At 43.5% G+C, this 72,089-nt stretch overlaps 1 protein-coding gene across 1 annotated transcript; it reads left to right on the top strand.

Annotated features, from left to right (window-relative positions):
* The first annotated feature begins 11,732 nt into the window (after positions 1-11,732).
* On the top strand, positions 11,733-47,068 carry large2 (LARGE xylosyl- and glucuronyltransferase 2). The gene is made up of 15 exons (XM_030095539.1): positions 11,733-12,081; positions 24,832-25,072; positions 30,160-30,449; positions 31,732-31,814; positions 34,687-34,810; positions 36,757-36,928; positions 37,581-37,685; positions 37,825-37,937; positions 39,100-39,225; positions 39,680-39,835; positions 40,139-40,302; positions 40,443-40,721; positions 41,986-42,132; positions 42,235-42,430; positions 43,750-47,068. Exons 2-15 carry the CDS (start codon positions 24,973-24,975, stop codon positions 43,945-43,947), a joined length of 2,253 nt encoding a protein of 750 aa, XP_029951399.1. The 5' UTR covers positions 11,733-12,081; positions 24,832-24,972; the 3' UTR covers positions 43,948-47,068.
* Positions 47,069-72,089: the final 25,021 nt, after the last annotated feature.

Below are 72,089 nucleotides of genomic sequence, written 5' to 3'. Positions count from 1 at the left end.
TGACCAACATTTGCTTTTGCGGCGTTGTCCTGAGCGGACCTCGGTGCCGCGGCTGAAAAGAGGCTGAAAACAGCGGGGAGCTCCGTCACAACAGCATTAATGTGTCCTGGACAGAAATAGCAGCATGTGACTCACCGCATTAACAGAAGCCAACGAGGCCTCGCAGCATCAAAGAGCGACGAGCACGCACTGAAATTCAGATTTGAGACATGAATAATGACCCATCAGGGAGGGATGACGTCCAGTGCAAATGCTCATGTGAGCTTCTCGCAAACAGTCGGTCAGATTTAATGTGCCATGTGCCATTACCATAGTATCAAACTTTTTTCCACTCGGTATATGAATAAAACCATTCGGGCGAGGCCGAAAAATAGAAACAATACAAGACAATTTCACGTCAGGTGATCACGGAGGAGCTTTTGCTGCCTGACATCTTTTTCTATCTGTGCATGTTCAGTTGATTTAAATCAGCTGAGAACATTTCGCTCTGACTACCTGACTGCAAAAAAAATCTGCCACCTCTTGTTATTTATACCAGATTAGGCAATGACCTGTAAATGCCTATTCATAGATCTCAGCCTGCGCTCACGAGTCAACTCTTCAGTAATGTAACAGGAGAGCCGTGAACTTTCAGGAATTTGCATTTTTTTTCTTGAATTTACTCTAAAGGAGAAGCAAATGCTTACGTTTTCATTTCTGAACTGAAATGGAGTCAGTAGAGAGGATCTATTTCTGTATTTCTGTTGCGCACATGCCCTAAAAATGCTATTACATATGTAGTGAAGAGCTTTGGACACAGTGTCATGTAATCTCTAGCTCAACGGTGAAGCGAGTCTCATGGCTTCGGTGAAATTGCTCCTGTAACGTGTGTGTTTGTGACCTGTGAAGGTTTCACAGTCACATGGCTCCACGGCATCATGTGTGCCGGACGCGCTGCTGCGTCCGTGTCCTCAGCAGATTACTGTGTTTGTGTTTCCTGTGCAAATCATACCTTTCTCTGTGTATTTGTACACCTCCTGCACAGAACACACTGTGTAGTGTGTGTGCGTGTGTGTGTGTCTGTCCTGTGCAGGGTGTCAAGCTGCTGTCTGGTCGCATTATGTGTGACGCCTGACAGCCGTGACACCAGAGAGCAGCTTATTAAGACGAGGGGACAGAGAGAAGCTGCACAGAGCGCTAACACGGCAGAAGCAGCGCAGCAACACGTGTCGCTGTGTTTTCAATTTAAGCTAAATAAAATATTGAATATTTCTGATCATTCTCATTCTTGAACCTTTTCAAACATAATTGTGTTTTGGCCCAAGGTCAAGAATAAATTTGGTCTGAAATCATTTCAGTAAAATCCAGTTATGCTCCCCTCTGTGGGTGCATGTTTTATCAAATTAAACTGACGGTTAAAGGTCCAATTTCCCCTTTCACAAAATTATTACATTGTGACAATTAAACTCCACTGACAGATCATATCCTCCACATTCCTAATGCAATACCTCTACTGTTTTCAGACTTTATTCCTACGTAATCTCTCCTCATCATTCGGTGCTGGAAGCAAAGTGTGCTCTCAGGTTCAGTGGCTTTTTTTTGTCCCTACCTTTATGAGGACACGGAGATGAGACTTTATCTGTTCCCACTGGATCTGTGTCAGGACCAGACGTTTGGCATTTGTAGCCTGGAATGAGCGTACTGGGCATAAACACGGGGAGCTCCAGGTACCACTTGCCCCTGGGCCAGTGCTTTGATATAAAATATCAACCGTGATGTTTGTGGACTAGGTAAGAGGCATAAAGCAAGTTCAAGGAAAAGCATACTAGCCTCAAAAAAAACACAAAATAACCACAAAGATTCAAAAGATACGGACAAAACACAAGTAAAGAACTTTAAAATGCTGCTAAAAACATATGGAAATACTTTAAAATGTAAAAAAAACAACCGCAAAAACATGGAAATGTTGTGTTTCAGAGGACAAAACACATGTTAAACAGCAGAAAGACGGAATAAACGTGACCACAATGAGAAAAAAAAGATCCCATAAGATACACACAATGATGCATTAAGAGGCACACAGTTATTCCAGTGAGAAAAAAACAACCTCAAAACAGATTTAAATACTGAAAAATGATCAGTCCATCCTTCTCCTGTAAAGCTTCAGGGTTGCTGGAGGCGACTAACAGGCACCAATTTATCCAATATGGACTGTGGGAGGAAACAGAGTACCTGGAGAAAATCCACATCAAAAGTGCTAACTATCATAAGTGACTGAAAGAGACAAACTCATTCCAAGGAAATGAAACAACCCCGATGAGAGGCAGAACGGCTGCAGAATGACCCCAAAGAGATGCATTCTAACTTTATGAAGACAGAGACAATGGCAAAGTGTAAAACTGTGCAAATGCCACCGTCATTTTGTGTAATTGGCACGAAACCTTCTGCAGAATACATAAATATTTTTATGTGATAAAGCGGTGAGGCCACCCACGCTGTTCATTCCCCCAGATGTTTACCGACCAGAGGCCTTTTGAAATCCTGAAATTGGTCTGATTCAGTCAAAACTCTGTTTTTCTTTCTTTTTCCACTGTGTTTGTCCTCATCAGGGAAGGACCACGGCACTGTGTGTGTGTGTGTGTGTGTGTGTGTGGGCAGACGGGGGCAGAGTGTGCGCCCCCGCAGCCTCAGAGGGAACATGCTATCAGAGTTGCAGTCGGGGAAAGAACAGCTGGTCGTTCTGTTTGCTGCAGGCTTTCAGTCGCTCTGCTCCACATGTTGGAACCAAGATCACCTCAAGGTGTCCGAGTTTAGATTCATTTTCGACCACTGAGAGGATGGAGATGTTCAGCGTTTCATCTTTGAGGGTCAGTTCTAACTGAAACCACTGGAACATATTCTCCAGGCTCACGACGCATATGTGAGGGTAAATTTAGGATCTCAGTGATAATACCCTGACGTATACATGAAAAACTCCCTCCCACGGCTTTCTGATCCACAATTTGAGACGAGGTCTTCAAATCTGCTCACAGAGGGGAAAACTGACCTAAATAATATCAGACAACCTCAGAGGCTCAAAATAACTAAAAAAAAAAAACAAAAAAAAAAACGCCATCAAAATATGTGGAAATAACCAATATGCATATGTGAACTGATGAACCACAAAAAGACCATAAAGAGACCAAAGATGTCGCTGGAAGAAAGAAAGGATGCATTAGAATTACAAAAAATGTAAATTACCCCAATAAATAGTTTAAGGTTGATCTGAAGTCATAGATGAATGAATGTAAAAGGATGGAAACTGAATTAGCCAAAAAAAACAACAACAACAAAAAAGCAAAACACAAGAGACATTTGTTGGGGGAGCAATGAGACAGGACAGGACAAGAAAGAAGCTGATAAAACTGATAGTAATGTTCTTCAAATGACACAAAACCCCCACAGAAATGGAAACTGACCACTTGTGACCACACAAATCTACCAAAACATTCTCGCAGCATGCTGAAAGCAGACAAATGACACCACAGCAGCCACAAATTGACACAAACTAAAGAAAATTAAAACAAGAAACACTGTTGAGAGTTTCAAGGTGAGTTAGGAATGAAGGAAAATAACTTCTAAACACCGTTGCTCAGCATATATCATCCCACATAATTAAAGATTTACTCAGTGCACTTTTCACATAATGGACGACACATAAAACGACTTTAGAAAATAAACTAAACACTGAAAATGACCACAAATGGAGACAAAACAACCGCAAGATGAAATTCCTATGAAGTAATGGAGGCGGGGGAAATATTGTCACTAAACTAAGACTGATAACAACCCCAGAACTCCCACAATGCCCGTTAAATGAATAAACGAAAACCACAAAATCTACTAGAAGTGTATAAAATGTATGTTTTATTTCCCATTTTATTTCTGCCGAGCCATTCAGACTTGATCGGGACAAAGCGACATAAATGTTCTTCGGTAACACGCAATAACACCGGCAATGATTCGACAACGCGTCTTCACTTCTGTAGCGGGAGATGTTCTCTCTGGTAAAGGACGTCTGCCGATCTGCCGGTTCAAACAGGATCTGTGCAAAACCTCCGTCAGCTTGGGCGTAATGCGAAAAAGCCAACAGCTCATTCATGTGTTGATGCAGTGTTACGGATGCTGCTTGGCAAGCAGGAACAACAGACATGGCAGTCCCGTACAAACAGGATAAAAGGCTAAATTAGAGCTTGGGCATGTTCCCAATGCACAGCGGCAACACTGACACAACTCTTCTTTCCTTTTTCACCAGTCTGTGTTATCTATCTGGAGGGATGGGGCTTATTTCCAAGGCAAGTTTTCTACAAAAAAAAAAAAAAAAAAAAAAAAAGTATTATTTTAAAGTCAACATTCTCAGTGAATAGTTGAGTCATGGCTATTGATCGATGGCCCTGTAAACCCCCGCAGATGCACAGGTAGCTCGGCTCTATAGGACAATACAAACAGCAGGTGAATATACAGCGGTTGAATCCTCATAATAGATTCTCAGCGGCACCTCTGACCCTCTCTGCTGTCCTGAAGCGGACTCTGTGAGCGGATCCTCGGCGTGTGGGCAGCCGGAGCACAGAGAAACAGACACAAGAGCTCTTGTGTGTCAATGTGCAGTGCTTCTGTGCGCGTGAGAATCTGTAAAATGCGAGTCTATTGTCGTATTATTTATACAGTCCACGTGGGTGGGCAGCGCAGAGCCAGAGGGCAGCACATATTTACACTGGAAGAGATGGAAAGAGATCCTCCACAGCGCCATCAAACACTAATCTTCTGCTTTCTGAATTTCAAGTAGCTCTTACTAAATTCCAGCTTTATTTATGTGGTTTCCTACAAATTTTGAGGAAATGTAGCACTCCTCATCTGACTTTTAACAGCTTGTTTGTGAAAATCAGCCCTGGAGATGCTGCATTTCCCATAAAGAAGAAACCACAATGACAGCAAAGTCTTTCTGTATGCAGACAATCTGCGCTTTGTTACAGCTCTGTGGTTTCTCTACAGACTTTTGATGCTTATATCTACTTTTCTTCACCGTATGTTGATATTGATGTGATTTCATTACTGCAAAACCTATTGGATTTCACGCTTTGGACGCAGTTCAGGAGCACCGTCTGCTGGTTTGCACCGGGAGCTAAAATTCTAAGCATCACTACCAGTCTTTGTGCCAGATCGCTCATAATAGGAAAATATGTCGAGTTTCTTGTGTTTCATGGCCGATCCGTCTACACCTGTCATGGCAGTGAACAACTCTGCCACAAATTTGACCTGGATGCAAAACTTCATTTTCATTTTACCCGTACGTTACCTTTCTACAGGATTTGAGAGGCGTCTGCGTCACTGGAAGGATTTTGCTGGTATCAGTCCAACAGATAGGTGGCAGTAGGACTCTGTCCTCCCCATTGCTTCAGTTTCCTTCATGAATTGTAACATACCATTGATACCGTCACATCAGCATTAGTTAAAATAACAAACAGGAAGCAGACGCACTGTCTCACAGATTTATTCTTTCATTCTGTTTACCAAAGTAACATTGCCGGAGCACTTTCAGTGTGTCCACTGCTGTCTTCCTGCGTTGCTGCTGTTATGAGACGCAAGAGCCTCAATCTTTACTTTCTGCAGGTGGATTTCAATCTTTTCTCCTTCTAACTCTTGTTTCCTGAACTCATCTACGGTGATGTCTTGAACATCGCCTGTCCGATTGAAAACAATCACTGGAAATGTGATTTTCCTCATGTTTGTCCACATCGGCACAAAAATTGTTGGAGTTGAAGACTGAGCTGAATATTTAGTTTCGCAGCGTTCGGTGGAACCGTGACCTTAAGAAATCAAGAGATCAGCGGATTGCTTTTTCTGTCTGTTGATGAACCAGCTGCCAGCCTCTCACCTCTAACCTGTTGCTTTCTGAGCCGTTTCTGTGCGTAGTTTGCACATTTTTACTGTTTACCCTTTGCACCTCAGCTTTTGAATAGATTATAATGGATTTTATCATGTCAAACGGACAGCTTGTGCCTTAAAGGATGGCATGACTAAAAACATCTGATAGAACAATAAAAAAAAACATATGTATCATGGACAGCACTTTAGAGTAGTGGTTAAAACTCAGCCTCATGGCAAAACAGTTAAAATCCAGGCTTTCATTTTTGCGTAAAGTTTGCGTGCTTGGCATTTCTCTGGATAATTTTGCTCTGTTCAACAATTCAAAGAGGATATTGAAACAGTTTGCACCTGAAAGCAAGAGCTCTTTTGGTACACTATGAGTAAATAATGAAATATGATAAAAGACAACTTAAATGTGAAATAATGTTAAACAGTATAACATTTTCAAAGCCTGATAAAACAGAGTTTAAACACAAATATAAATCAAAATATTTACATGGAGTAGTAAATGAAGTAGATCTTTAGGAAAAGAGACAGTAAAGATCAATAACCCTACAGAACAAACAAATGTATTGACCTCTTTTGAGGTGGATATTTAACAAATCTGGATAGATTGGAACTAATAACTCGCATCCTGTCAGAATCCTGACTCCTATGAGGAGCTGCACTTGAACCCAACCTAGACGTTGGACGGTTTCCATGTCTGAATGAAAAATGCCGAGACGGAGTGTCTGCATAGTTTTCAGGGGGAGAAACGGGAGCGGGAGCAGGTGCAAGGGGGAAACCCGACCCCTGACCCCTGCCCTTCCCTTCCCTGCACAGTGACACCCCTCACATCACTCTGCTAATCCAAACCGACTTTCTGCGGAGGAAACCCCATCCTCACCTTCCTCCTATTGTTTAATGTGCTACCAGCCTGCAGTGCCATCCCGCCCCAGTGGGCCAGTAAAGCTGACCTCCGACCCCATAACAAGCAGGGAAGTGTTGGTGTTAAGCTGTCGAGTCGTCTGGAGTATCTTTGCCGCCTCCCTCTCACAGCAGCAACAATTCACAGTCAGAGGACAAAAAGGCAATAAAGAAAGTGTTTGTGTTGAAACAAATAGTAGAAAATGTTGTTGACCCGTCGACCTCCGCTTTGCTAAAACCGTGTTTTATCTCAGAGGGGAAATAATGATTCACACTGCGGTGCTTCAGGGTTTCTTTCTCCGGCTCTTTCTCTGATATGAAGAAAGTTAAAGACACATTAGAGATTAATTTGATAGTACACAAACTACAGAGGCTGAGCACAGGAACTCAGGGGACACATATAATACACAATCGATCATAGTCACATTAATTCGAAAACTGTGTTTTAAATGTAAATACAGACTGGATGCTATGATTTGCAAATCTCACAAAAAAACATGATTGACTCTCAATGGAAAATACAATAGATTAGAGGTTGAAAGCATGGCGAAATAACGTCTCAAAAAATTGGGACAGGGACAACTGAAGCTAAAATAGGAAGTGACAGCCTTTATTTTGAACGAGAAGCTGTTCAGATTTGATAGTACAAATACATTGTTCACCTGATTTTCTCTGATAGATTAGGAAGGCCTCCAGAGTGTGTTCGATGCCGAACCAGTGAAAACCAGTGGCCACCTGTGCTAGTGAGATAAAGGCATTTCAGTTTGCTTTAACAGAAACCACATTTTACAGTTTTATCCTCTTTAATCTCCAATAATCGCTTCATAGACACATGGAACATATTGCAGGTGGTCCTGGACATAGTGCACAGCGCACAAGACAGGTTTGTCCGTCCATCCCAGGGTCAAACACCGAGGGACAGATAATCACACATTTCCCCTTCAACATGACAACTGGCAGTCGGACTGAGCCAACATGCATGCCCTGGATTTATATGAGGCTGATATGTCAACATGAGTAAATGCACATATGCACAGGCAGACCATGCAACCTCCAACAAAAAGGCCATAAGAAAATAATCGAGACTCCTAACCACCTTTCTGAATTGAAAACAGAAAAACAAAGCATTTTCACTGGAAACGTTTTGATGTAAAACTGACTGACTGATGTCCTGTCTTTGGATTGATAATGTCAGGTAGCCAGATTATTTGGAGAAACACAGAGAGAGAACATGCAAACCTCATAGAAAGCAAACCAGGATCTGTGCAGCAACAGTGCTAAGCATTATTTTGTCCTAAAACTTTTTTTTATTATTATTATTTTTTTTAATTTTCGTGAATCATTTCGATCTTGCTGAAGAGCAGTTTGCCTTCTCTGTGCTGTTTGACTTTCTTTATTGATCTGCAAGTCTGAAGTCCAAGACTGCCGATAAATACTGAAGATGAAAATCTTTAAAAACAACCTATTAAAGTTTCATTTTCAACAAACGGGAGTAAATACCTTTTATTTTTATTTTTTTTGTGAGGCCCATTTTCTGAGTCGACCTACCTGTGAGTCTGCATGACTGTGTACGCATGTGGGATTGCATGCGCGCTCAGTGTTTCGAGTAACGACGACGCTCAACAACACAGACGATTTCTGACGCTCTCACACAAAACCCGTTTGTAGAATACACGCGTTCTTTTCAGGTTTTCATGACATTCACCAGCCCTGAAGGGTTTGATGTCCAATACAGGCGTAAATAAAAGGCTAGTCGAGTGTTCTGCTACGAAAAAAGAAAAATCAAAGCAGTGCTCTGCATCAGGCGGCTGAAACACTCGGGGCGGCAGGTAGAACATGCTCTCACAGTTTGCATTGCAGAACGTGATTACAGCTCTTCCTGACGTTGCTGGTGTGCGGTGTCGAGTTTCCCCGAGGCCATAACTTCAGACTGTGTGTTTGTCGGTGTGTGTGTGTGTGTTGCTTCCGGAGAGGAGATAAGAGCTGCTGCCGGCTTCCAGCCCTCCCCAGTCCTGATCCACTCCGCTGATCTCCGTCGTTAATGAAGCATCCATCAGCGGAGCTTCGTTAGCCCGGGCTCGCAGCGAGCGCCGGCTGCTTCTCGACGCGCCGGCGCCAAGTACACTGCAGGTCTGTGTGCTCTGTAATTATAGGCCGGTCGCTTCCTCGCCGCGCATTTGTTAATGCGGAGCTCACCTATCAGCCCTGGGGCGCACAAAAAACAAGAGGATGAGCCGGCGATGAACTCTCTCTGAATGGAAGCGCACATGGCAGATACACAGTTAAGAAAACGAGCGCGGTGACTGAACGTGCCACCAGTGTTCCTTTGAAGGCGCGCACGGCCGATCAAGGAGAGTTTGTGTGCGCTGAAGGATTTTACATTTACTTGCTCGGTTATGCATTAAACCGGCGAAAAGCTCTGAATTTTAAGTGGTGAAAACAGATTGGACTGAGTTTCCATGAGGTGAGTCGAACTCAACGAGAGGGGAAAACAAGCAAATAACCACAGCAGCAACCGCAAAGTGAAATACTTCTGGGATATTCAGTGATTGCAGGTTTTCAACAAGGTGTAATTTCCAACACAGGGGATTTCCTCCTGCTGAACCTTGTAACCCCCCCTTCAGGAGTATTTTCATCCCCATCTCCACATTCTTTTCTTCAAGCTTTAATTACTAACTAAACACTGAAAAACTAAAGAAAACTAAACACTTGACATGGATTGGAGTGTATAGACTAGACTTTACGTTATAATTCAGCTTCCTTTTTTATTACATGTATATTTTCATTGTTAAAGCTCGTGTCCGGAGTTTCCGTTCGTTTCCAATGTATGTATCATTTTTCAACAGAGCTTAAATGTGTCAGTCTGGTTTGATACTACAATATAATATTAGCATAAAGCAATATAAAAATGTATTTATGAGCCCCGCCTTCGTCTCAAAGACCCCCATGTTATCCAAAAAAGCGCCGGTCAGCATCAGCCAATAGATTTCGAGCTTCCGCATTCTGTGTTGTCAATGAAAGTGTGCGCGTAGCCAGAGAGCACGGCCGCTCGCCCAGGCAGAGGAGAGTTCGCAACGCAGCAGCCGGCCCGCTTACCTCGGATAGATCCACTGTCTGCTGAACATCCACCGTAAACAGCTAAACATGTAGGATGCTGTAGGACTCGGAGGCTCTCATTTTCACCCGACGGATAATAGCGTGCACAATTAAAGGGGCGTGGCTTAGTCGCTCATGAAAGCAGAGAGAGGGGGAGCCTGAGACTTTGGATTAAAAAAAAAAAAAAAAACCTCTCTCGTTCAAAACTCCGGACACGAGCTTTAAGTTGAATATCCATCCGTCTCTCTCAGTTTAAAACACCTCCCTCCTGTTTTTTCCTCACTTTGTTTTTCCCCTGTTAATTTCCGTCTTTTAACTTAACTAGATTAGCAGAGTCAACAGACGTTCCTTCTGTGAGCAGGTAAATGGTAAGTTTTAAAATGAAGGTTGGCGCACAAATCCTGCACAGGAGTGAAACGTCATCCTCGTTTCTTCTGCCATTTGTCCTTTTTAATGATGACGAATTTTCAGATGTACAGGAAATTAAAAATCGCTGGTGTTTTTGTAGTTCAAGACCTTTCTGTGTGAAATATGTGGCAAGTCTTTATCTGTAGTCAGCTCCTGTTGTTAAACAGTTTCTGAAGCTCTTTATATATACAGTATATGTATTTTGAAGTGTTTGAAATAGACAGTAAATGCTGTTTATACATGTACAAGAGGGATGTGGCTCATAATACTGAGTAAAACCACAGTTCTTGATCAGACACTGGTGAGGAACCACATGAGCACCATCAACAGTGCCAGAGTGCCACTGAGCCTCTGCAAAACTCCAAAAAAATGACAGACCTCTGAGGAAGTCCCGGTGTCTCCGGTGTCAAGGTGGAATAAACAGTTTGAAAAGGGAAAATCCATCCAGCTTCTGCAAAGCTTCTGCAAACTGCTGCAGGACTTTGCTACATCACACTTTATGGTTCATTAAATACATTTTTATACGTTCTCAGATTCTTTGTCATTTTAGCAAATATGAGACCAAAATTTGGTGATAAACAGATGAGACCGCATGATATTTGATTGTGTGTTTTGACAAGAGGAAAACTTTGGAAAGGGGTGTGTTTCTGCTGAAGCTGTGTGGATTTCACTCTGGTTTAAAATTCAGCTGTACTTCTGCTTCATCCTTCACTTTCCTGGGAACTTGGCCCACGACCTGAAGCTGAGGCTTCAGACCCGTTTCTCTTTAAGAGCTTCAGGGTTTATTCTGCTGTTATCAGAGCACTTCCAGAGCAGATAGGTGTATCGTACTCGACCTGTGCCTGAACACCTCCTGTAGAGTCACACAGCCTGCTGTCTCCACAGTAAACGTACCTGTTCCAGGTGTAAAAAGAACTTTGATGAAGAGATAAAGCATCACTTAACACTTCATTGTTAACATTTGGTTTCATTTTTGCTGTGAATCTGTGTTGAAAAACTGTTTATTTTAATGTTAGATCAAATGTCTCACTGTGTTCTTGTAAAATCAAAATCTGAAAACAAACAGTTCGATGCTGATTTTGTATCATGGGAGTTCCCACTGAAACCTTCAATAGTAACAATGCAAAGCGATGTGACCTCCAAGTGATGACGACCAGAAGCAGGTGTATTTGCTGCACCGCTGTGGAAAAAAAAATCTCATAAAAACCGAGACTGTCCTCCCTTAAAAACCAATCCCAAAGACCTTTAGCGTTCCACAGCTCAGAAAAAAAAAAGACCCACAAAGAGCTTCTGTTGTATTTCTGACAGTAAGTAACGCGACACCTCTCCCCCCCTCCCTGTTATTTCTCCTCTTTCCACCTTTCTCCTCCCTTCTGTCCGATCTCCGTAAAAGCCCCCGGAGGAGAGGACAGTAAAGGAGGGTGGGGGGAGGAAAAGTGGGGCTGCTGAAATCAGAGCCGTTCCCTCGGAGGTGGAGGCGATTTACGGCGTGTTTGTGCAGGAGGAGGAGGAGGAGGAGGAGGAGGAGGAGGAGCGGCGGTAGGAGGAAAGAGGGAAAAGAGGGCATGAAGCAGTGACAGAGGTTGAAGAAGTGGGACAAAAGTCTGCCGAGAGAGAGAGAAAAGAACCCTGGAGTTTATTGTCGGAGCCGGAGAGCTCTGGAAGGGGAGGATTAGGAGCAGAGGAGGAGGAGGAGGAGGAGCGCTCGCGTCGCTCTCTGCCGCTGAACTTGGACTTGTAACCACATGCTCGGTGCACACCGAGCACCGGACAGGAAATATGCAGGTAAGACGTCGGGCGGGGGCAAAGGTCGCTCCCGCTGCTGTTTACCGGGTCACTTCTCTGCGTCGTTTCTACATCTGTAACTTTTATTGAAGGAGTCGCACGACTGAGCATTAGTGAGTGGTGGGGGGGGGGGGAGAATGTGAGAACGTGTAGGAGTGGGAAAATTCGATCTACATGTACATAAAAAGGAGCGTGGCGCTGCTTTGTGCAGCTCAGATTAAATCCACCTCCTCTTCGTCTGTCGATCCGTCACAGATTTCTATCTTCCATCCTTCACGTGACTCTGAAATGTCATCCGCAGAAACGTCGACACCTTTCATACTGAATAAGGTGGTGCTGTTATGCGTCTGTGTTCTCTGAAAGGCAGCCTCACTGTTATTTCTTGCCTCTGTTGGTTTTCATCTTGATAGAAAGGCTTTGGTGTAATTTGTCCGGGGATGTTTCTGTCCTGCAGTACAGTGCAGATGAATAGAATACAGTTTTCAGGACTCACATTATAGGAAAAAGCTCCTTTTGGAAACGGTGCCTTTGTTTACTCAGTGGGACTCTTTCTGCAGGAGAAAATAAGTCCCTGGCAAATAAGATTTGATAGGAAAATGTATCGAATTTCCTCTGACCTGCGTCAGTTTTCTTCCCAACAAAAAGACTCTTCTGCAACAGGATCTACTTTCCAGCGACGAGTTCACACATGCAGTACAATAGATGAAAACACTTCTCATTGAGATCACACTAATGTGATAAATGTATTACATATATTTGCAGCTTTTACATGAAATGAAACCACTTGGCTTTGAAATAAACTGTAAATCCATGTCACACTTTTACTATAGATGACTATATTTGCTCCATAGGCTATGCTGGCTATGTTTAGCCTGATGGGATTTTATCTTTTTCACTTTCTGTACTAAAAATGGAGCTAATAAAAATAGATTGGGTTTATTTTGTAACCAGTAACAGGCTGACAGTAACTTTGAAGAGCTTTGGCTTCCAGTTGTTTTTTTTTTTGTTTGTTTTTTTTGTATTGCAGTCAGGATAAAATAACTGATTAAATAAGTTTCTGGTATAACTCAGTGTGTAAAACTTTGACGTGGCACAAACAACTTGTATGAGGTCAGATAAGACTGCATCGAATAAAACCAAGCTCAGGTTTCATTGCTCTGCTAAGAGATTCAGTGATTAAAATCAGTTTGATTGAAATTTGCTGTTTGCTTTTTTTGATGAAGACCCTGCTACATTCTTTTTTTTTCTCAAATCAAAGTTTATTGTCAGTTTATTGTTGATTCATCTCTTAGAACAAGTCAAATTTGTTTTGTTTTTTTCTTGCAGTAAAACAATATGATTTGTGGGATGACTGGGTTTGTGTTCACACAGCAATGTTTTGAAAACTATGTTCTTTGAGTAGACAGCATGCAGGACCAGGTGACTCCTACCGGGTTTCAGGAGAACATGGACCGGGAGTCGCTGCTTTGTGTTCATCCACTTCCACGTGTGCAGATGAACTATTGACTGCATTTGGGTTGCACATGCACAACAACAGCATTTCAGAAAAGCTGCATTTTCTCCTGTTTCCAGAGCGATGGAGTCAGAGCGTTTTCCAAAAAGCTCCACCTTGGCAGCTGTTTTCAGAACGCTGTGCTTTCTTTGGCTTTGAGCACCGTTGTCGTGTAAACAGACGCCTGAAAAGCAACAGAACTTGTCAGTTTTCACTTGAAAATTACGTAAACGGGGCCTGATTCTGCACTTGAGGGTGTTTGCTAATGGTTCAACAAGTAGAAAAGTGCACAGAACACATGCAGCTTTGTGGGCTGCTGGGACTCCGTCCACAGCAGTGCATGCTTCAGATGTGGACGGCCAACTGGCAGGACTGTAAAACCACTTCAATCAAATCTGGAACACAACTCGTCAGTTTTCCAGCAGCTCACCAACGAGTCAGAGCATCAGGTACTACTTGAATTTCTTTATGGCTTTTGGTAATGAGAATAATTTGCTTTAAATTAGTTCAACAGAGGTAAAACTGGTCAATATTAAGAGTTGACAATCATCAATAAAATACTGCCACATGTTTAATCAGAAAAAGGCACTAAATTTTGCGTATTTCACTCATAATACATTGCAGTAAGACCAGGTTGTCATCAACCTCTTAAGAAAAACAATAAAATGACTAAACCTACGTCATGTTTTAATGACGGACTGCAAAAATGATTGACGCAAGCCAGGAAATATGAATGCAAAAGCCTCTTAAAGCAATCTTAGAGACCACATTTGGCATGCACAGTCTGGACAATCTTTCCACAATCCCTCTGCTTTGTGTGTGTATGTATGTGTGTTTGTGTGTGTGTGCGTGTATATATATATATATATATATATATATATATATATATATATATATATACATACATACATACATCACTGATCCTTTTGAGTAATTTCAGATGAACTGTGAGAAACTGCTGGAAAACATTCATGTTGCTGCTGTTCAGCTGTGCTTGGAAATGATGCCTGGAGCAGCAGTTATCCGTGTGTTTGAGATGATAAACGGAGGTGTTGTGTGTGATGAAGTTTGGTAGCGAATACTGCGTAAGTGTGAAGTGACAGATGTGGTGCAGCTCATCTGTGCGAGACAAAGAGGTGCACTCGGTGTATCACGGTGTGGGACTACAGGGAAATGAAATGAAAAGGTCGCCCGCGGTCAAAAACCCGCTAATCCCACCTCAGCTTACTCTGATAAATCACAAAGAAATACACTCGACCTCACAGAGTCGGCCCGGCGCGCCCACAATGCAGCAGATTAAGTCGAGCACGCCTCGGTGACCTAAAGGAATAAAAAAATAAATAAAAAATCAAGAGCATGAGGAAGCTGCACTAAATTATTACAGGAAGAAAAAAAAAAAGGAGAAAAACAGTACAGACGGACAGGAAATGTTCAAAGAGGAAGAAATCAGTGCTGACAGCGAGAGTGAATGATAAGATGAGTTATATTTGGCTTGTGAAGCCGCCTGATGAAATATGGATGTTCTGGGCCACGGCCGGATCAACTCAACTAGACTAATAGTCTCCAGCCCAGCTAGTGGCTACGAGAGGCTTAGATGGAAAATACCGGTGTTTGGAGTGCTCACAGTCTGGATATATGCTAAATAGCACAAGACACAAGGTACAGACCAAGGCTGATGGGAGCAAGTTCTTCTTTTGTTGGTTTAATCAGCTACTTGATAAAATAAACAGTAATTATGACAGGAGATCACACAGTAAGCTATAAACTTTAATTAATGATGGAGAATACACGGATTTTCGCATGAACAGAGGCTGGATTGTCATTACGAGTGATTCTCAACAATAAAACTACAAAGTCCCAGGAGTAACGGGCTGGAAGTCATTCCACTCTGGAGGCAGCCATCTAATCATGCATGTGAAGAAAAACTACTTACTACGGCCGTGGTGCACGTGTGCAGAAGCAGCATTTCAGAAAAGTTGTGTTTTCAGTGGTTTTGAGGAAAAATCGAGGCTTGAATCAGATGCCAGAACTACTGTTTAGTCCAGCAGTTTCAGCTTTTCCCGCACAAAGTTCATTTCCCCGACTGGCGAGCTTCACCTGAGCTCCTGCAGTCAAATTAGCAACATGTCACAACTGCTCACCCTTTAGCCGAGGTGCGCGGTGGTCTGTGCTGGGGGCGGTCGAATAACAATGTCCCGTGTTTCCTGTGATTCTCACAGCAGCTTTTGTTTTCTTTAAATTTACATATTTACCAAAACAATGCAGAAAAAAGCAGTTGTGTGAATTCTGTGTGAAAGTACTCATGAAAGATTTCACATGGAATCCAGCCACTGTTTTTGACGCTCTCACGAAGATGTTTCGACTCATTTCTTTAACAGTGAGCAGGAGCATCATGGCCTTAAATATATCTCGCTACAATAACATTGAAGGTCCAGCAGGCGTGTTTTATCAGGCCCTAATGTCCAATATTTTTACAACTGATAGCCATTGAAAATGGCTCATTAAGTTGTTGATAATATTCCAAGCAGGATTTTCAGCATTACTGCTGAATAGAAGAGCCAGTAATCTGCTTTATTTTGTCGAAGGACCTGAACTCACGGTGACATTTAATCTTGATCACTTTATCAGGTGATTAAGTTTGATATTTCCTGTCAGCCCTGAAGGTCAACGCGGTGCTGGACCTGTGGATGGACGCAGAATATTAAGAAGCTGACGAGCGACTTGCTTTGGCTCAGTTTCTTTGACAAATGCCGTAATGGAGGGGGGAAGCTAATATGGCGCCCTCCTGCTGTCCATGAAATCAGCTTAATTTGAACGATCAGAAGCTGTGTGGGATAATTGGATTGCTATGTATTTATACATAAACACTCTGTGTGAATGCAGCACTTCATGTACAGCTAATTTGTTATTTTGTTGTGACTTTTGTGCCAAAGATGCTTCACATTCTTGTTGTGGATCAGTGTGACAGAGCCATGTTGAGATAGAACACACACACACACACACACTTCCCTCCCTGGAAATCATAAGCATATTTGGATGTCAAGTAGAGAAGTGAGAGTGTTCTTGAGGTCTGGTCTTTGTGTGCGCGGGTCAGGGAGGTGAGCTGAGAGTGCAAGTGGAGTTGATTATCCATCTCTTCTCTTATCTCTCTCTTCTAATGCAGGAAGCGCCGGTTGATTATTTCCTTAATCAGGAGTATCCCCGCTATGATTAAATCCATGCGAAAGAAGCCCTCCAGTCGGACCGAAGGGGACACTGATGCTCAACCGGAGCGTTGCTTCCAGATCGTAATTGCATTATCATACTGTATCGTCTCCCTGCAGCTTTGACTGGCAGGATTCAGCCTGAGCAGAGACGTCCTGCAGGTACATCCCTGGGATCAAAGAGATTATCCGTAATTTCTTTCCGTTTTTCTCCTTTGCAGAAGATCCCATTGAATGTGAACGGTGCCCTCTGGTAGCAGGAAACAGCAAAGTTTGGATGTGTGGTGATTAAATGCTGATCTGTTAGGCGGTTCACCTAAATTCAACATAGTTAATTGGCTGCGTTCCGTTTTAAGTGTGTTGTGGTAAGTTTAGCTTCACCACCCGGTTGACTCGGTTCCTTGTTGTATGAATTGGGATCACTGGGGCTGTGACTGTGTGTAGGGGATATGTGGACACACTTATTGTGTATTTGGTGGATTATTTCTCTGTAGTAATGATGCTTCTTGGTTCATTTATCTTCTCTACTACTCTCAAACCAACTTTTTAGAGGTTTAGTGAAGGATGCAGTTATGACTCCGTGGTGAGACTCTAACCTGATCCAGGTACTGTCTCACTGTGAGGTGAATTCACAGATCAATACACAACTGTGATCGTGTTTAACAATACATCATTTACTGTTTTTACCTGTTTTTCACTATGGAATATTTCTTTGGGTCCATGCATTTGTGGGATGAGCTACTCCGCTTATTCTCCTCTCAAGTTGTGTTTGACGACTTTTGGTGGATTTAGAAATTTGAATTTTAGTAATTTATTCATGAATGGAATAGGAGCTTTTATTTAAAGCAAACCGGCCCTTCTGCCTTCTGAACCCTTTCCCTCTTTTGTATTTCCTACACCTTCCAAGACTTCGCCGCACTGCTGCTGCCATATTTAAACTGCAGCAGTAAAAAAGTCTTATCTTCTGGCTCCAGTCAGTGCTGTTGGGCTCTATGGAACTTACTATAGCACCAAGAATAGCTGCTGAGTTGAATCTGATGTTCTGGTTGACTGCAAAAAGGTGGATTATAAATCCATTTCACTGTCTGTGACAGTGGAATCTGAAGGTAGATCAGCCAAACGTCACTCGTCCTGTACAGAGTTCATATTTTCAGATGCAGAACCAACCTGAATTAATCAGTAGTAATAAACCCTGTTTGTTTTTAGCCTGCAGATTCATTCAGTTTGTATTATTGACCTGACGTAAACCAATACATTATTTAGATAAGTGCTGTTAGCTTGACATTCGTTAGCACAACTGCCCTTTAATGTATTCATCATGTTCCAGGTTTTAGATTTAACTCACTGATGTGTAAGCATAGACTATTTCCACGCCTTCTCCTTTTTTTTTAAGGGGGCTTGATTTAATTTGCAGCAGAAGTAAAGCGAACGGCTTCATTTGGGGTCACTGAAACACAACAGAGGAATGTATAGAAATCCTTCTCCCTCCGTTTCCCTGGTGTTAACCTTTAATTTACAGGCGCCAGACCGAGTTATTTGTTGTGCCTCCGACACACCCACCCACGCAGCCCCCGGCGTCTCCGCGGTGCTGCTCTCAGCTCTGCTCAGATAACGGCGGATGCTGCACGGCGCCGCGGTCTTTCAGTGTTTCCTCGCCGTATCGGCAGGCTCGTGTTTTGCCTTTACAGCTACAATTAGCGGCCAGAAGAGTAAGCGTTTTGTGCACCTCCTGCAGAATCAACAAAAGGTGCCTATTAAACGCCTCTTTAGTGGCGCTGTCCTTCACTTTTATATCCGCGCTGGGTTTAATGGTGTTAGAAGCCAAGAGGCGGGTACACCTTCACCTCCTGCAACACGGCTCTGACATTATTTACTTCTTTTCTTTATCTCCTCCTCGTTGTCGAAATCTCCCTTTCATCTCCCCTCTCTATTTTCCTGCATCTTATCGTCTCCAGGTTTATACCATCTTCTTTTCTGTCCTTTTGTCACCTCTTCACCATCTGTTTTCCAACCATTTATAGATTGCACTTTAATGTTCAGTCTAATCTTTGAACTTTTGACTATTTTTCCTCATACCCACCTTCTTTCCTGTCCATTTCCTCTCTTTTCCTTTCCTCATTTCCCCCTCCTCCTCTCACTCTTCCCTCCATCACTTCTACTTGCCTCTCAAGCATTATCATCTTCATCCCTTCCTCCTCGTCTTCCCCTCCCCTTGACTTCGCCTTATCTCATCCTTTCCTCTTCTCCTCCTCCTTTTCTTCCTGTCTCAGCACCTTTTCATCGCTTTTAACGACGTAGCGCACTCGCATCAGCCTCGCTAATTAACTCATAAATCATCTCTATGTACTCTGAAAGTTTAAACGTCTGGCTGAGTGTTGAGAGTGATTCCTGCGCACTGTTTGATCCGCGTTTACGGCAGATAATTGTGCTGTCTTTAATAATGCGTCACTCTGAAACCTATAGGGCGACAACCACAAATAACATTTACCTTTATGAGGTTATGTTCCTGAAAAAGCTGAATTGCTTGGAGTTGGCTCGGCCGAGCTCCGTCCAGACTGAAGTTGGGTGTACGCTGAGATTTTGGACTGTCACGTTAACTTCAGTCGAAGTCAGTTTTCTTGCATCTCATGGTGATTTTACTGTGAACAACATAACGTTCTCACTCAAGCAAGGATAGGTGACAGTGGAAAGACATGATGATGTCTCCCTGTCCGACGTGGAATCTGTGGTCTTCTTTCTTATAGTTGGGCCTTTTGTCAGTGAATCCTCTGCTTCTACGAGCTACAACCAAATCCTGTCTGTCCGTAGACACGAAGGCCACATGGAGGCAGCGATGCTGTTTCAGGAAAGTTTCAGGTTTACAAGGTACAACAATTTCAAAATGATGTAAAACCAACTTACACGGAAATGGCACCAAGAGCCAAAAACAGTGTAGTTAGCATGTCGAGCCACTAGTGGGTGCTGCTGTCTGTTTTTGTAATGAAATCAGACACACATGCAGAAAGTTTGCCATCACAGCAATGAAACTACCATTGCCACTGTTGTTGTTGTCTATTTGCACTCTGGCTGCCGCGCGCATGCACAGTAGCAGTGTTTCAGAAATGTTCCGTTTATCTTGTTTCCATGGAGACGGATTGTTTTCAAGAATCGTTGTCCTGCACAGTGACCGCCAAAACGCTGCAGAAGTTTTTCATTTTCATGCTATCCCTAAGATCCAGGTAATCTACTCCAAGTGTAGCTTAAGTTTGCTAACCAGACGACTGAAGTACTGAAGATGGAAATTCCCAAGGTGACACACCCTCTCACACCAGCCTCCACATCGATCCAGGGCACGCCGCCCTGGAGCACAGTGGTGGAGCTGGGGAGGTTCAGAGGTCACCTTCAGGTGCTGCAGACCAAGCTTTGTTTCTGAGTTGTATAACATGAAGCTGATTCAGCTGCTGAGAAGAGACAGAAAACAGCCACAATAGCAGAAACGCCGTGACAGAGACGTATGGAGCCGGGCTGGCTCCTTGGAGTAAACGCCACAGACGGTAGATCATCATTAAATGATCTGCACTCACGTTTATCCTGCACCTGACGTGACTGACACGTGGAAAAGTTATTAGAAAATAGAAAAGTAATCTCGCTGGCTCCCTGGTGCCGCCTCACCTCCACGTCCTTTATCTTCTGTTCCTGATGTTTGATTTGAACTCAGAAGGATGACTGTGTTTTGTCTCTTTGTTGCCTCAGACTTATCAGTTATTCTGCCGGCGTCCTCCAAACCGCTCTTAGAAATAGCAAACACATCATCCAAGAGTTGGTAAAGTACGTCTCGGCAGCACGAGAGTCGTCAGCCCAAGTGTTTTCGCTTCGAGATTGTCACGTTTCATTTTATAGAAACATAAACTTAAAAAAAATTTTCTCATGCAGATTTTACAGCTCCATAATATTCAAGGAAGTTTTCTGAGATGAACGCTGTAAAGCCCTGCTAATTAAAACTAAAGCAATGGGGACATTAAGTCTGTGCTTTCCCAATTAAGCAGCTCCACTTGATCATGTGTGTTTAGTCCATTTACAGGAAGCACACAATTACAATTTGGAGTCATCAGATAAACTTCTGGTCATACAGTAACTTTCGGGGGTGTTTTTGCCAGAGACTAACTTTTTGTGTGCTTTTTTTTTTTTTTTTTTTTTCTAATAGATGAACAGTTTTCAGCGTTTCTGCCATAGACATTGTCGTCAAAATGTTCAAAACTTAACTGAAACAGAAATGCAAAATGCAGTAGCTGTTCTGGAGATTTCTGTCACATCTCAACAGTACGTTTCACCCAGTCGGCCTCTTTGAATTGACTTCCTTAACAATAGGGGAATGTCGGCCGATAGGTTGGAGAAATGAACGTGGAATTGGATGTTCAGAAGTTTAGATCACACTGCTGGACCCCCACCAGCTCACGTAGCGCCTTTCCATGGCAGCCCACTGCTCTCAGTGTGCTCACTGTGAATATGGTGGGTTCACCGCAGAGATGCAAATTGTTCATTGGGAAAGTTTTTTAATCTTTATTGTCAGTCTTTCAAGTAAAGTGCACTTATATAAACAGAAACTCAAACATCGCCGTCGAAGGTCAAATGACTCGAGAAAGAACGTTTCAAAAGCACTCCATGATTCCACAAGTTTTTCAAGGGTTCAGAGTAAATGTTGAATCTCTGTTGCTTCACAGGAATATCGATCATGTACTATTAATGTACAACATGTAGAGCTAGCTTGCCTTACTTATACTCCAGGCAGTGGGCATTTTGGGGTTTCCAAAGTGGGATCCATGTCATTGTATCAATATTTCAAACCAAAACCTTGCCCAGCATTCTAAGATGTATTGTAATATTCATTCGCATTCAAAACACAGAAAATCAGATTAACCACAAAAATACAAATGGTCATTTGTGAGGGCGCTAATTCCAAATGAGCACGCAGTCAATTATTGGAGGACCCAAAGTGACAATAACCCGTCAGGAGGTAGAGCAGGCAGTCGTTAGATGTGTTGTACACCGAGATCAGACAGGCACATTAAACTGCACCCAGATAATGGTGGAGAATGGTGGAGGGGGTGTTAGCAGTGTCTGAGTGTTTCATAAGCAAACGGACTCATTGAGTGAATTTACAGAGGGGAAACGTGTGAAAGATGAGCTGTAAAACCTTGGTAGCCTATTACAATCTCTCAGTCTAGGTCATTGAGCATGTCATCCATCCATCAGAATTAAAGATCTGAAGCTTTATCTGCAATTAAAAATACTCTAAAAATTGGAGCCCCTGCTCAAATAACCAGAGAGAAAAGGAGTGAGCATACCCTGCAATACCCAATCAGTCCTCTGGAACACGAGATGTCTCCATCTGAACCTAAAACCTGCAGAAGAGTTTTCCCAAAGAGTCCGATCCAGCCTGTAAGATGACAAAGTGCAACTTTTCAATCGAATTAACTGTTAACTGCTGTTTTTGAGCCAGTCTATGAAGATGACACTGCTTTAGTTAAATTAGCAGATAATACAAAAACTGAGACATTGCAAGATCAGTCATAGCTAAATATTTGCATGTGAAGTTGCACTGGTGTTAAAACTCTGGAGGTGAATTTATAAAAACGTGTGTGAGCATGCATGTTTTTTTTGTAATGTAGCTTATTTTTTTGCACAAAATTTCTAAATGGATTTATGACTGCATTCACTTTTCTTTTCAATTTTTACCTGTTCAGGTTTTCCAAAAAACATGCACTGAAATGCAATTACAAGTCCTCATATCTGTTCTTGAGCAATAATATGCAATCAATTTATACTGGTCCAGCTCACTCCAGATGTAATCATGAAGCGTGTGACCTCTGCGCAAAAATGAATTATCTCTCCACCCAGCAGAAGGTAATGAGAAGAAAGAAAACAGATTAATGATCAGTCACAGCCGTGCTGGTTCATGTCGCATTTAGACTTCTCGGTTTTTTCGCTTCAGATTTCTCTTGGTGCCTCGTATCTGGTACAAACTGTCATGTGTTGTACTTGTAACAATGCTTGGATGCATTTGAGTGTTTGTCATGCAGAGCGTAAACGCCTCAAAAAATAAGCAGGGTTGTTATATTCTGATGGAGGCGTGTGCTGCACAGGGATGGATCCCTTCACAGCCCAGAGTTTTCTGCCCATGCCAGCTGTCAATCGGAAAATAATTGTGAGAAAAATGTCAAACATTTTGGGACTTCAGTTTGAAAAGATTTGCTGCTGGTCTTTGTCATATGTTGATTTAACAAAATATTGAAGTTGTGTCCTTCAGCTGAGCTCAACTTTTCAACGATTTTAAAAATGTTTTACGAGGCAGTGATTCTCAAACTTTTCTCATTAGGTTCCTTAATTTTTTTTTTTTTTTAATTTACTCTCAAGTACACACAGACAAAAAAACACTGCGTAAAAAGAAACCAATTCGTGCACCTACAATAGTGCGTTGTGCCATCAGCGTCTGATTTGGCATAAAAAAAAAAACCTTGAATTCATTCAAAAGCTCAAAGTCTGACACAGTATTCCCCACAGATATGCTGCAACAAACCCCATCCATCCATCAACAGGGAGAACATGCAAACTTCATGCCGAAAGATACTTAATGTTTTCATTGTGAGGTTTAAGCACAAACCACTATTGCTCAGCACTGAAACCTCAATTAGTGAGAGTCTTAATAAGAGAATTAGTCAAACTTTACTTCCCCGGTTCTGTTCTGAATTATGCATCCAGTTAAATTAAAGTCTTAATGTTCACTTCTGAATGTATTTTATTTGATACTGTTTGCAGAAATTAACACACCTCATATAAACTGTTGGTATTCACGTGGAAAATGGTGCAGTCAGACATGGCAGCTCATATTTTTTTTTGTTATCTTTTAGTTCTCAGATGATAATGTAATTCTTTAAGTAATGTTGAACATGTGTGGAAGTTTTGTTCTCCCTGTGCTCGGTGTGCCAACCTTCTCAGTCTTTTCACAATCCAACAGAAACCAAAGGAAACTGAGCAGTTTCAGTGAAAGTTTCCTCTTTTCTGCAGTCAGCTCTCGCACTCTGCGGTTCTCCCCCTTTGTTGGCGGCCGACTCCGGTCTCGTGTTCCTTCGGGCTTCTGTCTAATTAAAGAGGGATTAATGAATCACGTTGTGAAACGAAGAGACCTCCCGCTCTAATCAGTCTCCGCTCACGAAGGGGGATGAGGGGAGGGAGAGGACGGCTCAGATGAAGCTTCTTCACCGTTCTCAGATTTGATTTAGACTCTCACTTTTGTTGTATTATTGCTCAGAACCACTGAAAACGCAACTTTTTGAAACTGCTGCTACTGCACAACGTGCACCATGGTTGGAGTAAATAGTTCTTCTGCACATGCGGGAGTGAATGGACAATGTGGCATGACTCCCAGTCGATGTCGTCTTTGAGACTTGGTCCTGGAACTTTTATAGCTGAGTCACAATAGTAGTAATAATCCAACTTCTGTGCCTGTAGGTGGACTACAGCAAAACAAACAACAGCACCCACTACTGGCCCAACATTAAAACTACATCTTTTTCAGTGTTTCTGCTGGTTTCGAGTTTACAGACATAGGTTTCAAAACGTTACCATGAGAATGCATAAACAATGTGTTTTCAATTAAAACGTCATGTAAACAGGCCTGAGTGATCTCCTGTCATGTTTCAGTTCATCCTCATCAGACGGCAATAATCTTTAAAAATCCACACAATTTTGTATTTGTGGACTACTTATCTTAATCTTGGAAATAAAAATTCCAAAATGTCATAAAACATTTTATTTTTGTTTGTTTTGTTTTTACTTCCTTTGAAAAGGTGTCACTTGATATTTTGGCAATATATAAACAGCTTCCCTTCAACTGTGATGCATTCATATTTTTTCCAAAAATATTACGCAACGTACAGCTGTCAGATTGACGGATTGTTTCTTGGCGTTGTTGAGTGACCGCTAGTGATCAGTTATCAGTAACTTGACTGGAAAACTCTCCAGCTTCGATTCCTTCTGTATGACGAAATTCTCGTTTCTTGTCGTCTCTCTGCTCAGGTGAAAGGATGCTGCAGGGACCCGGTGAAGGACTGAGCCCCACCTGAACTCTCCTCCCTCCCTCCCTCCCTCCCTCCCCCCCCCCTTCTTTCCCGGCGCCCCTCCCCCCTCGGAGCCCTCGGCGCCGGCTGCAGTCCCATCATGAACCTGCTGTGCCGCGGGCGCCTGAAGCTGCTGGTGGCGTCTCTCACGGCCATCGTCCTGCTCACCTGGCTCTACCTGCTCGCCGGAAACTTGGAGAGTGAGTACCAGCACATTGAATTGTGCGCAAATTCACCACTGAGCGTCATGATAGTTTGTAAATCACTTCATGGTCCAGTGGAATATAAGATCCACGCGTTGGATTTAGTGACATGTTCTTCAAGCTGGATCGAAGAGCTGGTTCTTTATAGCGAACGAGGGGAGCCGTCTGCCACCGCCAGTTCAACTGAAACAACAGCTTTGGTTCGAGGACCTTCAGGTTTTCGCGCTTCAAAATGCTGGAATGACCTTCCTGAGGAAAGCTTGAAGCCGTCTCAAAAGCTCCATTGGTGTAAAACTTCTATTTATTTTTACATTTCTAACTGCACTGTCAATCTTCACAAGTCTCCTCAGGTTGTCAGTCTTCCTCTATGTTCTTATTCAAATTTCTTTCCTTCCAGTCTTTAACATTTGAAGTGTAACATCAGTGCTCTGAACTCCCCCTCGCTCCTGTTTTACCTTTTCTTTTTGGCAACATTTCGACAGAGTTCATATTACTTTACTGGGTTTGATGACAGAAGCTGATTCCAATTGGATGATTTTTACTGTGGTTTTGGTCAAAAAGACTCAAGAATTCAACCAGCAAAAACCGAAAATGTCAATTATCCATCTTTTTTTTCTGCAACTCAAACTGTTTTCCTTCCATCTGACTATTAAGTTCAGTTGTTAAACACACGCAGGCTATTTTCTGTTCAGTTAGATTTCTCCTGGCCAGGCTGTGGCAGCGAACCGCAGTCAGCGCTTTTTGTTTGGACGGCGTCAGCTGAGGTCGGTACAACTCCGATGCCTCCAGCCTGTTTCCAGGAAAAGAAACTTTAATATAACACACACATATTGTAGTCAGACAGCCACATATACAGCTTATATTGAATTCGGCGTTCCAATATTTCCTGAGGTGCAGACTCATTTTATAGGTAATGAGTTGAGCTTTTCTTATCCAGTCAAAATCGTGTGAGGTATCCAACCACATCTGCACCGCAAGAAAACCTAAAACTGGAAAGTTGAACTGAAACTAGCATTTACTTTTCGTTCTGCGGATGATAAACTTTCAAAATTTTCGGAACCCAGAGTACAAGTGTACCTAAAAAAAGTCACTTATCAGTGGATTCTGTTTGTGTGCCTTTGTGTGTGTGTGTGTGTTTGCTTTGTGATGAACTGGACGCCTGACGTGTGTGTGTGTTACCTTTGCCATGGCTGCTCCAGCATCCCTAAATTGGACAAAGCATTGTGGGAGACTAATGGATTCACATAAAGTTTGCGGTGATTGCAGTGTTTCTGAGCAGCAGTGGGATTACATGCGTGTCGTGCGCCGTTCTTTCATCCATATCCTGGATGAATGCTGGCAGCCGCCATGAGATGAATATGTTACCACGTGTAAATGGCCTCTCCAGCAGCGAGGGCGAAAATGGGAGGGGAAAAAAAATGAGCACGGCATCCTTCTGGAATATTTTGCATTGCAATAATACATTAGGGCTCATTTAGTGGCGAGCACTGCGGCCTCGCAGTCAAATAGAGCACACAGCCACAGCCTTTCTGTGTGGAGATTGCATGTGGTTACCGTGTTTGCTAGCGTTTTTATTTCCTCAGAATTGTGAGATTGTGTGACTGTGGCGACCTGTCCAATGTGTCTCCCGCCTTTTTCCTCAGTTAGTTTCACTGGACTCCAGCTCCCTGCAGCCCTGACAACACAATAGGCACAGGCGATGGATGGCTTAGGAAAAAAAAAAAGCATGTTCATTTTTTTTTTTGTCTATCATGCTGTAATATTTACACACTGTAGTTAAAAAAATGAACATGACCCAAAGTGTCTGTCAGTATGAGAACATTTATTGAACAGCTGCAGGAAAGTTTGACCTTGCAGCCTCCGGTTCTCACACTGCTTTAGTGACTCCTCCAGAAAGGTGAACCGGGCCCTGGCTGAGAGATGACAATGGCAGGTTTAATGAGATTACTGGAACGGTGTGCGCCTGCATGGCTTTGAGGTGTCACGGCCGGACGCAGGTCTCAGCCGGCCAGGAGTCTCCGGTGTGGCTGCAGGTTTCTTTCTGGATGAATTTCCCCTTTTAATGTTTGAATTTAAAGTTCCATTATCGCAGCGATTTGTTACAGTTGAGCACGGTGTGACTCCCGGGCAGCATATGTTTTCTCCTGATATCTCGCACGCATGCAGACACGCACGGCTCCTGATGATGCTTTTAATATTTGATGTTCCCGTGGAGGGTTAGCTGTGATACTCAGAGGCCTAGCGGAGCGGCAGAAATGGGATTCTTCTTCGTCGGGGCTGCACTCAAACAGGGATGACTGATGAGTTGTCTCGGTGCAGTGAGTCCACTTTCGCTGAGAGTGTTTAACAGTGATGGACTGAGGTTTTGGAGCACATTGCTTCGGAAATAATCAGCTTTTCCTTCTCGCTGCAGGTCAGGTTTTGGTCACTCTATCGCTCCTTCCAACTTCCGCTCCCTCCATCTCAGATTCTGCTCTTCGACAATTAAATACGGAGTTGCTAAAGTGTGATTTAGAAGAATTTGTGAAGCGACTGCGGTAAATCAGAATGCTTATTGTAAATTCATACTGCAAAGAAAAAAAAAAGTGTATTCCTGAGAATTTAAATTCCATCCTCGCTATTTTCTCCTTCTCAAAGTGGGTGTGAACATTCCCATCATGCCTTGCCTCGCCTCAGCTGCAGGCCAGCTGCTGCTCAAGGGGACTTGAGAAGAAGAGAATCAGGAGGAGGAGGCGGCACAGGGAAAAGACGAGACAAAGGGACAAGGAGGGAAATATGGAGTATGGAATGTAGCAACACGATGGGGAAAGAATTAGAAAACAGAGGCGGAACAGACGCGGCTGACGGAAACAAAAGGACACGATGCATCTGTCAGGGATCATTTATCGGGGGCAGCAACATGTGTGCGTGATGTGAAGCAATAAGAAGAAGAATGTATTTTTGTCCGGGACACTGTGTGGCTCAGAGGACGAGGACGCATCAGGCTGTGGAGACGCAGGCCTCATTAGCAGACAGTGTGACGCCCGAAGCTGCAGACACGATAAATCACACAAACACCTGAGCGCCGCTCCCAATTATTCACTTTAAAATCAAAAAGACACCAACACAAAAGCATCTGTGACGCTGCAAAAACGAATAAAATCCCAGAACAAAAACAGTGGTAAGTCATTTAAGTCTAATTTTAAACCTGCTTTCCGCCTCAGTCTGGTCCAAATGAGGCCTCCAGGGAGGATGAGACAAAAAATACATTTTTCTATTGTTTTGAGAAAAAACATATGTAGAGGTACTACCAACCAAGCTTCTAAAAACCAGTAACTTCTACTCCATTAACCTTAAAATTAACTTTAACTTTCATTTTAAGGATTTCATAAAAGACACTTTCCCCTTAATAGGAGTGTTCAAACAGACTGAGCTCCACGCAATAGTCATAAATAAACACACACATGGTGCTGAAGCACTTTGGGAGTGTTCACACTGTCAGGAAGAGCGAGCTGAAGTGAGGGATGGACGGAGGCGGGAATAGGACAGGAAGACGTGTGATGAGCCAATTTTTGAGCCTGTGACTCATGAGAGCGCACCTCGTGCATATTCTCGGCTTGTTTGGAGCACAAACGAGGAAAACATGGCTGCAGCGCTGCGTGTGACGTCACCTGGAGGCCTTATGAAGCGATGACAGGAAGTTGACATTTACACTTTCTGACGTGTTTGCAGAGTTTCAGCGACAGGAAAAGAGCTTGACTGATCGGATTTTATTGTCTGGTGGAGAGCGGCTTTTATGCTTCGCTACTTTTAATTTTTACTTCAGTTTTACATTTTAGAAGAAAATGTTCAAGTATTTGTTTTGATTTATTGACATTTCTCTCTGCTTCTGTTTTGTTGCCATTTTTCCTTTGTATTTAAAGGTACATTAAGGATTTTGCTTGTTTTATGTGAAACACCGCCCCCTGCAGGCCTTGGGCGTCACTGCAGCTTAGTGAAACGCTCGTGTCTGTGGCTTGTGTCCATGTACGTGCACGGAAGAGGGGAACTCCTTCCTCACTGTTTTAGTAGCGCTCGAGTAAAATTTAAGTTTCTTTTGCCTGGTGGGGTCTGTGCTGGAGGTGTGGCAGTGCTAGGAGCCGGTCAGGAAGATCCTGCTCAGTTGTTGCTCGCTAAGCATCTGGCGGAGAAATGGCGGACAAAACGAAACCTAAGCAAATCAGGCCAGCCGGACAGACATTACATCACATCATCTCAAATTCTCCCCAAAAAAATTCTGGTGCCGAACCGGCACTGCAACTTTGAAGTGACAATTTAGCGCTGTTAGCGGTAGTTGTAATGAATATGTCAGGGCACATTGTACACATTATTGAATATTTGTAACGTATTTATGGTGGAAAACAAGTATTTTTAAAGTTGAAAAGCTCCTTAATGCACCTTTCATATTCCTCTTCGCCTTATTCATTGCTTATTTTTATCTTTCCTCCTCTTTTTCCTTCTTTATGTTCTTTTTAATATTCTTTCATTTATTGTTTTCAGTCTTTATCACCTTCCTCCTCCTCTTTCTTTCTCTGCTTCCTGTTTTCCTTCTGAAAATCCTTCTGCTGCCTGTTTCTGTATGAAAATACATCTTGAGACGGATGTCTTCACCTGAAACATATTTAAGTCCTCATTTACACAACAGCGGTGCTCAGGGCCATGGAAATACAGCTTTTGGAAAACAGCTCCAAGGATAAACTTAATGAAGAAACTCTGACTGGGATCTCGGTGTAAACGGCGGAAAATGCAAATTTTCTGAAACGCTGCTACAACATTAACCACAGCTGTAGCTAGTAGTGCTGCTCATGCACAAGCAGATGTACAATAAACAAGAACGACCTCGAGTTACATAAACGTCAGTCCATCTGGAGGTCTGCTACTCGCCATTGTTCATTGTACCATTGCCATGGAAACGCAAAACGTTTCTGAAGTAAAACGTTAAAACGATGAGTTTTCACTTGAATTGCCATGCAAATGGAGCCCGAGCTCCTTTTGGTCGTGAAGAACAAATCAAAAATCCAAAGAAAGATGTTTTCATGTCTCTTCTGACCTGCTTCCCCCCCCAGATGGCCGGTCCCTCCTGCTGGTGCCGTGTCTCGCCGACACGCCGGCCGCTCAGGTGCTGGAGCGAGCCGTGTTGGAGTCGCGGGTTCGAGAGGTGGAAGAGGAGAACCGGCAGATCCGCCTGCAGCTCAGCCAATCGCAGGGCACCGCCGCCCAGCCGGCGGAGGGTAACTACGGCAACCAGCAGTGGGGCGCGTCGGCAGACACGGGGCCGGAGGACGGCGACAACACGGCGGAGGAGAAGAACAATCACACCGAGTGTCCTCGCTCGCCCACCGTCCAGAAGTGTGAGGTGGGCAAACATTTTCAACACTCTTCTACATGAGAACGAGGCCTTAATGTCACTGTTTGCTTCTCAAATCACTCCGTCTGAACATGAAAATTGTTTGAGTCTGATGATTTTAAATAAAAAAGATATCAGTTTTATTGTGAGAGAAGATTAAAAGGATCAGAAAAGATTCACAATTATGTTATCTTCAACTACGAACATGTTAATTCATGAAAGCTCTGCAACACAACTTGCAGCTGAAGTAAGAATTCGATTAGTTTATTTCTTTGAATTAGCAAAAAGCTAAGCTAAATCAAACACCTTGTTCTTCTGAACAGATTAAATCTTGGTGCTTCACCAGTTCATCACACAGACATGAACCCCATGGGTCAAAACTGGCCTTCGAAACCAACTGAGCAAACTGTGAAATTTTCAGATCAAACTCATTTCTTATGCGCAGTGGACACATTTCACTGTACTTTGCATCAGAAGGCATCGTTAAAATTGGATTTATGTTGAGATTGTGGTTATTTATCAGTAATTATTTGGTGTTGGGAAAATACATACATTCCCATCGATCCCATGCTCTGCCCCACAACAAAGAAAAACTTTAACACTGAAATTGGATTTCAAATGAAACGTCGCGCTCCACATTCCAAGAAGCATCATTTTGAAATTTTGTGAAGCATGCCAGTCTTGGTAAGAGTCTGCTGTTCAGAATATCTCCATTGGCTTAAAACCATAAGAATTCAGCACATGAAGCAGCATAAGACAGGTGAAAACATAAAGACAGAATGGATGCATAGATCATCCAATCACAAACGTGCACGCTATATAAAAAGACAGCAGCCCATTGGGGGTGGGGGGGTATCCTCATGGGGGGGGGGGGGGCAGAGGTAAGCTGATGGGACTAAAATGTGAGGGAACACTCAACTCTTTGAAGCCGTTTGCAGCCTTTGAGCTCCAACTTTTCAAAGACTTTCTGCAGCCTGAAAGGCAAGTGACATGAAATCATACATATTTGAGAAGCTAAACACAAAATTTCACATCTGAGGATGCGGCTGAATGAATGTCCTGGATTCACTCGCTCCTGTGGCAGCTCACACGCACAAGACTGAAGGCCCAGTTTCTCCCCTGAAAACTGATGAGACGCTGCATAAATTTACTGTCGAGGTGTGAAGAAGGCTGATGGTGTGTTCATTACGGCGTGCTTGAAAGAAACACACACAGACACACACACACACACTGTGGATTTGTGATGAAAATTGTGAGAGAGTGACGGAAGCTTCTTCCCGTCTGTCCGCAGCTGATCCATGTAGCGTGCGTTTGTGCCGGTCACAACGCCAGCAGAGACGTGGTCACGCTGGTCAAGTCGGTGCTCTTTCACAGGTGAGGCTCTTCCTCCTCCGCTCTGCCTGTGCCGTCGCTTCTCCTCCTGGTTTGAGGCCGTGACCCAGATACGTTCAGGCCTTTAAGAATGCTTCAATAGCAGCATCGCTGAAGAGAAAAATTCAAAGAGTCAAAATTCCGACATGAGGACGGTTTATTGACCCTGAACTTTCTCGATCGGGTTTGCTTCACGCACGGTGTCGTATCAGTGGCGCTGTGTTTTTGGCGTTGGCGGATGTTGTGTTTCAGGGTTATTTTTACCACTCGGGGCTCAGTGGGTTTGAATGTTGAGACGATTTCAATGCTTCGTCGCTGCATGCTCTCTGGTTTTTTTATTTATTTATTTTCCGGTTGACCTCAATCAGTCCGGCTCTCCCTGTCTTGTTGTTTTTGTTCCTTTTTATAGACTCAGACATCAATTTTGTTCTTTTTCCTCTCAGTCTTTTGGATCTGCTGATGATTTGAAAATGAATTGGATAGTTTAAGAAGCTTTTTTTTTTTTTTTTTTTTTAGCCTGGTTTTAATGTGATTTTAAACATTGTTTCCGCTCAGCTCTTGTTTTTACCTCTGTTGCTTTTTCAGATTACACAGCTCTGGTAGTAATAATCGGCTCGCACAAAAATAACTACACGGAAACTTTTTGGCTTTTGAAATAATAAAGATCTCCAAAGTGGAACAAGTCATCAACATAGTCAACACTTGAAAAACAATGTCTCTAACATTTGGTGTATTTAGGAATGTATGCATTACTTTAAAAAGTAGCTTGTTCCATTACTCACGCTGTCTTGTTTTATTCGTAAATCTCACATTTGTCATTGTTACCATCGTTTCAGTTCTTCAGATCAACATTGCTTGTGGTGTTTTCAGGTAGTTCAGATCAGTTACTGTTTATCCTGCAGTTGAAACTAAACTTGTGACCTGGAAAAGTAACCTGAATTTGTTTCTCTGGGTTGAATCTGTGTTATTAACGTGCAACTCTGTTGTAGTGTGAGCCAACCAATAGCATCAAGATTGTCGAAAACAACATTCAACAGTAACATTTTGGCTTTTTTTAAAATGTAACAAAGTCAGTAATGTAGAAATTTCCCCGAAATGGAAGAAACTATGGAAAATAACCATCAATTTAGAGAAAATGCTGCATGGTATATATCCACTTTGAATTAATATTACTGTGCTATCCACTATAATGTTTTTGATTGAAGAAAAAACAATCACAAAAATTGCAGAACAAAGTTTGTTTTGTTTTTATTTGTTTTTGTTTTTTTTTCCCCAAGAAATGCAGCCCCATTTCTGTCTTAGTATATTATTGGCTGCTGTTATTACATTTTCTTTTTTTTTTAATAGCATTAAAAATAATTTAATAAACTACTAAAATACTGGTAAGATGTTAATATAATAACTCAAATATGTTATTCCACTATTAGCAAGTTATTACATTACTTACTTTTGTACATTTAAAGTATCCGGTGGGTATTATGTTCTTGGTATTTGCCATTATCACATACACTGCATAGATTTTTAAAGCTACAATGCATATTCTAACAAACATCCTGAAAAAAATTGAATATTTTAGCTTTCATATGTCAGCATATGAAGTCTGTTGTTTTGTTTTATCAAAACACCCGACGGGCCTCTCCAGGCATTTGTGTCAGAAAAATATTTAAAGCAGAACTATGCAAGATTTGCTTTAGCGCTCCCCCTACTGGTCTCCTGTGAAAGCTCACTGTCGTAAACGTTCTCCGCATCATCCCCCCTCCCCCACCCCCGCCCCTGCGTGCAGAGAGCGTCCCACTCCCGTTTCCTTTTTTTTACGCTCGTTACACAAAGTTTTTTTCTGTCTTTTTGGTTCTGCCATCCGTGAGCACCTAAGGGTGGCGTTGCTAACGCTAGCGAGGGTTTCATGTTTGTTTTACGCGCTTTTGTTAAATCTTCTGCAGCGGCAGTTCCTCGCGCTGCCCGGGAGCTTCCTCCGGTTGCTCCCTCTGTCGTAGACATGCCTGCCTCACACACTCAAACTTATTGGAAAACAAACACACTCGGAGATGCTTTCAGCTCAGTGCAGCGAAGTCACTCGTACTCACTTCTACCAGAGGAGGTGCCACTCCTCTTTATTTTTCAGTTACCAAACAGAAATTAGAACCAATCAACACATCATGCAAAGATCGTCTCTTGCAACACAATGACAGATATCGCGCTCCAACAGCTTTTATACTTATAATCCCGTATGAGTGCCGTAAAGCAGGTTTGTTCTCGCGAGATGTTGTCGGGTCGCTCCTCTGAAATTGCAAGCGCTGTTTTCAGAAATCAGACCCCGGGGGGAGTGGAGGGACAGGCGAATCACCGTGACAAGTCTTTGCTTACCCCCACAGGGCTTCTGAAACACATTTACTGAGGTAAAAAAGTTGCATAGTTCTGCTTTAATGAAGCAGACTAGATGCTACAATAATACACAACAATCAACAGACTGACAGGCCGAGTTAAATTTTACACACTGTAAAAACAGCTTGTCCGGGAGAGTGAAGCAGAAAACATCGACACATTAAAGGCCTGTCTCAAAAACAAAAGGACAAATCAAGTAAAAGTAACAAGGCGGGATGAAAAAATGAAAACAAAAATCCATTAAGACAACATTTCATTTTTTTAAGCTTTTTGTACAAAAAGTCAAACTGTGAAGCTGTTGGATGGTTTATTGTCATTTCAGCTGCGTGGGTTTATTCCTGTGCTGGTGATGACGGTAAATGAGGACACAAATGCTCTCGGCAGTGAAAAACACTAAGCTGCCATCCAGATAAGCTTTTATTGTCAGAGCCGGAGCAGCGTCAGCAAAGCATCAGGAAAACCTCCGAACCTGTCTTTCCCTCTCGAATTTCAGGAGAAACCCTCTCCACTTTCATTTCATCACCGACACGGTGGCCAATCGCATCCTGAGTTCGCTGTTCCAGTCCTGGATGGTCCCGTCTGTGCAAGTCAGCTTCTACGATGCGGATGAACTCAAGGTAAGAGGAAAGCACACGCAGCTGTCAGTCCTTGTCCAAAAAAAAAAAAAACCTCCTCACATCTGTAACCCGCCGCTGCCTCCTGGAACAAGGTGAGTCAAAGTCAAAGCCAACGTTTACTACATCAAAGCCGAAGCCGCGCCAGGCAGCAGTGAGGTTACAGTCAATAGCAGGGATAGAGAAACAGCTCAGCGGAAGAGTCGCAGAGCATCAAACAGTGAGACTCGTCTCCGAGCGTGAAGCAGGAGGTCACAGCTCGCACCTTCATGTGCTCGTCAGATCATTTGTCACATTAACAGAGATCAGAGCGTCGTTATCGCACTCTGATGATGAAGTGGGAAGGTCAAACTTCAGATTTAGCTTTCAGTGTAATTTAAAACCGAGCTGAAATGAGGAGATCATGCAGTTTATCACTGGAAAGTTAAATTTAACTGAAGGCTTTATAAGTGCTCTAATGTCTGTAATGGATGGGATTTCGGGATGGCACTACAACTCCTCATAAATAAATGAATGGCTTTATGGAAATGTCCCACACATTCTGTGTGTGGGAGATTTGTTAGATGCAGGAAGAATGAACAAGTGTGTGTCTTTGAGTGAATTTGACAAGGTCCAAATTATGATGCTGAACTGTGATACTTTAATCACCAACAGTGAGAATTTGCGTTGTTGCAGATCAACGACACTCTTGAATGTCAATGATATTTTCCAATAGTAGTGGCTTCTTTCAGCATGATGAAGCATCCTCCCATGACTCGGAAATCACTCAGGGGTAATTTAAGGGAATACAACAAAGTTTGAGCTGTTGCCCTGGCCTCTGAAATCTCCAGATCTCAACCCCATTGAGCTTGTGTGCAGTGTGCTGGAGAAACCAGTCTGATCCAGCTTATATGACTCAAATATCTTCTGCTAACATCTTGACACACCTTCAGAGGTCTGGTGGAGTCTCCAACCTCTGACAGGTGGTCTTAATATTATGGCTGATTGAGGTAGACTACATATGTTACGGGAGAAAACATTGACAAATGGAGTTTTAATGGTAACTGGACTTCACCTGTATCGCAGATTTGACCTCTTTAGCAGTCTCAACACACTCCTAATGATCAGTCTCATCCACTCATTTGCATACACTAATCAATCAAGCGCACACACAAACACACACACACACACACACACACCAATGGTGATTTGTGCAAGGCAAGGTGCCGGTGCACCATAAGGAGTTCATTGTCTTGCTCAAGGACACTGCCTTACTCATCCAACCTCTACATTGCTTATGCGCAGTGTGACCAGGGTTCAGGGTGTCATGTCAGTTTTATGTGTTTTTGAGCTGCGTGTTCTAAAGCAGTTTTGTGGCGACGCCGTCGGCAGCTAAATGCGTGCGTCAGTGAAACCTCCCTCTTTTAGCAAGTCAAGTGACACTTCGGCACGAAAAGTTACTTCACCATCAGGTCAATGAAGGAGCTCAGAGTGACGGGGATGTACGGCCCCAGCATGAATTAGCATTTTGTGTTTCCAACCTGCGTGGCGGCATTCTCCTCCCGCGCTGCCTCGTGCTGAACAATGAGTCCTTTGTGCTTTCAAATGCTTCGACCTGCAGCCTCTCTCTTCCCTTTCCATTAACTCGCATTAAAGTGGAGGAAAACAGCCGAGACTTTAAGCCGATTATATTTGCAGATGATGCACTTATGCAGATCCAATTACTCTGAATCAAGAGAATTAATTAAAAGACACTATTTGCAGATTCAGGGGAAAAAAAACACATTGAGCCTTTGCCAAATATGCTGAATGTGTCTTTGTGCAAACCCACGTATGGGATTCTGCTCCCACATAATGAACAGCTCAGCACGGATGCTTTACCTGTTTGAAGAGGCTGTTCAGAGCCAGTCAGAGGGATTTCTACTGAATATTAAAATGCATGTTCTGTTTTTTGTTTTTTTCTGTTGCAGTCTGAAGTGTCGTGGATACCCAACAAGCACTACTCAGGTATTTACGGCTTGATGAAGCTGACGCTAACCAAAGCTTTGCCCTCAGACCTGTCAAAGGTCATCGTCCTGGACACGGACATCACCTTCGCCACCGACATCGCTGAGCTGTGGGGCATTTTTAGAAAGTTCACAGGTAAGAAAATGGTTTGTGCCTTTTGATTCATGATTATTGCTAATTACATGTAAAGCTGTTGTTTATAAAGGGATATTTCAGGAAGGTTATGCGATATTGCAAATCATCGAAGCAAAGAAAAACAAAGTTATAGTAATGAAGTTCATATAATCCAAGAAAGTGTTTGACATTTCCTTATTCATTTATTACCCAAACTCTTCATATTTCATGATCAAGTCAATGATGAAAAACAGAAAGAAGTTCTTCATGTTTCACTTTCAGCAGCCGGCAACCAATGCGAGTTTATAATTTATATGTATTTGAAACATTAAAAAGCATCAATATACCTGCTGAAACCTCTGATGTGCCTGATGACTGAAATACTTTAATATCTGAGAGAATCAAACAGAATCAAAACTGAATCAGTTCTGAAGTTTTCCAGAACTTCTGCATTGATACACTTCAGTGAAGGTTTTAGGTTAAAAAAAGCTTCACATGAAGGAGAAGGCTCTTTGAAGACTCGGGGTCTGACTCTTCAGGCCTCATAAGATCTTCCATGTAGTTTAAAAACTACAATGTTGTTTTAGGGCTTTAGATTAGGGTTAGGATTAGAGATTACATGGAGGGAAAAACCTAACGAAACCTGCTGTGTGTTTGAACGTTTGATTCACAGATAAACAGGTGATCGGTCTTGTGGAGAACCAGAGCGATTGGTACTTGGGAAACTTGTGGAAAAACCACAAACCCTGGCCTGCGCTGGGAAGAGGCTTCAATACAGGTAATCAGCCGTCGTTGCAGGTTGTTTCCTGGCGATACCATCGCAGACATGGACCTGCTGTTCTGCTGCACACACACTAACAGAAGAAAAGAAATAAGGTTGCTGACGGATTATCTCTCTCTCTCTCTCTCTGGTGCAGGAGTCATTCTCCTCTACCTGGAGCGACTGCGGCGGATTGGTTGGGAGCAGATGTGGCGGCTGACAGCAGAGAGGGAGCTGATGAGCATGCTCAGTACGTCCCTCGCTGATCAGGTGAGCTGTCAGAATGGTCAAGTACGGAGTTGTCTTTGGCTCAGTTAGGGTCAGAAAACATCACTGACATTCGGCGGGTAAACAAATTTGATTCCAGTCGAGGGGGTCACGCTCCAGATTTGATTGACATTCACACTAGAATCGGTACTGCTGATGATGCTCAGGAGACTCTCCTCATAGCTGCACATTCACCCACCGAACACTTGACTGTGTTTATTCACAAATTGCTCCCGATCCAATCCTTTGGCAGCAGATCAAGGCATTCCGGTGTGTCGACCTGGTCAAAATGAGCTGATAAAAACTGAAATGTGACTCTGAACATGGCTGTTGGTGCCAGACAGACTGGACTGAGTATCTTAGAAACTGCTCACTGAGCATCATTTAAACACCACAGTCCCACCGAGCATTGCTGCTAACAATGTCCAGCTCTTTCTGATCCGCACTTTTAACAATTACTTCCAACATATTGATCAGTCCGTTGGACTTAGACGGTTTCCATAGTTCATGGATGTCATGGATGTTCAGCTGGCAGATCTGCAGGAAGCTTTTGGTGCTGAAAAAATACTGAGGAATGTTTTCAGCTGCTGTCTGAATCAATACAACCAAGAATCAAAACAGTTCAGGTGGTCAAATAGTGTCTACAGAAGGTTTTAACTGGTGTGCAGGTGTACATGAGGGAGAAACTCTGGGCTCAAGGGCACCTTGACACAACAAAAGATAAAGAATTAGCCCACTGACACAAGTTAAACACTGAGGATATTGTGAATTTCCTTGCACTGGATGCTTGTGAGTTAACTTTCAATCCTATATTTACAACTTATTTCATTATTTCAGAGTTTTCCAGTCCGACTCACAATAAATGCAGAAATAAGATACATACAGTACTTTGCTTCTGACCTAATCACCTGCTTACTTATTCATACACAGCGGTTTGTTTATCCGTACAAATCTGCGCTTCTGAATACTCATCAGTTTAACCTCTTGTACTATAAGGAAGATAGTTTCAGTTCTATATATGTTCATATAAGAAGCATATAGGTAGGAGTTTACTTGCTCAGTTCCGACATGAATCTTTCTGTTCCTGTGCTTTAATGCCTCCTGATCCTGTCATTGCGATTGCTGCAGGTTGTTGAACCTCTGTGATTGTGTGTTTCGTACGCAGGACATATTCAACGCCTTCATAAAGCAGAATCCGGTCCTGGTGCATCAGCTGCCCTGCTTCTGGAACGTCCAGCTCTCTGATCACACTCGCTCCGAGCAGTGCTACACTGAGGTGTCTGACCTCAAGGTACACACACACACACACGCACACACACCAGCAGCCAATTATCTGATTCCAACGAGCTGACCCCATGACCCCAGACATGCTTCCCGCATCATTACTCTCTATTAATCTAACAGTTGTTCTCTTAATTGTGCAGAAAATGTTAAAGATCTAAAATGATACTAAAGATGATGTTATCGAATCACTTGTCTTATTTGACAAACGGTCCAGAATCTGCTAAACTGTTCATTTATAATCCATTATGACAAAGAAATGCAGACAATCATCACACTTCAGAAGAATTACAATGATGATTGACATCCTCTTAACAGCCAGACTTCTTCAGTGCAGCCACAGCGCTTATATTTTGAAGGACTGAAATAGTTTGCAAACAAACAAATCCCTGGCTTGTTTCGATTGAAGATTAAGGCTTTGATTAGTGGTTAAATCACTCTCCTCAAACATTTGTGGGTTTCAGGTGATCCACTGGAACTCGCCAAAGAAGCTACGTGTGAAGAACAAGCACGTGGAGTTCTTCAGAAACCTTTACCTGACCTTCCTGGAGTATGACGGAAACCTGTTGAGACGGGAACTGTTCGGCTGCCCGAGTCAGGCCAATCCGGAGAGCGTGCAGGTTAGAGCCAGCGGCTCAGGCGCTGTCCGCCGATCCCTTCACAAACAAGACAAAGTCAAAGGGCTGATCTGCTGCTGCTCCCTGATTTCAGCTGAGAGTTAAATGGTTCATTCAGGCAGCTTACAGCTGGGAAACTTACGAGAAGAGAAAGAGTCACTGCTGAGTCAGGGAGCATTCTGAGGAGGATACAGAATAGTCAGATCTCACGTGTTGTGCAGAAGAATTATACAGCATCGTCTTAGCCACGGACAAACTGACCTCAAGTAAGAGGCCATGAATGTTTAAATGTGTTTTATCTCTCAGCTCCAGACGGCTCTGGAGGAGCTGGATGAGGACGATCAGTGCTACGACTTCCGGCGAGAGCGACTGACGGTGCATCGAGTGCACCTCTACTTCCTGCAGTATGAGTACACTCCAACCGAGGACGACACCGACGTCACGCTGGTGGCCCAGCTCTCTATGGACAGGTACGGTGTTTCCATGCAAGCACAGTTTACCACAGATTCACATCGATGTAAATCAGTTTTGGGTTTGTTAGAAAAATAGAAAACTCCAGAGAATGTGGCTCGTGGTCTTCTTTGTTGAGGGATGACTGTGTTTCCACCAGGCTGCAGATGCTGGAGGCCATCTGCAAGCACTGGGAAGGCCCCATCAGCCTGGCGCTCTACATGTCCGACGCCGAGGCCCAGCAGTTCCTGCGCTACGCTCAGGCCTCCGAAGTTCTCAAGAACCGCAAGAACGTTGGCTACCACATCGTGTACAAGGAGGGCCAGTTCTACCCGGTGAACCTGGTTAGAAACGTGGCGCTGAAGAACGCCAACACGCCCTATGTGTTCCTGACCGACGTGGACTTCCTGCCCATGTATGGTCTCTACGATTACCTCAGGTAAGACCGACCCTCTGGCTCTCAGGTTTATGGCCGGTAGCGTTGACTCTGCAGAGCAACTTGGTTTTTGCCCTTTTTGTACTTCTGGCAGCAGCCTGCGCAGATAAGCTTAAAAATATAATAGCTAATAGCTGTTAACCTTTAACCGCAACCTATAAAGACTGTTTCTATGAAGTTTGTTGTTAGTTATTCTTATTGGAAGAGAAAAAGGGCTCATGAAAATTAACATTTTTATTTACTTAAATACTGACCATGAAATGTATAGGAATCAAATCATGACTAAGCAGCAGTGATGCTGGGTGACAGTAATTCAGAAAAACAGTGGCTTAAACTGCTTTTCATCAAGAGATGATTTTCTTACTGAGAGAATCAGAAAATCAACCTTTGACTTTGATGACTTCGATGGCAGAAATCTTGAAGTGTCGGTGCACCGACAACAGTTCACTGAGGACGACTCATCCCCATTCCTCTCCCATGTACTTTCACTGCACTCCAAAAAAAATCCTTCATGGAAAAGAAATATCAGTAAACTGTGCTTAAAACACCAAACATTCACAGAGAAATGCAAGTGTAATTTCATTTGAAGTGTTAAATTTTACTTGTGAAACTCTAAAGTCCTCTTTTGTTGACGTAAAGGGTCTGGTGACGGCAGCTCATTTTATTTTAGCAGAGCCATTTCAGCTTAACTGTACTGAATGTGTAATGCTAAAATATTATTTTAATATTTGCACCCAGAGAGTTTTTGGGATGAACCTGAACGAAACAAAATGAATAATAAGCCTTTTTTTGTTTTAACATATCAATCACAAACCTTGATGTCTGACATGCAATCTGATCATGATCAACATGATTAAAGCTGTAATTTTGAGGTGATTCGGGAACTAATTATCCAAACAGCATGACACCAACATCAACTACTGTAATTAACAACACAACTTCTTTCTTTTTTTCATTTTTTCCATGGTGAAGCGTTTTAGGGTTTAATTAACTTTTTTATTGCGGCTTTGTGATGTTCAATAACCCTGCTTTTCCTCCAGCTGACAGAGGAAAGAGTGTTTGCTTCTCATTTCAAGCAGCAGACTTGTGTCAGACTGTTTTGAAGATGGGAATTATCTGTTTGTCTGACTTGTCAATCATCCCTGCAGCGTCAGGAGGTTATTGTTCTGCCTCTTTGAACACAGGCTGATGTGCTCGGCGACTTTTGTTTATGAAATTCCTGTTTAAATTCAGTTGCGCCTTGTTCGTCTTTTTCTGGCCGCTGCAGAAAGTCTGTGGTGCAGCTGGACATGGCTCACACCAAGAAGGCTCTGGTGGTCCCCGCGTTCGAGACTCTCCGTTACCGTCTGTCTTTCCCCAAATCCAAAGCCGAGCTGCTCTCCATGCTGGACATGGGGACTCTCTACACCTTCAGGTACGCAAACGCAGCCGGCTGTTTACAGTTTCATGTCAGCAGATGAAGATTTGAAGGGATGACATGCGACGGCCGCTCCCTTTCCGTTTCCCCTCTCTGCAGGTATCACGTGTGGCCGAAGGGTCACGCTCCTACCAACTATGCCAAATGGCGAACGGCCACCACGCCCTACAAGGTGGAGTGGGAGCCGGACTTCGAGCCGTACGTGGTGGTGAGACGAGACTGTCCCGAGTACGACCAGCGCTTCGTGGGCTTCGGCTGGAACAAGGTGTCTCATATCATGGAGCTCGACGCTCAGGTAAACCCGATTTCACAAAGAAATACTAGAAACTCAAATCTAGAGTTTAAAAAAATTAATCTAGATATCAGGATATATTACTGACTTAGTATGTTTAGGTTTTTTTTCTACCTTACATTTTTAATAGTTACTTCGCAGGTTTTTCTTTCCCCTGGGAATGATGCATTTAATTTTGTACTCATGCTCCTCTATATTAAAACGTCAGCAAACATTTCTAAATCTCTGAAATTCACTTCCGATCCAGTTTGGCAGCCATGCCGATACATCTGCAGCAGGCAGCTGCACTCTGAGGTTTTTCTATGTTCTCTGGCACAGAAAAATGACGCCGCCCCACTCCCACGACATAAAACATGGTTAATGTCAAATATCTTTCCAATTTATCTATGAAATGCACCTTGGTGGGATTGTAAAAGAGAAAAATGGATTTGTGCCGTACAGATGAGGGCCACATATTAGTGAAAAATCATTTTATCTGCAGTGTTAAAGGTTAGTTGGAAGAATCTTATAGCTTTCTAAGGCTGAATTAACATTACACCTCGAAGACAAGAGCTGAGATAAATGCCATCGAAGTCCATAAAAAATGATTGTCTTTTGAAAAGCATCAGAAAGTTGATGTTGCCTTTATCCTGAGTAGACCTGAAGCAAAATTAACTCTAATCCACTTATGATTATGATATTTGCATACTTGTTTGCAGATCAGTGTCTTTCATTGGACATATATCTTAAAAAAAAAAAACAGAAAAAGAAATGAAAACAAATCCTGGCTGCGTGTTTTTCCAGGTCTGGAGCAAACTAAGCTGCAGCCATGTGGAAAATGAGAACTCGCCACAGAGTGAATCTCTTCACATCCTCCAGGAAACAAAACCAGCCAGTTTAATTCCAAAGTTGCAGGAGGAGAAACTCTCTATCGGAGAGCTGAAGATAGAGATTAACTATAACTCCAGCATGTTTGGCAGCAGCTTATCGATGTTATGAAAGCAAAAAAAAAAAAAAGTCTTAATTACTACAGTTTTGCCATCAGTGAAAACAGTTTCACTGTCGCTCACTGAGCTCTCAGGTCAGCATTTGCACTTTTAACAGTTACTATTTCATGAAACTCTTGTTTAATGAACTCGCGTCTTAACCTAATGAGTGAATTCAGCTCAGTTAGCGTCACTCCACAACAATAGCTCAGTCTTCACCGAGTTACTTCTTAATATTTTCTGTAACTGGTGAAGCGGCTGCGACTCTTCCAAAGCGGCAAAAAGTCACAGAAATCCATTTCGTCCGTTGAGAGCTTGGCTCCGAGCCGCACTCAGAGTGTCTGTTGTCTCTTGCAGGAGTACGACCTGATGGTGCTCCCCAACGCCTTCATGATCCACATGCCGCACGCCCCCAGCTTCGACATCTCCAAGTTCCGCTCCAGCTCCAGCTACCGAAACTGTCTCAACACGCTGAAGGACGAGTTTCACCAGGACCTGTCCCGGAAATACGGCTCGGCGGCTCTCAAGTACCTCACCGCCCAGAGGAACATCTGACAGAGATCGTCTAAAACGAATAAGGAATAGAAGCGGGACAGCAGAGAGACGGGTGGGCGGATCCTTCGGCGCCCTCCGCAGCTCGGACTCGTACTGACGCCGGGAAAAGGACGGCAGAAGGGGGAACGTCGCCACCGAGCGTGATTTTGAAAGCTTTACAGCCCTTTCGAGCATCCCCGGGCTCCTGTGCATTAACTCTCCAGTCGACTCCACCTTCAGGTGACCGAGACGCAGAAACACGAACCCCCAGCAGGACGGCGGGGGGTTTCTGAAACGGCTGAACTGGCTGGGCGGGAGGAAACGGATGAGACCAGCTTTAAGGCCAGGAAACAACAACCATATTCTGACTATTTGCTCTGACAATCAGGGCTGTTATTTTCTTTTTTTTTGTTCCTCCAGAAGACATAAAGAAAAAAAACAAAAAAACAAAAACAACAAGCCGGTCAGCTTGGATTTCTGGATACCGCGGGACCCCCGGAGGTTTGGGAACACATTAAACATTTGAATCACATTCGGGAGGCCGGTCGAACTGGAGAAAGATTAAAGCCTTATCACTTTCCAGATATTTACGAAGATATTTAATGATATTTTTATTTCTTCTCTTTTTATTTTTCCCCAGCGTAATTCTGAACCAATGATAGTGAGCATTTGCATCGACAACATTTTGATTATGGCTTTACATAAGAATCAGTTTATTTTTATTTTTTTTTTCCTTTCTATATTTTCGGACCTCTTTGAAAAGATAAACATAGTGTTGAATTATTTCAGATTTTCTGTGGGCTTCAGGGATGTGCTTTGTTTGTATGCGTGCGAGTGAGTGTGTGTGTGCGCGTGTGAGTGTCTGTGTGTGTGAGAACCAGCTGCGTCATGTGGCACGTCTCAAACACGCTTCCAGCTTGTCGTCGGAGTCACGCTCGCTTCTGTCCTGCATGTGAACGGCTGCACAACATCTTCCTTTCACGTTAGAAGTCGGTACGACGTTTCCTCCTCATCCATCCCGCCGAGAAAAAAAAAAACCCTTTTCTGATCAGATTCTTCATCACCAATAGGGACCAACTCACCCGACCAACACTGACCCCAGACAGGGAGTTGGTGTCAAACGAAGTTTTGTGCAGAGAGACCGAAGACAGGAGCTAATTTTTTTTCATTTGTTGTGTTTGTGCCATTTCTGTTGTGTCGGATTCACTGGATAATTGTGCCATCTACTGTAAATCTTCACCTTAACGGTTTTTCTTTGTTGAAGTCCAGCTGAAATTACAGATTTAAACAACTGCACTAATTCAGCTGTCAGCCTTTAAATTACTCATCTAGAGTTTTTAGAAAATCAGGCTGATCAGAGGTCAGCCTCCACCTACAGAGGTTTTAAAATTTTAAATTTCTCTACATTATTTGGCCATAAAATCCATACAAGTCACCAATATGGAGAGCAGCTCTAATTGTTTGTGTTTCCTGAACATTTGTATGAAAACACGAACGGTGTTGTTGGAAAGATTGAACTTGTCCCAGTTCAGGAGCTGGATGTGGCTCTTCAGCCACTCTGTAGCGGCTCCCTGCAGCTTTTAGAAAACTCTCATTGGTTGCACAAAAGACAAGCTTTCAAAGAGACTCTTATTAGATTAGGAAACCACACCTACTGGGATACGTCTAAAAAAGTAATCTACTTAAAGCTTAAAAAGAAAGATAAAACTTGTAAAATTGCAATAGAAAATTGTTAATAATGGTAAATGATAGAAAACAAAATTAGAAATTGATAAAAAGACTAAAAGGTAAAATAGGTAAACCTCAAAATGCACACGGCCGGTCAGCTGAAGTCGCACCTGATTGGCTCTGGAACCTGGGAGTGTGACGTCTAGCCCCGCCCATCAGAGTTGTTCCATCCCTGAACTCTCATTTTGGAAGAAAACAACTTGACCAAGACATTATTGATGGAGACGACAAATTGTTTAAAGGGAATGTTTCTTCAATGATGGTGAACAATGGGAATGATTTTTATTGTTTTCATAGAAATTTCTTACTTATTGTACCTTTAAATGAAACACGAAGAGCAACGTTTTAGAGATGTGAATGTGTTTTACATCTTTAGTCACACGTATCCACAAAACAAAACTGATTTTTAATATTATCTTCAACAACTAAGCTTTACCACAAAATTGCTCATTACTTTGTTGATCTTAATTTTTCTCCAAAATATGCCAACCTGTGGAGCAACAGTCCACAGATCATAAAGACAATGTATCATCACTGAGGACGTATTCAGTCAGGGAATTTTCCCATTTATGCATCGTTTATTACAAAATGTGATCATACACTTAAACTGGTGAGTTCAAAATATTGAAGCCCAACATTACGTTCAAGTCATCAAACTCCTCGATGAATGAGAAAAGGCTTCGGACTTGATGTGTACTAACTGTTTTTACTGGAAGATGCTGCCACTAGTTGTTCCAAATAGATTTTTTTTTCTTTGTTTCAGTGCAAAAAACATCCTCATTTCACATTTTGGATTTAATTGGAAGAAGCGCCGACACATGACACTGCTTTATATAAACTAGAAGCCTCTGATAGACCTACACCCCCACATAATTCCAGCTGGACTTCAACCCTCTGAATGTAACATTTGTGTTGCTCGTTCGTTGTTCATCCAACACTTCCAACCAGCGCAGGGTTCACAAATAAGTTGACTATGAAGTGCTTCTTGGATATTTTTTCTCAGTATAACTTATCTCCTCCTCTAAAGAAAAAAAAATTACTGGGTTCTTTTATTTATTTTTTTTCTTTTCAGTGCTTCTTTCAGTAAGAAAATCACCCTGGAGTCATGATTCAATGAAGCACTCAAGCAGTTTATTGTTGAGTCGTCCCTATTCTAAAATCTGAAAGACTTTCACATCACTGTCGATGAGGTGAAACGATCCCTCAGAAAGAGTTTGGAATAGTTTGAAGAGTTGAACAATAACTACTCTGTGAAGCTGTATCTCCATGGCAAAACACAAATATCCGGTTAGCATCCACCACATGGAAGACAAGTTATCATTAAAAAAAAAAAAAATATATATATATATATATATACTGACATTTTATTAAAGGTGCTGTAGGCAGGATTTTGCTAGTCAATGCTAATTTTTCTGTGTTTTCTTTGGATTAAATTTTAGAGTATCCATTGATAATCCATTAGGAGTGTAGCATAATTGCACTACCGCGAGGGCGCAGCGTTTCCATCTGTCTCTGTTCTGAGCTGAAAGGCAATCTCGACAGCTCCAGGTATCTTTGACCAATCAGAAGAGCCCCTGAGGCTCTAACCGCGATTGGTCGAGGGGGAGTCGTCACATGTTCTTGTGGGAGGGGCTTAACTTGCGTAAGGGCGTGATGTTAGAGAAAACAGGATAGGATTGGCTGTGCTGGGTTTCAAATTGTCATCTTAGATGGGTCAAATCGCCATCTTGCTTAGGTAAACCTAAGCAAGATGGCGGAGATGCGGAATCCTGCCTACAGCACCTTTAAGTAGGAGTTTCTTTTTTAATTTTCTTTTCAACAAAACAACAAAAGTAGAGAATAAATTCAATGGTTCATCACAGGCTCAAAGCTGTATGTTCAGCGTAATTTGTCCTCTTTTATGAAACTAGAATCCAGTGAGTCTGGACAGTTTGAGGTGAAACACTTTCAAGAGTCAACATGAACTACTTATGATGTGGTGGTGCTACTTTACCGAGAACCTTTTCCGGCATATTTAGCTAATTATTTTTAACATCCAACAAGAAAATGTCTCAGAAGTCACAAAAGAGGCATTTACTGCCATCCTTATGTTGCGCAATCAAAAGTTGTTGAGTCTCATTTGATGGACACTCAATCCAAAAAAACAGAATGCTAAATTTACCGACATAAAGACAAATAAGGTAGGAATACAAATATGCAACCCGGTTTTTCCTGCAGCTCTCTATTGATCTGTTTGTTCTAATATGCAAAGTTGAGGCCGAAACATGATTCCTATTTATTTTGACTGATTTGAGCTGCTGTTACACAGAAATCTGAATGTGCCGGCCAATATTCGAGCTCCTTGCAGGCCAAATAGAGTTTTACGGATCTTTTTCTGTTGTAAAAAATCAAGATGAGAAGATTTTCAGGAGTGACACTGAAGTTCACAGCGATTTCAGACTTTAGTTTTCAATCATTTGTGGGGTTTTTCTGTCTGTTTTTGTGTCAAAAAGCTCATTTTCTGGATGTCTGCCTGCATTTGTGAGGGAATTGAAAAAGTAGTAAAAAAAAAACATCAACAAAAAGACGAGCAGAGGAAAACTGAAATAATTTCCACGGAGCAGACGCAGGAGTCGGGTACTGAGCGTGGGATCATGGGCGATGGTGTCGGCGACGGCGGTCGGGTGAGTGTGAAGGGTGCCATGGAGAGCCCGGCTCCCTCCCCGCTGCCATCCAGCACCGCCTCCATTGACTTGTTGTTGATTGTGGTAAATGCTAGTGCCTTTGCTGTATTGTGAAACTGGATATTGATTGTACTGTTGTACCAACAGGGCCTGGGGATAGTCAGGCACTCTATTTATTATTGTTGACTCAAATCAATCATATTTTTCTATGTAAGTGCTTTAAATAAATTTGCCCTTTTTTAATCACTCTGTGTGCTGCTGACTGAGAGAAGGTGCAAACCGCAGACGTTTGCATCATTTCTGTGAAAATATCAGTATTTGCGATGATGGAGACCTTGAGGAATTCTTTTCTATATTCTTACCCCTGCAGGCCAGAGAATGTGTTGAGATGTTGAGAAATGTTAAATATTGACCGAGGTCAGTGGGTTTTTTTTTTTTTTCAGTCTTGTGAAAACCTCCATGCCCAAGTAAAAGTTCCCAATACAAACTGAAAGTCTTAGATAAATAGGAGCCTTGGTAATTCTCATCCTGTTCTCATGTAAAATATAATGCAGAACGTGGATAATCATCCCTGAAGTATGTTTAATAGTTAAACAGTAAAACAAGCAACAACAGAATACACAGGAAATGAACAACAACAAAAAAAAGAACACGGTGCTTGAATTGAAGCAAAGAGCAAAATAAAAAACAATTAAGTCCAGGGAAATTCCACCAATGCACTGTGTCTACACATGAAGACCGCAAACAACCCCGTCGCAGAAGATTCACACACTGGAGTCAGACCTTTCAGCTGAAGCTGAAAACAAGCCATGATACAAAACAACCGTAATAAAGAGAAAATGGCCAACAGATTTACATTATGTCTTCATGTGAGCCCATTTCCATAAAGTGTAGCGTAATGTGTGAATTACAGATAAACTCTGGATTCAATGGTTTGCAATTTTCAACATGGTCAGCATTCAGCTGCCCAAAGCTTCGAGAAGGAAAAGACCGTAGTCGATCATGGAAGTTTTCCACAAAAGCTCCTTTAAGTGCTCATCTAGCTGCATGAGGATCATAAAGTTCAATGCAGTGTCATTTCCCAGCACCACCAGGAAGAAACCTTTTCCGGCAGCCTGATCAAAAGGCAGGTCAGGAAAGATCTTGATGATCCAGACTGTGTTTCGCTCCAGTCCCCTTCTGACAGAGGCTTGTTGTTACAGCTGATACAGGACCTTCGCTTCAGCTTCCCAGGTGACGCTGCTCATGTTGCCACAGAGAGCCTTGCGGTGCATCACATCCTGTTTCCACCTGAAAGAGGAGATCCTCCTCCAATGTGCACCTCGGGAGAATTACGACCCCCAAAACAGAAGTGAAACCACTTTAGTCTTCTGAAGTGCACCGTCTCCTCAGATGCTCTGATTAACAAAGAATTCCATCCTGGACCGGTGAAGATAAACGGTGCTTCTAGTGGACGAAGCAACGTGTGGGGAAAAAGAAACACCTGAAGAAGCATCAAGGTCATTATGGGTCAACGACTGCAGCGGCCTGCACCTCCACACAGCAAGAGGATTTATTACAGCCTGTTTGTTGGATGTTGCTCTCGGGCTTTTCCTTTCTATTTCTAACCTCTAACCTCACAGCATGAGGACACTGTCCCCTCAGAGCCAGCGACTGTGAAAGTTTATTCCTGTTGAAAAAGGACTTGTTCTTTTTTACTGTCACCTACTCCTGCTCAGGTGGAATAGTGTGGGATTCCTCTGTAGACGCGGCTCGAGATGCACTGTGTTGTATTTATATGAATAAAACTAGGGATGTCCTGATCAGGTTTTTTTGCCACCGAGTCCGAGTCCTATCATTCTGAGTATCTGCCGATTCCGATTCCCGATCCGATTCTTTTCTAATACAGTAAAATATGTACAAAAACTAAAAAACCTATGAAAAGTTCTCCTTTTTTATTTTCTTAATGTCAATTCAAAGCAACACTTAGAACAGTGCATTTCTGTGACTAAAAATAACAATCAGAAAATAAATAAATTTTCTCTGTAATTACATCATTCTGCAGCGCGGAAAACCTAAATACATCTCATTTAACCCATTGAAGCCGGGCACGCATTACCGCGGAAGCATGCTTCAGTGTGCAGCAGTGGCCAGGAACGTTCAATACAAAGTGACGAGGCAGTGCAGCAACACGATCTGTACCCGGAAACAGGACCAGTTATGCATATGCGCGAGTTTGATGCATTTCATTGCCCAAGAAACAGCTGACTAGCGCAAAGAAGAAGAAACAAGACCCGGCGTCAATGGTAGAACTGTGCAACAGCGCAACAACACCACTACCGTAAATGCGTCCCGGCTTCAATGGGTTAAAAAGGAAATTAAAGAAAAAATAAACATATGTATCCAACCAAGTCCAAATCGGGAGGAAACTTCCGATCCCGATCGAGTCCATAATCACGTGATCGGGGCCGATTTCCGATCACGTGATCGGATCGGGACATCCCTAAATAAAACTAAATTGAGTTGAATTCCATCACATTACTCCAAACATCTACTAGACCAGCTTCTTGAGCAGGAACCTCAGACGCTGAAGTCACAGCGACACTGGGGAGGCGTTTCTCCAAGATGGAGGCTCATTGTCTGAATATGGCAAATTTTCTAATGGCCGCCGTGACAGCGGCGCTCCACAGAACTTTAAAGGACGTTCTCCCAGCATCCCTCAATCACACTGACCACCGCTGGTGGTCGACACACTCGCATCAGACCTGTGACCCACGACGGCACGCCGTCAACAGCACTCTACTGAGCCACTCTCAAATTAAAATGACTGCAGAGGAAGAACCGAGGAAGCCGATGCACCAAACTGTGATCTGACTTTCACTCGATTAAGTAGTATTTTTAGGTTTATATTTAAGTGAAGATAATGTGAAAATCAAGTGCATTTAAGCAAATCATGTAAAACATGACAAACACAGCCATCAGCAGAATCCTTTCAGGTGAAATTTCTTCGAAAAAAAATCAACCAAAACTTCAATTTAACTCTGGATATGTGAGAGTAAAGTCAGCCTGGCTTTACTTGGATGCAGTTATGTGAGGAATATTTATCTTAATTATTTTCTGAAACTTTGACATTGAAGAGGGAACTGTGAAATCTGGCTAAAATAGAAAACTTCCAACATGCACAGTCTATTTATATGAAAATAAGGAGCAAACTAAGGAGAGCTCAAAATCCTTTTTGTAAGTAATGGACTGATATTTTTCATGCAGTGTTATTTCCACACTTCCTTACACTGAAACAGTCTTCATTTCACAGGTGAAGTTGAGTTAGTGACTGTTTCACTAAGATTGGGTATGATGTCTGTTTTAAATTATTCATGATAGCGGAAAGCTGCAATTACCTGAAACTTTTTTTTGGACAACATTTTAGCAGCGGCCTGAAAGTGGATTTCACAGTTATTGTGGAGCTTTTCAGTTTCATTTCATGTGATTTGCATAATTTTGGAACCATTCGGTGCACGCAGAACCTGCAGAAGGTCTCTGCTCAGGCAGCGAGCACGCAGTAGCCGCCTGCACACACCGTGAGCCTGTTGTGAGTCACAGCTGCTCCTCGGCATCGGGTCCCGGCGTGCAGAGCAGCCCTGCAGCAGTCCTGCACTGCAATATTAGCACGCGTTACATTGCTGGAGCTGGAGCCCCCTCCGAGCCGTCAGCTCTCAGTGGGAGTACATCCACTTCTCGCCTCCAGGGTTTTTAGCAACAACTTATCAATTATTAGTCAGCCTCTCTGCATGTAGGCCAACCGACCCCGTATGTACAGGATGTCAGCACACATACTGTACAAAGACTCAGATCAGAGAGACCTCCGAACACGTCTCCTGGTTCACTTTCAACTCTTTAATTCAGTAATTACAATCATTAAAACAAACAATTAAAAACTCTGGATATCCATAATAATGACAGAAAACTCTCAGGATAAGACTTGATCATACCCTTAAGAACCATCATGTCTCTAAATATTAGAAACCAAATTACACTTTCACAGTCTTTTCTTTTGTAATTGAAGGCCAATAAAATTGAAACATTTGAAGAATATTAGTTTTGTATTTTGCCGTCCAATAGATCAATTATATTGAACTAGATTTGTATGATGTCTGTCTTTCTGTGTGTATGTAAAGTATAAAAATATGTATGTCAAGACAGATGTGTGTACGTTGGCTATAGATGTAGCTGCTATATTCATGAAAAAATAACATTTTTAAATTACAACAATTAGGATCCTTCTTATTAATTTCTGTCCATCATTATGTTTACAATGATAATTGTCAATATTATTGAATTTAAATTAATGGAAAACAGGCCAGAACGTGAGAGGCATCTCTGTAGCTCAATCTGAGCATCAATAATAGAGACACACTCTGTGTCTTCAGACCAAAACTACATTCAGCTGTTTTCTGTTTATTTGACATTTGTTGCAAAAGGCTGGGAATTGAATTGTCTCATGTTGATGCGCTGCTTGAATAACGTTCTCTCTGTCTTGGTCTCTCTCAATTTGTTCTCATGAAAAAACAGCACAGATCACCAAAAAAGAAAAACCCTGGGAACTTGAGCATTTCCTCATTTCCAATATCTGCAAAAAAAAAAAAAAAAAGAAAAAGAAAAAACAGCGGCCGTGTGATAATCATCTGCTGTGAGATAAAAGCCTTCCAATTCCACAGCAAGGCTCAGCGCCGCAGAAAGCCAGTGATGTACTGATGTCTTGAAGTGAAATAAAATGGGTGTAGAAAGTGTTTTCAGGCTGCTTTCAAGCTTATTTTAGACTTGCAGTCTGGCTATCAGTGTGTTAAGTAACAGATAGTGACATTCTCAATGATTCCTGTCAGTAGGAAACTGCCAGATTCCAGCTGAAAGCTGAGGAGTTTTGTTTTTTTTTTTTCCTGTTGGACCTTCTGATATCCATGCAGTTTAGCCCAGTGCTCTCAAATGATAATTCTCACAGGTGGAATGGATCGGTAGATCATGCATTAATTATTCTGACATGTGTTTGACTTTCTGATCGAGTTCTCCCTCCTCCACGCTCCGCTGCAGAAGCATCCGCCAGCACGACTCAGGGCGAGCCCTGCGGCGGGAGCATGATATGCAAATCCACTAATTCATGAGGAGATTTTTAAAGCACCAAACATGAGGGGGGTCGACTGAAAATGCGGTTTTGAAAAGTTTACGGTGAACTTGCTTCATTATTTTGTGGGATCGGATGCAGTGGTGGACTGGACTTCACTCTTCACTGATGAACTGTGAACCTTTTGAGAGAATCTTTTTGTTCAACTTGAGGCTTCTAAATTTGTGTTTTAGCTTCTCGGTTTAAATATTTCATTCTTCAAATTTTGTGAGTTTTAAATTCAGCTTCATCAATGTTCCAACATCCTCTGCATTTGTTTTATTTCCATCTTTTATGTCTGAGGATCCGTTTACAAGATGCCATCAAGTGCAAACAGCAAATTTTCATTTCTGGCTGTTCACTCACTTAAAAACAGCTTCAAATCACTTCCCAGAGCGCAACTTTTGTGAAATGCCAGTTTCCATGTAAGCAGAGATGCTGTGGGATGTACGGTTGTGCACATGCACACTGTGGTTGCAGAAAACAATTCTGCTCACACTCCAGCAAATCAATTACTGACAGCCGATAAGACAAAGAAAGATGTGCTTTAATGTTCACACCAAGTTGTTTAATAAAACACATTTTGCAACTGAATGTAATGCAGACATGGGAGGAGGTCAAGGAAGGGACGTGCAGTGGTGCAGTGGTCAGCACTGCCGCCTCACAGCGAGGTTATTCCCCAGCCTCAGGGTCCTCCGGTGCAGTTTGAATGTTCTCTCTGTTCATGTGTGATTTGCTATGGGTGCTCAGGTTCCCTTCCACCGTCCATAAACTTGCCTCTTTCTCTCTGTGTTTGTCCTGTGATGCACTGGCGACCTGCCCAGGATCTACGCTCCCATCGCCCGCCGCCAGCTGGGAGGAGCTCCAGCACCCTGCGAACCTCAGCTGGAGGAAGCTGTAAAGACGCTGGATGGATGAAAGGATAGACGAAGAAAGGCAAAGGGACTGGGCACAGAACGGAGCTCCAAATAAGGGCTCGGTTCTGCACAACTTCAAGGACTTTTCTTTTTGGATTATTGTGTTTGCCCAACTTGGAAATGAAACTCCATGACAGATCGCCCTCCCTATACTTTATGTAATCTTTGTCTCTTGTTCACACTGTCCGATATTAAACGTGCTTTAGATGTCATGTTTAGCTGATTTTGGAAAACTTGACTACCATTGTTTCTCCACTCAGTGATAATGAGCTCTTACTATTGATTTGTTACATAGATATTGATCCAGAAAACAATCAAAATTTCATATGTTCTCATTAGTTGTACTTTAATAATTCCACTTGAAACCAACCGAAGTGCTGTGCCTTAGCTTTAAATGCCTCCAGGACTCCATGACAGATTGACCTGCCTCCTCTGCCTGCCTCCATGGAGAATACACATCAAATCCCAAACAGAGATTAAATAACTCAATGGCATCTTCAATGCATTGGCTGCCAGTTTACTATTGAGTCAGGAATTGGTCTGGTTTTAATTATTCCAATTGGTTTTGACAAAAGTAAACTGGAAATTATGTTGACAGTCTTGAAGATAAACACAAGTGAACTTCTGATGCATTTATTAGCAAAGTTGGCATGAATTAATGAAAAAACTCTGATTGTGACTCACAGCACTGAATACATTTCTTTAAAATCTTTTTCAATAACTTGGTGTAAAAGTACTTGGTGAAATAAGACTTGATTTAAAACTAATTAATGGAGACGTTGATGTATCACAACACACTATGGATGAAGGCTAATATTAATGTTATTTGGACCAAGACATCTTTTATGTTGCTGTCATGAAGACAAATACTTTAGGCACTGCTCCTCTAGTCAACGGGATTTTAGAGAAACTAACAGAGCGGCTCATCAGTGGAGATAACAAGCTTGAATAATCCTGAATCTAACAGTGGGCCGAGTGCGCCGGACAAAGAAACACTGCCAACAAAAGTAATGAGTGTCCAGCCAGCTGAAGCTTCGGCAAACAGAACTGTTCACACAGAAATAGGAAAGTTACGCTGTATGTTTGGCCACAACAGAAAACTGTTGTTTGGCTCTGAGTCTCGCAGCTTTTGTGTGTTTGTAAATTGCAGTTCCATTGTTGGGCGTCTCCGTGTTCTGTTTTTCTAGCCAAATATTGGCTATGATTCGTCTCATAATTTCAATTCAAATAATCATTGCAATTATAAAAGTTTTTTTTTTTTCTTGAAAAATGTAGATTGAGTTATGAGGGGTTTTTGTTCTCAATATATTTGAGTACATTTTAATGATATACAGATAAAAAGTTGAGTTTGTAGCCCATAGCCAACAAAAATACAAGATATAATTTAAGCAATGATTCTTGATGTTTATGATACATTTGCTACTTTTATTTGAGAAAACATAAGACATATAAAGATTATGATCAGAACTGTAAAGTCAGTTTTTTTTCACTCGTCGGTTATTCTTCTAGAAGCGATTACGTGTACGAAGCAATGCACAACATGGCATTTCTAAAGCAAGTATTATTATATTCTGACCATAAACAAAATAAGTAGAAGTTGAAGGATGAGGGTGAAGTGATTTAGTGAGGAGAGACGGTGTGTTTGTCTGTCTTTACGAGATGAGTTTTATGGCAGGAGAAGAGAAGTGGCTGCGGTTATGACTGGCGTGGGAGTCTCCTGAAGTGGGCCGGGGTCCGGGTGGAGCGATACGCTGCTCGTTTATGCAAGAGCATTGAATCATCTTCATTTCTATCGTATTTCTTTTTTGTTTTTGGTTTTTTTGTTTGTTTTTTTCTGTTTTGCAGATTCAAAGTACTTCTCATTAGATGCAGAAATATATTCTAAGAACATATGTAGAGAACAAATACTCACAAAAATCACAAACATTTCATAATTTCTAGGTTGAAAAACCTGAAATAGGTTTTATGTAAAGGATTTTTTTTTTTCTTTCTTGCACGTAGAATATTTTTACATGCTCTGTAAAGCCAACCTAAAGGGAGTCTACAAGGAGGAACTCAGATGGTGAATGTCAGTGATACTATCGGACTGAAATATTTGCAAATGATGTGAAGGTTCATAGCAGGAGAAATGAGCTCAGGTATGCTCTGAACTGACTTCACTAAAGATAACGACTGCTGGGAAAAATACCTTCACATGTCACCAGTTGAAAACAAAGAGATACACAACGGTACCCAGAACAATGTAAAGACACCAACCAACAAAACAAACTATTTTAGATTGTGGGCGGAAGCCAGCATACCCACACATGCACAGGGAGAACATGCAAAGCCACAGAGAAGATTATGAGATGAGAATGATAAACTTCACCACATGAGAAAAGCTGGCTCAATATTCCGTAAGTATCAACGAACCATACATGATCATTAAATGTGTTATTTCCTTGTTAAAGGTATAATGGACAATGTTTGATGGTGCGTTCACACCGGACGCGTTGCAAGCATCATGGGCGTCACTGACGCCTCAAAGTTGACGCGTGTAAAGTGTGGAATTCGACGCGTGTTCATCTACACACGACGCTTGCAACGCTCGCGACGCGCGGGAGTGGGAGGAGCTTGTGTCCTGTCTTCATGTTGACAATGGCAGAATCGGTGCTGAAATTGATCTGCTGAAGCTGATTTCACTTTAGCTCTAAACTCTTCAAATGTATAACTTTATCGAGATTTTTTTTTTTAAATTAGGCGACAAAGTGGTCATTTAGAGCCCGAGTGTGTCGTTTGTAAGTCCGAATACCAACTGTTTATGATTTTGTTAGGACGAATTTGCCGAAATGTAAGCCAGCCGCAGTGAGTGGCTCCAGCAGGAGGAGTCAGAGAAGCAGGGAGAGAAGCAGAGCACACAGGAAGCCTGGACCACGAGGACCACAAGGGCCCGGCATGGCGCCCTGCGCCATGGCCATGGCAAACTATTCCCCCGACCCAGCGGCCCAGCCTCCAGGCCCGGTCGGGCTTTGGTGGCGGGCGACGCGGATCACACCGTCGGCCGCCCCCGCCTCTCCGACCGGCTCCCCGGCGACCCGCAGCAGGACCGAGACGCGTGGTCTCACCCAGCGGTCCTACGGAGCGGGTCCGCTCCGGGTGTCGCACCGAGTAAGTTCCGGAGGTCCGGCGCCAGACCCCCGGGCCCCCCGGTGCGGCGCGCCACCCCAGCGGCGGGCCCGCCGGCAAGCGCAGAGTTTCTCACGCCCTCCGGGGCCGGACCCAGATCCCGGGGCCAGCGTGAGGATGAGGTTCGCTTTCAGCGGTACTTCCGCCTCTCCCGGGCCCAGTTTAACGAGCTTCTGGCCCGCATCAGCGCTCAGGGTGCTCGTCTGTGATTGGATGACTCGCGTGTTGACACTTCCAAAGTTCAATTTTCCCAACTTCAGGCGTTGACGCCTGCAACGCATGACGCGTGTCGCCAACACTCAAAAAGTGACGCTCGAAAAGCGCCTGACGTGCGTTAGGTCCGTTGAAGCTCGTCCACCATAGACTTTGAATGTAAAAGCAACGCCCGTGACGCTTGCAACGCGTCCGGTGTGAACGCACCATTAGCCAGTGAACTGCATGATGCGAATCTCAACTATTGGTCCTCCAACATGTCAATCACGCTGGAGAAATGCTTGTGTAACCCCGTCAAGCGTGCTCGTAGGAGCAGCAGAGCAGGTAGGATGGTCTGGCGCACGCGTGTTTTTCAAAATCGAGTAACAGACGTTTGGCTTCGACTTTTTCGAGAAAATCGTCCATTATACCTTTAAATTGATGTATCATTCTATATGAAACATCATTGTGCACGAATCCTTGAAAAGAAGAAGGAAATATATAAAAAGCAGTTCTTCTCATTCTTGTCTTCAACAGCATTTGAAAAGCTGAGAGCCGTCACGTGTATGAAGGTCTACTGACACATGATCAATCCTTGATGAAGCCTTTCATACCGGGCCACTCACTTCAGAGACGGCTCTATTCTGGGTCCTCAAAAGCACGTCCTCCACTGCAGTAAGGCGGACACTGAGGTACCAGCAATAATCTGCTCTTAGTTGTTATCACTGTTATCACGGCATAAATGGAAATGCCCTTCAAGCTGAACTCAGTTCCTCTCATTATTACCGCAGCACAGCAGGTGACATATCTCAAAACAAGCAGCAGTTTGTCACAGACTACTGGTTCGTGCTACTGCCTCACAGTGAGAAGGTCTGGGTTCCAACAGCCACCTGTTTTCTGTGTCCTCTCGGTCCTCCGGTTTCCTCCTACAGTCCAAAAACATGCAAGGTTAAATGCTGACCCTGTATTACCCTCCGGTGTGAATATGAGTGTGTGTGGTTTTTGGTCTCTTTGTGGTTGCCTTGTGAAAGAACTGGTCCAGGCTGTATCCTGGAACCCTGCATTATGATACTGTAGTGATTTTTTTTCAGCACTGTTTGCAAAACAATGCTTCAGGTAATGTTTTGATCCATCAGTTTTCATTCAGCTACGGGTCATGGATAAAGGCAGAGTTCACACGATCAATAAAAGAGCTCCTTTGTTAAATTGTGTGCCATTATTATGAGTACAATGTGGAACATTTCATGCACTGAAACATGACGCTCTGCTTGCAGAAGAATTATTTACTATGGTTAAAGCTGGGGTTGGCGATCTTGGAAAACTAGCGTTAGCATGTAGCATCTCCCCAAGGCTCCGCCGAGCTAGCTTCCCCAGCTCCCACCCCATTAGAGGAGCTCCCGTTGGGAGCGGAGACGCGGAGACGTTCGCGGCGCGTGCGGTGCGCGCGGCACTTCCGCGTCCAGTGCGTTCCTGGCGTAACCTGTCCTCAGCGCTTCGTTTCTTCGTTTTTCTTTATTTGCACAACGCCAAGGTATGGCGCACTGAACAGTGAGTGAACCCCCAAACATTCTTCTCCGCCATTCTGCAACGACGCTCCGTCCTTCTACGCGCGCACTGAACCAGGGTCAGTGCACGGGTACATGTACGCGCAGGGGGCGGGTCGAATGGCGAAGGGATTTCATTGGTTTAAAAAAAGGTGTCCCGTCAAGACTATTGGTTGCTGTTTTTCCGGTTTTACTCCTGCTGTAGATAGCAGATATTTTCCAAACTACTTTAAAAACACGCTATGAATTGCTTCCCATCGGGTCATAAAGATCATTTTAACCAGTATTTAAAAAAATGCATCTCATTCAAATCGCCAACCCTAGCTTTAAGGAGTGTGTGCACAGTAGCAGCATTTCTCAAAGGTTTTCCCCCACAAGTTGAAGCATTTTCAAAAAGTTCCACCATGGGAGATGTTTTCAAAAAGTTGTGTTTTCAGTGGCTCTGAGAACAGTTGTGGTGTAAACCGACACCCAAAATGCAACGTTTTCCATTTACTCTTGAAAACAGGACCAGAGGTGGTTTTTCTCTGCAAAGGCTGGAGACTGAACTTCAATATGAAAATATCTGTGTCCGTTTGATGAACTATGGTACTTTCACTTCTTCTTTACAGTTTTGTCTGATTATCATCATTAAATATGAACACTTCCAAAACAATGAAAGAGTAAAGATAATCAAACCAGAAACAGTGAGATATGCTGAAAAAATAAGTTTCCTTTCCTTGAAAATTAAAGAGGCGGTATATTGAGTTCGTCACCACAGACACAGACAGACACAGACAGACATGTTTGCTGGTGTTATATTTAACATAAAACCAAGTTAGCACTTTTGTCAACTTTCATTGTGCAATAATTTTGTGACAGTGATTTTATTCTTGGTCAGGAATTCTGAGGCAACTGTTGACTTTACAGATGTTTTTGTTTTTCTTTCCCATATCATGAAACACAAGATGCTGCAACAGACTAGAGAAAGTCCAAATTCAACAGGTTCTGCAGATGAAAGGAAACAACGGTGCAGAAACTGGGTGGTTTTCATATATCAAATGTGTTTGTTCTCTTTCAAGAAATATTATATTACACAAATATCAAATAGGACTTTGTTTTTTGTTTTCTCCCTCCAGTGCAGCCTTCAGTGAGTATTTTCCTCAGAGTATATTTACCCAGGTTCGCTCCGGCTCTCAGGACGGCCAACCTGAGCCGTGTTCTGTGCTCAGGGCCGATCCGGAGGACGAGGAGGAGGAGGAGGAAGTGATGAAGCCATCGGAGGAGCGAGGCGGGCACAGGCCAATTATTAGTGTCAGAGCGGAGGCAGGATCGATGTGGATCCAACGAAAAACGAGTCCGACCAGCGGCCCAGAGGAGTCGTTCACCTCCTCAGATCAATGGCAATAACCGCTCCCCTCTCTTCTTCTGCCCTCTGCGAGCTCAATAACACGGGGGCCGGCCCTTCGTCTCTCGCTGCCGTGATTAGGCTCACTGAAGGAGAACAATGATGCTTCTGCCATATTTACACTGGGGTGGTTATTGTCCTGTCTGCGCTGTATTGACTACTGAGTCCCTGAAGATACGAGGGCATCCGGGAAAAAAAACACACATTGAAATGTGCAATTCTCCCCTTTAAAACGCAAAAATAACATGTTCGCATTTTCAGCCTCAAGTACAACATCAAAACTTATCAGATTAAAACAAGTTGAATTAAAGCAATTGGCAGAATTCATGTTTTAGAATCCATGTTTATGTGTTCAAATACTTTTTGTATGAAATTCATATATTTAAACTGGAAATACAATGAAGTAAAACACTATAAGGAGGGTTTGAGAAGCATGTTCACTTTGATAAGCACTGAAGGCATAACATTCATCATGAACCTCATTTTAATAAACTATTCACCATTCAAACTTAATGGAATCAATATTTGTGATTTGTCTGAGTGTGATCCGCGACATATGTGCTGTTTGTAACAGCTTTGTTTCATGACAGAAATTAAAAGCAGCTGAAGCTGGTGATATGATTTAAGTTTGGCTTTAATTGAGCGAACGTCACTGAGAAACCCTGAGCTAATTAGTTTACTGCTGGAGGGGTCCGGTCCCTGCTGTCAGTCTAAAGAGATGCATATTTGACCGACAGAGCTACACACATCTGATTCTACTGTTTTTAATCATGTATCAAGCAGTGAGCTGCATTTAAAATATTCAAACCTGGATTTGTAGATTCAATTTCTAACAAACAGCTTTTGAGCAAACACTGACTGAGAACAGACGGAGAGCTCAGGTTAATGAGTAAATAAATGTTTTAGAGTGATATACGTGATTAGTTGGATTTAAAAGCATGAGAATTTGACTGTATTCGCAGCAACATAAAACTTTTAATTTTATTATCAAACACACTTGTAGTGATAGAATTACACTTCAACATACTTTGTGTTTCTGTAGTGACAAAACCTTCCACCTATTCTTATCTACAGACGTGGAGAAACACAGAAACACCCAGGCATAGGCGACGAGAGGTCAGCCATGAGACGGTGATCTGATGCGACGTACTCAACACTTCACTTAATGTTAATACATTTAAGACGCTTGATCATATCAGCTAGTTCATATTATGCATGTTAAAATAAAGTAGATATTTTCCACTTCATTAAACAGGTATTTGGGCCCCGATCGGAGGATGTTTGTGGGGCCTCTTGGCGTCCGATGTGGTTCGAAGAGCCTTCCTCTCATTTTGGGCGTCACGTGGCTCAGTGAGGAGCCTGCAGTGTTTAATGAGGGCGAGGAGGTGAACACGCATTTACACCATGGATTCATTAGAGAGACATATTGCAACATTTGATAAATGAAGCCCGGCCGCTGCAGCGTTGACGCTCCGCTGCATCCGTGCGCGCCAACGTGGCCCCAGGTCTCCAATTACGGGGCCCAACTTCTTGTCTGGAACGCAGGCCAAAACACCTGCTCACAACATCTGCCAGGCTCTCCACAGGAGCTGTGTGTAGATGTGATTAAATGTACATAAAAGCTGCGGCGTCGTGCGAGTGGATTTCTCCAAGCAGGACAGGCTCACCTCTGAGTGCATCGTTACGAACGGGAATAAATCTGGACTCCTTTGTGCTTTTCTATTCAAGTCTCTGCGAGCTTTTAGCTAACGTGCGTTCACCTTTCAGTGGTTCAGTTTTCAACAGCTAAAAACAGACGGTTGATAAAATCACTGCAATGTTTTCATTTGTTTAGGACTCAGAGGCTTCTTATAAGTAGAGTAAAGCCAAAATGTTTTTAAATAATGTAATTGTTTTGTATGAAAGTTGTTTTAAGGATAAATCTGTATCAATGAAATGTGGGTCATTAGTATTCTCGTCTTCACACTTCACACATTCAGTCACACCTGTTGATTTTTACCAGTCAGGTGTTTTATTGACTCAGGGACAGAACAAACCTGTTGGTCTTTTATTAATAAATAGTTCTTAATAAATCATTTCAATCAGAGAATGCATTAAAGTAAAGTCTATTCCTGTAGACAATGTCATCTCTGACTCGACCTCTGACCTTTTGCATTGATTCATCACCATTTCCTGACAGGAACCAGTCAGTACCGGTTCCTCATCCTATAGATCCTGTGAGTTTTTAGTTACCAATGTTGCCTTTTGTAATGATGTGGGATTGTTGAAGGTGTTTATTTTCTTATATATATTTTTTCCATTTCATTAAAAGCTTGTTTCGGCCAATCAGTTGTGATCAATGCAGTATTAACAAAAAAGAGAGAAATCCAATTGAAATAGCCACACCAGGCATCAGAGTCAGTTTGAAAGTCAGCTAAAGAAGAAATATTTTAACTTTGCTCCCCTTTTATAGATGCTTAAATCATTTCCTTTATAAGATGAAAAAGCCACAAAAGTCTTCAGACAATAAATGAGGCATTTTATGCCATGATTGAGAAAACACTGCTCTGTCTTTTATTCACCATCGTTTGACATTCTTCAGACAAAATATACGCTCAGGACAGAATAACCGCTGACATTTGTGGCTGAGGTTAAAAACATAACACTTAATCTACACGTCAAACTCTGTCCAAAAGAAGAAAGGAATTAAAGACATTTCATTTAGCTTCACGGTGATATGAGTGAAGAATGGACGCCGTCATCTCATGAAGATATCCTATCAAAAGCACGTCCTACGTCATGAAAAGCTCTTTTTGTATTTTACAGTATCTGAAAATGAATCTTTTATATAAAGAGTTTGTTTTAAACAGTCTGGATTAAAGGGTCCATTGAGAGTCACGGCTTGTTTTAAACTTTCTTTAATATCTTTCTTATCAATTGAGGAAACTACCAAAGAAGAGCATTTGTTGGGAATCCATGAGAAACTAAATCCCCTCCAGAGGTTTGGCTGATGCAGTGTGTTCTTCTCAACACTCCCTGGTTTAGTTGGTTGAGTGAGAGAGAACAGCATTCTTTCAGCATTCTTTCAGTTGTTCATTTATGGCGGTGCGCTCTCATACATCATAGTAATATTAGATTCACTGAAGACAAAGTCAGAAACACCTACTGTAGAAGACTTTAGCCAGTAGAGCTCTGAGTCCTTCCTCATTACAAATGTGCCAAAAACCAAAAAAATGTAAATACATTTCAGGAAGAAGCCTTCTGCTCTCTCTCCTGTCATCTTAAACAACCAGGTTTTGGAAGTGAAACAAAGTTAGAAATAGATCTGCATCATCACTCACAACTAACCGTCCTTTAAGCACAATACCAGCACCTGTTCTTTTTTTAAAAAGTCTAGGAATTTCAACGTTGATCGAGTGGTTTGTGAGATTGTCTTTTTGTTGTCTTTTTTTTTTTCCACTTCGCACTTTTTCTGCTGTCTGTTGGTCGCTCACACTCAAACAGAAAAAGGCTGGAGAACCTGCTGCGAAACTCACATGACGCCCGCTCAGAAAAGCTGTAGCAAGGCTGACCGTCCGCCGCCGTCTTTGTTTTTAGGGTTTCACATCCATCATATCATCACTTCAGTTCACCTGCATGCAGACCCAACAGGAAGGAAACCGCTTTTATTCCAGCTGAAATTAACCGGAATTATGGATTTTGGGTCTGGATTCAACAGACACTGGCTGTTTCAAAGACTTTGGATATGGACAAAGGAATATACATTAACAGCTAATATCTGATCTGTGTCTACTGGACAGTTGTCTTCGTCACACTTCACCACTCAAATGAGTCACAAAACACACTCACACAGCCCTAAAACTCTTTTTCTTTCTCAGCAGAACCAATGACAGAGGCTGAAGTAGCCAGTGAGCTTTAGCAGAATGAGTTTGATTCCATATCATCCTTCCAGCTGCCAATATGTGCCTTGTTTCCTCCACCTCTTCTTCCTATTTCTGTTTTTTGCTGAAACTATGACATGTGCTGAAGGAAAATTGTATCTGAGCTGTATCTTCCTCTTCTTGTTTCTCCTCATTGCTTTGCATTTCTCTTCCTAACTGGCTTTTTCCTTCAATAAGACACTCTGTATGAAAGTCACACTTCTACCTTCTTGTTCGGTAATCAGTTCAACCCAATAAGGGAGAAAGAAGAAGAAGAAATAAGACGAAATCTGATGTTTATTTGTTTATCTGAAAAGTACATTTTAATCCCTTGATTTGTTCCTGTGTAAAATAGTTCTCTTCATTCCACTGACTTCTGTTTAAGCATTTGTTTGTGTTGTAATCATTATTGTGATCATTATTATTGGGACACCGTTGTCTGGAAAAGGAGCACAGCGGTAAAAACAATGATATACATTCGGAGCAAGAGCCTGCTATTAAACTGCAACCTCACTGAAACCTAAACAGCTTTTAATTGCATGAATAATCTCCAGCCAACACAAATTCCCATTTTAATGATCAATTAAAAGCCGCATATTTTGGCCCTGTTGCTCTTTTCACAGTCACCATATTGGATATAAGTTTTTTTTTGTTTGTTTTTTTTTTTTTTGTTTTTTTGGCTCACTGTGTTTCCAGCCATATTTGTTTTTGTTTCTTTGTCTTGTATTTCAGTATGATTAAATTCAGCGGGCTCTCCACTGTCAAAATGTAATTGCTATAAGCACAGAGAACATTTTGGTTGGTTTTATTTAACAATAACCTGAACATTCTCATCTGGAATTTATAATTATGTGAAAGCACTTTCATGATATCTCTAACAAAACCATTTGCATGTGGAAATGAGCTCATGCTTGGAATTCAAAATAAAACAAAGGACCAGAGAACTGAGCTGTGATACTTTGCAGATGATGCAAATGATGGCTAACAGGTGGAAAAATACTCAAAAAACTAAGTAATCTGCCACAAATATATAAAACTGCCTCATATTGTTGTCTGAAAACACTTCAGTTATTGTGATTGTCAGAACTTCTGTTTACCCCCCGAGAGATTTCCTGTCTGAAAACACAAACTCCCGTTATATTAAAAGACATTTTCAGTTATTCTGAAGAGATGTATGTTTACTGAAACTTGAAAGAACACTTCAGTGCAGAGCTTACCAATGGCTTTATGAATCTTCTCTACTCCTATTATGTCAACGTGACTTTTAGTATTGAAATATAGGTAAATAAAGTCAACACATGTTTACCATATGTTTACCTTGTGTAGTATTATTCATAAAATAAGCATTAAATGTCCAATATACACAAACACACTTTTATCCACAGAGACGTACAGACTGGATCGGCCACGGAGACGTGAAGGGCAATCAATTAAAAACGTTAAAATCTAACAATTTGGACAAAACTAACAAGGGCCTATTTTGTAGCCAGATAAAATTAAATTGGTCCAACTTTAACAGTTAGTATACTTCATGTTTGGGGATGTCGGGTCCATCTATGGAACGGGGTGTTAGGATTTATAGTGACCTCTAGTGGCCATTGCTCTTATGAGCACAGGAAGGCTACAGACCAACAATAAAGGACAAAATGGGATTGAAGGCGCTATCCGCGATTTTAATTTAACCAGGATGAGGAAAATGCTTTTTTTGCATCATTTTGCATCATTTACTGATGCTATACTGATGCTATATTCCTGTGAAAAAAAAATCACACATTGATCAGCATGTTTTGGATATCTGGCCCCGTAAAGCGCTGCCTGAAATTTAGCATGACGACCTCTCTGCTCCACTGGCAGCAGCGGCAGTGGGGGCGGGGGCGGAGCCAACATTACAAATTCATTTTTGCAAGCTACTTTCTGCATTGAACATGTAGTGACAAGGTAAAACTTTAGGTTACTTACGTAACCCCGGTTCTCTGAGTAGCATGAGTGAGTGTCTCACATTGGGAACGCCTACAGCGTGACCTCATCAGAAGCTCCTATTGCACTCCGCCAGCCACCATTGGCTGGAGTCAAGCGCGTCAGTGTCAGGGAGGGTGGAGACCCTCCCCCTATAAATAGTCCTGACACTGCGCTTCCCGTCATTCTAAAGACACACACCTCTTCTCGCTACGAAGAGCAAGGAGGGTGGTCTGGTGAGACACTCACTCATGCTACTCAGAGAACCGGGGTTACGTAAGTAACCTAAAGTTCTCTTTCATAGCATTCGTTTCGTGTCTCACATTGGGAAAATCCTGACTCCCGGATTGCTGTGCAGATGTTACGAGGCAATGAGCACCCCGAATCCAACATCACTGGGGCTGCGCCAAATTAAGCACTGAATGCGCCAATGTCGGAGCCGTCACATCAAGCCTGTAAAATCTGGCGAAAGTATGTGAGGAAGCCCAGCTCGCAGCAGCGCAGATCTCCTCAACGGAGACCCCTCTGAAAAGTGCCCATGAAGTCGTGAGACCTCTGGTAGAATGCGCACGCAGGCCCTCGGGAGGCTGCAGTCCCTTGGCATTATAAGCCAAGGCAATAGCCCCCACAATCCAATGAGAAAGCCGTTGCTTCGAGACCGGCCTCCCCAGTCGGCTCTTAGCCCAAGACACAAAAAGCTGGTCACTCTTCCGACAGCTTTTCGTCCTGTCTATGTAGACCCTTAAGGCTCGCACCGGGCACAACATATGTAGCCGCTTCTGCTCATCGGAGGAGAATGGCGGTGGGTTGAAGGACAAGAGGTCAATCGGAGAACATGATCCCAACACCTTAGGCATGAATGCTGGGTTGGGCTGTAAAGTCACTCTTGCATTCCCTGAGGAGAACTTCGTGAACGCTTTGTGTACCGACAGAGCCTGAATCTCACCCACTCGTTTAGCCGAAGCAAGACACAGCAGTCTTCAAGGCCACGAATTTCAAATCCACCTGTTCCAGGGGTTCAAAAGGTGAGTCTGAGAGGGCATCAAGCACCAAGGGGAGGTCCCAGGATGGTGCCAGAGATCTGCACACCGGAAGTTTACGGCGTGCGCCCCTCATAAAACGGCAGATCAAAGGATGCTGACCTACTGTCTTCCCCTCGAAGCCAATATGACAAGCCGAAATTGCTGCCAGATAGACCTTTATGGTGGAGAAAGCTCTTCCTTTATCCACCATGTCTTGTAAGAAAGACAAGATCCCAGTCACAGAACACTGGAAGGGAACCTGATGCGAGTCTGAGCACCATTTTTCAAAAACCGACCACTTTTTCCCATAAAGGGTCCTCGTTGACGGGGCCCTAGCACTCTGAATGGTCTCAATCACATTCAGGGGAAGGCCCACAGTCCTCAGATTAAACCACTCACAGGCCAAGCCCACAGAGCCAGCCTGTCCGGGTGAGGATGAAATATTTCTCCGCGCCCCTGAGACAACAGGTCCCTCCGGGTTGGCAGGGGCCAAGGCTCCTGATACAGGAGCTGAGTTATCTCCGCCAGCCAGTGCTTTGCTGGCCAGTAAGGCGCTATGAGAATCATCGTAAAGCCCTCCTCCTTCACTCTGACTAGGGTAGGAGAAATCAGAGGTATCGGGGGGAATGCATACAGGAGAGTGTGAGGCCACTGGTGAGCCAGTGCGTCCACCCCCAGAGGTGCATTCTGGTCGTGAAGCGAGAAAAACAGGGGACAGTGAGTGTTCTCTGACGTTGCAAAGAGATCCACTGATGGTCGCCCGTAACGCTCCCAAATCAGGCTCACCACATCTGGGTGAAGCCTCCATTCTGCATAAAGGGGGTTCCCCCTGGACAGGAGATCTGCTCCACAGTTCAGAATCCCCGGCACATGAGTAGCTTTCACGGACAGGAAGTGTCTGCTGCTCCAGACAATCAGTCTGTGTGCCAGCATGTGTAACTGCAACGACCTCAGGCCGCCCTGTCTGTTGATGTAGGCCACCACTGTGGTGCTGTCCGTCCTGACTAACACATGATGTCCCCTCATGAGAGGAAGGAAGTGTTTCAGGGACAGTTGAACAGCCATCAACTCCAGATAATTTATGTGGAATGAGCGCATGTGAGGAGCCCATGTCCCATTCACCGCTCTCCCTTCGAACACGCCACCCCAGCCCACTAGGGAGGCGTCTGTCGTGACCACTTTCCGGCACGTAATAACTCCCATTGGCACTCCCTGAGTGAGGAAGTTTGTGCTTCTCCATGGGACTAAGGCCGCTGTGCATGCCACAGTGACTCGCACCCTGCGTGCGCCATGACGGCGTGGGTCCAGCTTGTGAGAAGCCACCCAACGCTGCATTCCCTTCATATATAGGCGTCCCATTGGCACCACCACCAGGGCTGAGGCCATCAGTCCCAACAGACGCTGGCAAAGCCTGAGAGACACAAATTTTCCCCTTTGAAAAAGGGATAAACAGTCTCTTAGCACCTGTAGCCTTTCTCCAGTCAGTCTCACTCTGGCCTGAGCTGAGTCTATTAACAGGCCTATGAAAGTGATTTTCTGACAAGGAAGAAAAACACTCTTTTCCAGGTTCAAATTGAAGCCCAGATTCAACAGGTGTGCCGTGAGTTGCCTTGTGTGATCTGCTGCCTCCTGGTGGGAGGATGCCGCAATGAGCCAGTCGTCGATGTACGTTGCGACGCGGAGACCCCGCCCCCTCAAGGGTCCCACCGCCGCCTCCGTACACTTCACGAACACTCTCGGGCTCAATGACAGACCAAATGGGAGGACTAGATATTCGTAACTTGTCCCCTGAAAGGCGAACCGAAGATATTTTCGGTGTGGTGGGTATATTGGGATGTGAAAATAGGCGTCCTTGAGGTCGATTGAGGTGAACCAATCGCCCGGTCGCAGAAAACGCAGCAGGGAGGCGTGCGTTAACATCCTGAATTTGTATTTCCTGAGGTGACTGTTTAGATCTCTGAGATCTAAAATTGCACGTTTGCCGCCACCTCCCTTCTTGGGAACCAGGAAATATCTTGAATAAAACCCACTCTGGCAGAGTTCGGGAGAAATAATTCTTATAGCTCTTTTTTCTAGCAGAGCAGAAATCTCTTCCTGCAGAAAACGAGCGGCGTCGCCGTGAGCTTGTGACTGAATTACTCCCCTGAATTGCGGAGGTGTTACAGCAAACTGGAGCCGGTATCCCCTGCTCAGTGTCCTGATAACCCACTCCGAGTCTGTGCACTCTGACCAGCCTGCTATTTTCAGTGACAGCGGGCTGACAGGCCAATCTGTCATGCATGGAGTACCGGCGCCCTCTAGCGGCATCGCCGCGCGGAGCTGCTTGTTCGGTACTGCGCATGCGCGAGCCGAGACTTGCGCCACAGGCTCGTCTGTGCCGGAGAGAGGAATCACTCCCTCCGGAACATGACAGGTTTTGTTTTTCAACACAGTTTTTGTTTTGTTTTTCATTTTTTTGTAACTGCGCCCTCGGCAACGTGCCTGGATGCGACAGTTGAAACATGTTTAATGTTGGACAACATTGAGAAGCGCTTGTGAGACGTGTTTGTGGACCGCTGGGGGATTCCACCTGCTGGACGCTGTCTCTGCTCCTCTTTATGGGGCGCTGAGCCGGGTCGAACATCCCGACATCCAGACGCCAAACGGAACCGAGCTTTGTGAACCTGCTCGTGAACGCTGCTGCCGGCGGAGCGAGCGGGGCCGGAGAGGGGGGCCGGGCCACATCGCTCCCGACTTCTGGGGAGGCTAGGCCAGCCGCTTCTTCCTCCTCACCACCTGAGTGGAGGTGGAGGGAGGCTGATCAGGCTGAGATCCCTCCCGTGTGGAAGCCTTCCTCTGCCACGGGCCTCTCGGAGGCTGCGCTCCCGGCGGGGCCTGGGGTGCAGGCTGAGGCTTCGGCACCCTGGGGACCTTGAAAGCGGGTGGTGGTGGCCGAGCCGCTGCCTTGGCATAGGATTGGCGGGGAGCTGGAGGCGTGGAGGACGGCGCCCTCCTCGGCAAACACAGCTTCAGGGCTTCATCCTCCCGCTTTTTCTCCTCACACCTCTTCTGCATGGAGGCTACTGCCGAGCCGAAGAGACCCTGCGGCGAAATAGGAGTATCGAGGAGATCCTCCTTCTCCTTCGTCGTCAGGGTGGTGAGGTTTAGCCAGCGCGCCCGCTCCTGCAGAACCATCAGCCCCATCGCTCTGCCCTGTGCCTGGATCGCCACCTTCTGCAGGTGGAGGCAGTGGTCGGTGATGATGCACATCTCCTCCCACAGTGTCGGGTCTGGCGCGGCTGTCATCTCCTCCTCCAGCTCCGCTTGGTAAGCCATCAGGAGGGAGGTTGCGTTAACAGCCCGGGCTGTCAGTGCCGCCGCTCTGTACGCCTTCTCCGTGAGGCTGGACTGGAAGCGGTCTGCACTGTTTGGGAGTGTGCACCCCGGCGAGGACAGTGATGTTTTCGGGTGGAGATGAGCCGCCACCACGGGCTCCACCGGAGGGATGTTACGGAGACCGTGATTCTCCATCCCCTCGCAGTCGAGCACGGAGCTGCCTGCCACGGGGTGTTTCTCCCTGTATGGCTTGTCGCGCCACGAGACAGTGAATTCATCCAGCAGCTCTGGAAAAATCGGCAGCAGCTGCTTGCCTGATCTTTTCACCTTCGGCAACCTTTTCCCATCAAAACGGGAGCGCGTCACGTCAGGCTGCGTTTCAGGCCACTGGATGTGGAGCTTAACTGCGGCGCGTTTGCACACGTCCTGCAGGTCCAAGTCCATCACCGGGGAAGTGGAATCCCCGTCTCCTGCCGGAGCTGTCATCGTGGTTTGGGGTTTTGCAACCCGGCCCGACAGAGCCAGTGGAGAATCATCATCTTCCTCATCTGTCATGAGGAGATCCGATCCTCCGTCAGAGCCGCTGTCTGCCGCTTCAACGACGTAACCCAGCGGACCTGCCGTGAGGTTGGAGTCGTCAATGGGCAGCGGATCTATAAAGTCGAGCTGGTCCCCCCAGCTGGGTCCAGCCTCAGCTTCGGGGGCCACCTCCATGAGATCCGTCGGCTCTTGCCCTGCTGCGGTGGAAGCCATTACCGGGTCGCCACCGGACAAATTCGTTAAACGAGCCAGGCGGCGACGAAGCACTTTGAGGGAGAGGCGAACACAGTGGATGCACTCTTCCGCGGACTCAAAGGCGGCTTGGGCATGTTTCAAGCCGAGACACACGACACACATCGGGTGAGTGTCCCAGCTCGATATTTTATTACCGCAGGGGCAGGCTTGCGCCTTTGGTTTAGCCTCGGCTTCCGTGGCGGCTAAGGCGTTAGCCATGCTCACCTGCAGCTGCAAAGCTGTGAAGCGGGCTATGCTGCACCGGCTAACGCTAACCTGGCTAGGCTAGTGGGTAGCGGGAGCAAGGTGGAAGTGTTGCGACTTCCAGGGGCTTATAGCGGGAGTATTGCTACTCTTCCTCAGTGTTAGCTGGTAAAGCTAATGCCCCTGAGTATTGCTACTCGGGAGTGTTGCCACTCGGTTGTTTCTGCCGTTGAAAAATATTGCTATTTTCGCCAGCGGCTCAG

Source organism: Salarias fasciatus, chromosome 1 (genome assembly GCF_902148845.1).
Source record: "Salarias fasciatus chromosome 1, fSalaFa1.1, whole genome shotgun sequence".
Lineage (NCBI taxonomy): Eukaryota > Metazoa > Chordata > Actinopteri > Blenniiformes > Blenniidae > Salarias > Salarias fasciatus.
Note: the sequence above shows the minus strand (reverse complement) of the source record. Positions and strands in the feature narration are given on the sequence as shown.

What these genes read in the sequence shown, in the direction of transcription:
- large2 (XM_030095539.1), top strand. Translation starts at nt 24,973, where the DNA reads ATGAACCTGCTGTGCCGCGGGCGCCTGAAGCTGCTGGTGGCGTCTCTC. An exon ending in CCAATCCGGAGAGCGTGCAG is followed by an intron (nt 39,836 to 40,138) that starts GTTAGAGCCAGC and finishes TTTATCTCTCAG; the next exon opens with CTCCAGACGGCTCTGGAGGA. An exon ending in GGGACTCTCTACACCTTCAG is followed by an intron (nt 42,133 to 42,234) that starts GTACGCAAACGC and finishes CCCTCTCTGCAG; the next exon opens with GTATCACGTGTGGCCGAAGG.